This window comes from Gouania willdenowi, chromosome 5 (assembly GCF_900634775.1).
Source record: "Gouania willdenowi chromosome 5, fGouWil2.1, whole genome shotgun sequence".
NCBI lineage: Eukaryota > Metazoa > Chordata > Actinopteri > Blenniiformes > Gobiesocidae > Gouania > Gouania willdenowi.
Genome location: NC_041048.1, coordinates 37,302,829 through 37,372,617, shown reverse-complemented (window position 1 = coordinate 37,372,617; position 69,789 = coordinate 37,302,829). Strand labels below are relative to the sequence as shown.

The 69,789-nt window shown below is 40.5% G+C and overlaps 1 protein-coding gene across 1 annotated transcript; it reads right to left on the bottom strand.

The window, feature by feature from the left end:
* Positions 1-35,882: 35,882 nt before the first annotated feature.
* LOC114464039 (inositol hexakisphosphate kinase 2-like) lies at positions 35,883-45,998 on the bottom strand. The gene is made up of 5 exons (XM_028448070.1): positions 45,432-45,998; positions 41,503-41,728; positions 39,591-39,769; positions 38,005-38,180; positions 35,883-36,715 (listed from the first exon to the last, which is right to left on the bottom strand). The coding sequence occupies exons 1-5, from the start codon at positions 45,691-45,693 to the stop codon at positions 36,215-36,217; spliced, it is 1,344 nt and encodes a 447-aa protein (XP_028303871.1). The 5' UTR covers positions 45,694-45,998; the 3' UTR covers positions 35,883-36,214.
* Positions 45,999-69,789: the final 23,791 nt, after the last annotated feature.

Below are 69,789 nucleotides of genomic sequence, written 5' to 3'. Positions count from 1 at the left end.
GCTTCCCAGGGACATAGCAGATGTTGAACTTGAATGGCTGGAGGGATAAAAACCACCTAGTGATCCGACTGTTTGTGTTTTGTGACTCCAGCCATTGGTGAGCTCGATGGTCGGTTTCCAGGGTGAACTTCTTTCTTAGGAGATAGTATTTTAAAGAGTCAATCACCCACTCGATGGCCAAACACTCCAACTCGACCGCCATCGAGTAGCATGTCTCTCACGGAAACAGCTTCCTGCTGACATAGTAAGTAAGTAAGTTATCCTAATTTATAGAGCGCTTTTCACAGGTAGAAACCACAAAAATGCTGTACAAACAGTTCAGAATCAACCCGTCGAAAGAGAACATAGAAAAACAGTCACAAATAACATGGGAGACAAGAACGGGAGAAACTGTGGATCGCGAAGGGCATTGGAAGCGCCCCATATTTAGATGAAAAATGAAAATACAACAAAAGGAGAGGCGAGGGGAAAAAGACGATTTTTAAATGAGTTCCCTAAAGGAGAACAAATTACAAGACCAGGAAAAAAAAACTCTCAGCAGAAACACAGTTTAGATCAAAACACACAGTCATGAAAAACCATAGCATGTGGGCGGGGGTGAGTGGGTGATTGGGCCTGGGGGAGGGGTGTTAGGAAGGGGGGCAGGGCGGAGAGGGGGAGAGAATTCCAGCTGCTGTGGGGGGGGGCACAGGCGCAGCCTCTCTGTGCGATCCACAAACACCTTCCTTGGCTCAGATGGGAGGGTGGGGCAGGTGGTAGGCTGGTGGAGGCATTGGACAAAACAAATGTTTTGCTTTCACTCTGCCAGTCAGGTGCTATAATGATCTTGGATGGTCTGATTCAGAAGACGGAAAGTGTAGGTGCCGATGGGGGAGGGGAGGGGGAGAGGAGCAGGGATGGAGCGTCAGATCTGCATACATTCAAGGTTGAGAGTGGGACTGATGATGAGAAGATATTTGTTTTCAGATGGGCTAGTCACAACATTTGACTACCAGCCCTATTTGTCCCTGGTCATTCCAATAATCCAAATAGTGTTACCCTTTCTTGACCTGAACTCCCCACTTCTCTTAAAGTTCTACGGTGGATTCCCTCTGAAAGTTCTGAGTTCTGAGAGCTCGTCCCCCTCCATCGATAACTAGCGGATTCCAATAATGCTTCCATCATAATCCAAATTTGCAATAAATCAGGAAAATACCATTTCCAATCAGCAGAAGTCCTGTAATCATAATTCCAATCTGGTCTGGTAGACGTCTTCCACATCCTCAAGACTAATGGGCTCTCCCACTGCCCGCCTCCTTGTTAAGGAATTCCAATAGAGTAGAAAGACCAGCTGATCCAATTCCATAATTTTGGTTTTTGGATAAATGCAGAGAGAGGCTCCTGTTAGATCCACAAGACAGAGACAGCAAACATAACAGCAAGGAGAGATAGGGAGGGAAAGTGGGGAACGAAGAGGAATGCGACTACCTCCACCGAGTAGCATAAGGAAAAAGGATATAGGCCACTGGTTTCTTTTCCTCTCTTTCACCTTGCAGTAGGACACCCCCATCCCTCTGTGCGATGCATCCGTCTGGACTGTAAATGGCAAGCTGAAATTTGGACTCTGGAGAACAGGCTCCTTGCAGAGGGATTCCTTCAGATCTTGAAATGCCCTTTCCTGTTCCACATGTGAATTTAGATTGGCTGACACTTGTGAGGTCAGACGGGGAGGCAGCTCGGGTAGAGAAGTTTTTGATGAACTGTCAATACCAACCATCCAGACCCAAAAGAGATCTGACCTGCTGCCTACAGGACGCAGGTACAGGTCGCTCCCACTGAGGACAAAGAGGGCCAGCTCCAACTTCCTCCCCACCTCCATCCGCCTGTTAAATGGCTGATTGCAACACAAAATCTGTAGCTGAGGACTATAATTTTTGGCCTATTGATTTTTTATCTATTTTTAAAAAAAATCTATTTATTAGGGAACTCATCAACGTCTGAATTTTAATGTGTGAATGGATATGTGCTGTTTTTTATGCACTGGCACTTTCTCAGCAAACGAAGTTCCTAATGGATGAATAAAGTTTTTTTGATTTGATTCGATTTGATTTGACCTCCTTCCGCGTGGTTGTTCTCTCACCTGCTCTCACAGCCTCCACCTTATCCTTCACAAATCTGATCACACTGCCTCCTAAGATGTGTTCTAGATACTGCAGTTCTTACTTTACCAGGGAACATTTCTTTGAATTGATGGTCAAGCCGACCTGCTTGATCCGCTGAAGAACAGCCTCCAGGTGGGAAAGATGCTCCTCCCACGAGTTACTGTAAATGATGACATCGTCAAGGTATGCTGCTGCGAACGATTCCATACCTGCCAGAACTTTGTTCATCAGCCTTTGAAATGTGGTCGGAGCTCCGTGCAGTCCAAATGGCATTCTGTATCACAGGTATACAGAAGAACTCAAATGCAACGCAGGAAGGAGTAGACAGATACTGAAATATCTAAATAAGATTGAATAAACGGGCCCCAAACAAAACAAGGAGGATAACTGAAATATTCCCCAATCGGATTTATTTATTAAATAAGAACACAGATTCACACTTAACAATCAGAGTCAGGAACTCTCAATGTTTTCACAGAGCTTGAAAGTCTCTCTTCACAGGTTGACAATCTAGCAAGAGCTGACTGCACTGAGGGAGTATATATCTCCTTCCCCGACTTGACGAGGGAATGAGGAGCAGCTGTGGAGAACAGGAAAACTGGGCAGGCAGGAAAACATGGACCGGAACAGGCAAAAACAAGGAACAGGGAGGTAAACCATAACTAAATAATCAGACTCATGGCAGACTCATGACATTCTGGTAAACTACCATATTCCATGAGGGGTCCTATAGCGAGGAAAGAGGGAATTGCCAGTATCCCTTACACAGATCCAGGGTACTGATGAACCGGGACTGGCCCACTCGCTCTATTAGGTCGTCAAGCCTAGGCAAAGGATAGGGATCAAACTTTGATTGTACATTTCCCTTCCATAAATCTATGCAGAATATGATGCCCCTATCCTTCTTGATAATTAGTACCACAGGGTTGCTTCATTCACTAGTGGAGGCTCGATTACACCCAGCTCCAACATGACCTGAATCTATTTCTTCAGCACCGGAACCATCCGCTCTGGAATGCAATACATCCTTTGCCTGATGGGGGTGCTGTCTTTTAGCAGGATGTCATACTGGACCAGGTCTGTGGTTCCTGGCTTCTCTTTAAAGAGGTCAGGTGGGATGATGGTCTCCATTTCTAGTTGCTGGGTAGGAAAGAGATGTGACCGGACAATTTGGGCCTCAGAAGGCCTAGCTGGAGTGAACTCACCCTCCTCATCTTCCTCAGTTACAGCCCGTACATAAAACTGTGGGCTTGAGGGAGGGCCACGAGTTTTCACTTCTTCAATAAATTAATATGAAAATTCTGTTTTCGTTTTCTCCTCTCTGGAATCTTTATCTCATAGACTGTGTCACTCTGTTTCCTTAAGACTTTGTATGGGCCCTTCCATTTCGCCAGTAACTTATTGTCTGATGTAGGCAATAACAAAAGTACCTGCTGACCTGGATCAAAGTACCTCTTCCTTGTCACACGATCATACCAGGTTTTCTGGACCTGTTGTGCATCATTCATCTCCTTTCTCACCAGCTGTGAGGTCTGTTCCATCTTGTCACGCATTTTGAGAACAAAGGTGAGTATGTTGGTGGAGGACTCCTGCAAAACACCAAGTGGGGCCCTCACCTGCCAACCATAAAAAAGTTCAAAGGGCGAGAACCCTGTGAAAACCTGTAGGACTTCGCAGTAAGCAAAGAAGAGGTAAGGCAACCACTTGTCCCAGTCTTTGCCTTTTTGGAGACGACTTTTCTTAACATGATCTTGAGAGTCCGGTTTTATCTCTCGACTAGACCATCTGTCTGGGGGTGATAAGGGGTGGTCTGAATACTTTTAATACCCAAAATCCTATACACCTGCTTGAGAGTATTGGACAGAAAGTTTGTCCCCTGGTCTTTTAAATTCTCTGAGGGAATGCCTACTCGCAAAAGCAGCTAGAGAAGCGCAAATGCTACCTTCTTAGCAGGGTAATATACAATATATCTATTGCCTGCCTGTGACCTTTCTAGGGGACCCACTATGTCAATCAATCAATCAATCAATCTTTATTTGTATAGCGCCAAATCATAACCAATGGTATCTCAAGACACTTTACAGTAGAGCAGTCTTAAGGACGGACTCTTCATTTTATGGATACACACATATGCATATATACGTATATACACATACATATGTATCCCACACCCAACATGAATTCATCATGGCGGCAAGGAAAACCTTCTGTTAAGCAGCAGGAACCTTGTGTGGATCCCATTACTATGATGAACAGCCATCCACGTTATGCTGTGTTGGGTGTGTGCAGAGGAAAGGGTGGAGACAGAGTTGTTGAGACTCTGTAACTCCACACTGAGGATCCCACTGACCTGCAAGACAAAGGCCAGAAGGAGTACAGGAGCAAACACACAAGGGAAGAAGCAGACATAGAGGGAGTGTTTGAGAGAGGAATGGGACCCTCTCCGGTCTCTCTCTAACCTAAATGACCTCTCTCTTAACGCCCTCTCCAACCTCTCTCCAACCGAGCATGCCAGACCCCCCCTCCGGCAGTCTATGCCTATTGCATCTTAATTATGAGCTATGAGCTGGTTCCTAACTAAAAGCTTTACCAAAGAGGAATGTTTTGAGCCTAACCTTAAAGGTAGAGAGGGTGTCTGCCCCCCGAACCGTGGTTGGTAGATGGTTCCAGAGAAGTGGGGCCTGATAACTGAAAGCTCTTCCTCCTATACTACTTTTAGAGATGAATGGAACAACGAGTAGGCCAGCATTTTGAGAGCGTAGTGTTCTGGGGGGATTGTATGGCACTACAAGCTCCTTGAGATAGACTGGTGCCTGTCCATTTAGGGCTTTATAAGTGAGAAGAAGAATCTTGAATTCTATTCTATATTTTATGGGAAGCCAATGCAGAGAGGCTAATGCAGGAGTAATGTGATCTCTTCTCCTAGTTTTAGTCAGTACACGTGCTGCAGCATTTTGAACCAGCGGAAGTGTCTTAAGCGACTTGCTCGGGCAGCCTGCTAAAAGAGAATTACAATAATCCAGTCTAGAGGTAACAAAAGCATGGACTAGTTTTTCGGCGTCGCCCTGAGACAGGATAGATCTGATTTTAGCAATGTTACAGAGATGAAAGAAGGCAGTTCTTGAAGTTTGTTTTATGTGAGAGTTGAAGGATAAGTCCTGATCAAATAGAACCCCAAGGTTTCTAACAGTTGTGCTTTGTGCCAGAGTAATGCCATCTAGGGCAGTTAGGCTAGCATAGGTTTCTCTAAGGTGTCGTGGGCCCAGTACAATGACCTCAGTCTTGTCTGAGTTGAGAAGAAGAAAATTTGGTCCATCCAGGCCCTAATGTCCTTTAGACAGGCCTCAAGTTTAGATAGCTGATTTGTCTCACCTGGCTTCATTGATACATACAGTTGGGTATCATCAGCATAGCAGTGAAAGTTAACAACAACATTACCAAGGGGGATCATATAGATACAGAAGAGGATTGGACCTAGCACAGAGCCCTGAGGAACCCCGTAGCTTACTTTAGTGTACACAGAAGACTTATTATTCACGTGTACAAACTGGTACTTATCAGATAGGTAGGACTTAAACCAGTTTAGGGCAGTCCCTGTGATTCCAAGTAATTTCTCTAATCTCTCTAGTAGAATATAGTGATCTATAGTGTCAAAAGCTGCACTAAGATCTAATAAAACCAGCACTGAGAGTCGTCCTTCATCTGAAGCCCAGAGTAGATCATTAGTTACTTTAACTAAAGCAGTCTCTGTGCTGTGTTGAGCTCTAAAACCTGACTGGAAGTCCTCGAACAGGCTGTTATTTTGAAGAAATTCACAGAGCTTTTTTTTTTTTTTTTTTTTTTTATTTTTTTTAAAAAAAAAAAAAAAAAAAAAAAAAAGAAAAAAGAAATTCACAGAGCTGAGCTGCCACAACTTTCTCAAGAATCTTTGAAATAAAAGGAAGACTATGGCTATCCTGCCAAAGGCAAGCTCAGTAATGGGAAGTAGATGTAGAGGATATTTTGGAGCATTTTAGTCGCTAGACAACTGACAGTCGGGACATGTCTGACAATAATCTTTGATTTCTGAAAAGTTTAAAATTACAAGAAATTTTATCAGTTTTTTTTAAACCCTAAGTGACCCAGCTCTAGCACCTGTTCCCGTAGATTGCTTGGAACCACTAAACGTTCTCACTTGGACTCCCCAGACCAATGAAACAGCAATCCGTCCCTCTGGAAGTAGCCTTTACCACTGGGCTTGTTACGGCCCAGCCCAGCCGGACTCTGTCTCTCCTTCCACCTTAAAGCACTGTGCTGATCAGCTGTCTCCAGTGTTCACAGACATTTTTAACACCTCACTGGAGACATGCACCGTACCAGCCTGTTTTAAGGCCTCCACCATCGTTCCTGTCCCTAAAAAGCTGAGGATCACCGGACTTAATGACTACAGACCCATCGATCTGACATCTGTGGACATGAAGTCCTTTAAACGCCTCATGCTCTCCCACATCAAGGACATCACCGACCCCCACCTGGACCCCCTGCAGTTTGCCTATAGATCCAACAGGTCTGTAGACGATGCTGTAAACCTGGCTGTCCACTTCATCCTCCAGCACCTGGACTCCCCAGGCTCCTACGCCAGGATCCTGTTTGTGGACTTCAGCTCTGCTTTCAACACTATACTCCCAGCTCTCCTTCAGGACAAGCTTTCCCAGCTGAACGTGCCAGACTCCACCTGCAAGTGGATCACAGACTTCCTGTCTGACAGGAAGCAGCACGTGAAGCTGGGAAAAACCATCTCTGCTCCCGGGACCATCAGCACTGGATCTCCTCAGGGCTGTGTTCTTTCTCCTCTGCTCTTCTCCCTGTACACCAACAGCTGCACCTCCTCTCACCAGTCGGTCAAACTCCTGAAGTTTGCAGACGACACGACCATCATCGGTCTCATCTCTGATGGAGACGAGTCTGACTGCAGGTGGGAGACAGACCGGCTGGTGTCCTGGTGCAGCCAGAACAACCTGGAGCTCAATGCTTTAAAGACAGTGGAGATGATAGCAGACTTCAGGAAGAACCGAGCCCCCCTCACCCTGGGAGACTCTACAGTGAGCTCTGTGGAGTACTTCTGCTTCCCGGGGACCATCATCACAGGACCTTATCAAAAAAGCTCAGCAGAGGATGTACTTCCTGCGGCAGCTGAAGAAGTTCAGTCTGCCAACAAAGATGATGGTGAACTTCTACAGCTCCATCATCCAGTCCATCCTCTGCTCCTCCATCACCATCTGGTACGCTGCAGCTACGGCCAAGGACAAGGCCAGACTGCAGCGTATCATCCACTCTGCAGAGAAGGTCATCGGCTGCAATCTGCCATCCCTCCAGGACCTGTACGCCTCCAGGATTTTGAGGCGTGCAGGAAAGATTGTGGCCGACCCCTCCCACCCCGGTCATAAACTGTTTCAATCTCTCCCTTCTGGAAGGAGGTTTTGGTCCATCAGGACCAGAATCTCCAGACACAAAAACAGCTCCTTTCCCACAGGCCAGTGCTAGCTAACTCTTCTTCCTGCCTGCGCACTAGCACAGAGGAGTAGATTTATCCTTTATGCTCTATCTATCCTTTATTTATCCCTCATCCTTTATATTTATCATTATTATTATTATTATTATTATTATTGTTGCTGGGTTGTTCTTTGTTTTTTTTTTTTTTTGTTTTTTTTTTTTTTTTTTTGTGCACCAACTACCAAGACAAATTCCTTGTACTGTCCTTAAAACTGTACATGGCCATTAAAAACATTTCTGATTCTGATTCTGATTCTGATTTGCCTCGCTAAAGACATCCTGCAATGACTCGTCCCGACTCTGGAGCTGTGAAAAATCCACAGACAAGTTATCATCAGAAACCTCCAGCTTTGAAATACACTATGACAAAAGTTCGGCTGTACCTGCCATTTTATTTTGTTTCCTTTGGTCGCTGCTTTCACGCATTTTTGAGGGTCCCACAAGAGGTATTTCAGATTTAAAAAAAAGGTAAGTTGAACAAAGCATTTTTGTTCACATAAACACATTTTATATGCGGTGGAAGCTCATCTGCCCCTTGCTCCGCCAACAAACACAACAGTGGGGAGTGGTGGCCTAGTGGTTAAGGACGCTCGCTTGTAATCGGAGGGTTGCCGGTAAAATCTTACCTGGGCCATTGCTGTGGGATGCTGATTAAGTACCCCAACTGCTCTCCGGGCGCCACAACGTGGCTGCCCACTGCTCCTCAGGGATGGGTTAAATGCAGAGAACAAATTTGTATATGTGTAAAAACATGTATGCCAATAAATAAAGGTGAAATACACAGGCGATGCGTCTTAGGATGGGTAGTTTTCAGGTCAGCCACAGGATGGCGCAGCCCTTACGGCTCGCCTACTGCTGCCATCTGCAGGGAGGGAGTTGGGGTTGGGGCCAGAGGAGATGGTGTAGAAACGGGTTGTGTGTAGGAGTGAGACTCTGCTCAAGTCTCTCACAGTTCATCTCAAAGCCGATGACGTGGAACGGCGTTGCAGTAGAGATGATCTCAAGAGTTCGTTAGCCGAGCCAGATCCCAGGTATTCATGGAAAGTGAGGTAAAGGTCAGAGCGTCAAATCAACATCCATCCATGGAAGATTGGAGAAAAAACAGACCTTGACAACAGGCTGTTCATCTCAGGAGGCCGAATGAGATAAGAGAAGTTGTTTTCAGACGAGCTAGACACAACATTGACTGCATCCCTATTGTTCCTGGTCATTCCAATAATAAGAGTTTGGCCACTTTTTGTCGTTGACTAGCGGCTTCCAATAATGCTGCCAACGTAATCCGAATTTTGCGATAAATCAGAAAAATGCCAGTTCCAAACAGCAGAAGACCTGTTATCATAATTCCAATCTGGCCAATGGACGTTTTCCACGTCCTCAGGATATACAGTCTCTCCCATTGCTGGACTTCCTCGTTGGGAAATCTGACCAATAGCGTAGAAAGATCAGCTGATCAATTACATGATTTAGATTTAGGATCGAGATGCAGATAAATTAAACCTTAATTTATTTTTTTTATTTATTTATTTATTTATTCAGTTTATTTCCGACATGGTTACATTCACTTTTTTTTTTTTTTTTTTTTTTTTTTTTTTTTTTTTTTTTGTACATGCCGAAAAAGGAGACGAGAGAAGCAGTTTGCTTATCCGGGTCCCGTCCCCTGTTTTACCATCGCAAATTTACATGGGTTTACATGTCTCTCTGGTCAAACATTCTTGATTTCTTCTGAACGTCCATCTGTAGTCAGTGTTGTCCTCTCTATCTTTGTTTGTATTGGCCTTGTTCCCTGCCAGACGTTGTTAGCATTCCTCCAGTTCAAGAATAGTTCCTCTTTCGAAGGTGTTTGGAAGGTTTTTCCCTTTTCATCCACAATGTCACCTTGTTTTGTCTCTACATCAAGGGTAATCCAGCTGTTGTTAGTTCCATTGGCAGTGTTGTATCCTCCACTGTCTGATGATGGGATCAGATCCAACTTGTATAAACACATCACTACATCCCAGTTCACAAGCAAGGCAGTATTTTAATGTAATATATCTTAGTTCATAAGCGTGTTTCTAACTGCTGTTGTTAGTTTTATTGGCAGTGTTGTATTTTCCACTGTTAGATTTAACTTGTATAAACACATTATTATATCCCAGCTCATAAGCAAGGCAGTAATTTCATTGTATATAAAAAAAAAAAAAACGTGTTTCTAACTGCACATATGACAATAAACACTTTGAATTTAAATTTAATGTAATCCTTACTCACCCCACCACCTAGCAATTGAACTGAATAAATGACAGACCTTTTTTACTCTTGGTTTCACATTTAAATCGGTCTCCGTAAAATAATCACAGTCTGAGTTTTATTTCCAGTGTTTATATAGATCTGGGTCCATATCCATGATTACCATCAGTAGTGTTGTTGTTTAGGTGGATCCTTCGTATTTTCCCAAGTTGTCCATCGTTTTGACGAGAACTGGTTTTCCGTCCTCTTCTTCCTGGATGTAAATCCTGCAGTTTTTTGACCAAGTCTTCATAATCTTTCCTTCTTTTTTTATTTGGCGTGCTTTCCATGCAATGCTTGCATTTTGTTTCGTCAGGTTTTCATTGATGTACACCTTCGTTCCCTTGAGTTTATTTCTTTGCTTGAGTATTTCTCCTTTGAATTTTATATTCGTGAAGGTTATTTTTACAGCTCTGGTATCATTTCTCTTTGGCAGGAGATGGCAGGAGTTGATGTTGTCAGGGTTCAGGACAATGTCCTTCGACTTCAGGAAGTCAATGACCTGTTGTTCAATCGATTTTGTTTCTTCGTCACTCCTGGGTTTTATCTTTAGGCCTGTGATGATGACATCTTTCTCTCTTTCCTTTTGTTCCAGCTGTTCAACCCTCGCGTTCAACAATTTTATCTCTTCAGCATTTCTTTCATTCTTTTCTTTCAGTACCTTTGTTTCGCTTTGTAGTCTTTCCAGTGAGTTTTCCAGCGTCGGTTTTTTCACCATTTTCCTTCAGTCTTGGGCCCAGTTTTTCAGGCTGTTCAGGCTGTTCAGCTGTAGCCAGCTGTAGCCAAGGTCGTGTTATCGGAGCAAACGAAAACACGTCTGCTGTCTCCAAAGACCAGAGATTCAGAGGAGTTATTAAAAAAGAATAAGATGTGCATTTGACTTCAGTTGAGGCTGGAACTCACCATTTCTGGCAAAAGAAACGATGAATCATAAGAGAATATTTGTTTTCCATTCTTTCACATTGCTTTCTAACAATCAGCTTTGTGACAATGCTCAAGAGAGTAAGATTATGCGGACATCTAAATATCATCCTTGGATATCTTTGAACCACCACGTATGCTAGTGTTGGAACTGCTACACAGGCCACTGCAATGCCAACACGGCGTGAAAATAGGGTTCGTGCACAGCAAGACCAAAAACCTCCTGCCTGTGCCCCAACAGCAGAGCTAGTGTTGGTCCCAGCCTGCAACTCCACAGGTTTACCTGTCTCATCAAACTTTTTCTTCATGGAAGTCAGCATGCATTCCTTTTCCTGGAGCTCAATCTTAGACTTTGCCACTTGCTTTTTTGAGATTTTCCATGCTTTCTTTTCCTCTTTGAGTTCAAACTCTAGATCTTGTAATCGCTCCCAAAATTTCTCGATCTCAAGTTGCTTCTTAGTTGTCTGTGTTAAGATGCTAGCGTTTGTAGCCTTCAACTGCTGCTGGAGATTAAACAATTCTTCTCTGAGACTCTGGATCTCGTTTTTCAGCTTCCTTATCTGAACTTTGGACACTGAAGTGAACTGTTTGTGTTTATGCTTCAAAAGTTTTCTTTGGAAAAGTGTGTTTTCAATAGTTTTCTTCAGATAATTACCGCCCTCCTCCGTATGGTGAAGCTCCGTTACACTGCAATCTGTCTGGGATCCACGAGATGTCACAGTCTGCTGTGTGTTTGGATCCATGTTTGTAGTTTTAAACACTGACTGCACTAACACTGTCTGATCAAGTTTTCTATTTGTTGTGTTAAGTGTCGCCTTCCTGGTTTCATTATGCAGATGAAAGCGTGATGTGTTCTATTTTAACTCTGCTCAGATGAAAGGCAGATTCTCTGTGATGTCATCCACTGATGGAATCCAGGACGTGTAAACACAGCAACCAGTAATCAACTACACTAACAATGCAATAATTTATTGAATCATTGTAAACATATTTTGTATAATTTTTTTTTTCAATATTTAAGTGGGTTTTCTCACATTTATTTGCATGAACTGCTTCACTTTTAACAATAAATATGTTTAAATATAGTGCCTCTTCCATCTAATTCTTGGATTATTTATCAGATATTTAAACAAAGAGGGAAACAGTGGACAGCAGCATAGTAGAGTACAATAGAAGGTTTGTTAATTACTATTATTATTATTACCTCCACCAAGTGCAAAGCACAGAGCGGAAGGTTCTCTTTAATAACATTTGTTTTGATGCAGCCAGAACAACCTGGAGCTCAATGCTTTAAAGACAGTGGAGATGATAGCAGACTTCAGGAAGAACCCAGCCCCCCTCACCCTGGGAGACTCTACAGTGAGCTCTGTGGAGTACTTCTGCTTCCCGGGGACCATCATCACTCAGGACCTTATCAAAAAAGCTCAGCAGAGGATGTACTTCCTGCGGCAGCTGAAGAAGTTCAGTCTGCCAACAAAGATGATGGTGAACTTCTACAGCTCCATCATCCAGTCCATCCTCTGCTCCTCCATCACCATCTGGTACGCTGCAGCTACGGCCAAGGACAAGGCCAGACTGCAGCGTATCATCCACTCTGCAGAGAAGGTCATCGGCTGCAATCTGCCATCCCTCCAGGACCTGTACGCCTCCAGGATTTTGAGGCGTGCAGGAAAGATTGTGGCCGACCCCTCCCACCCCGGTCATAAACTGTTTCAATCTCTCCCTTCTGGAAGGAGGTTTTGGTCCATCAGGACCAGAATCTCCAGACACAAAAACAGCTCCTTTCCCACAGGCCAGTGCTAGCTAACTCTTCTTCCTGCCTGCGCACTAGCACAGAGGAGTAGATTTATCCTTTATTCTCTATCTATCCTTTATTTATCCCTCATCCTTTATATTTATCATTATTATTATTATTATTATTATTGTTGCTGGGTTGTTCTTTGTTTTTTTTTTTGTTTGTTTTGTGCACCAACTACCAAGACAAATTCCTTGTACTGTCCTTAAAACTGTACATGGCCATTAAAAACATTTCTGATTCTGATTCTGATTCTGATTTGCCTCGCTAAAGACATCCTGCAATGACTCGTCCCGACTCTGGAGCTGTGAAAAATCCACAGACAAGTTATCATCAGAAACCTCCAGCTTTGAAATACACTATGACAAAAGTTCGGCTGTACCTGCCATTTTATTTTGTTTCCTTTGGTCGCTGCTTTCACGCATTTTTGAGGGTCCCACAAGAGGTATTTCAGATTTTAAAAATAGGTAAGTTGAACAAAGCATTTTTGTTCACATAAACACATTTTATATGCGGTGGAAGCTCATCTGCCCCTTGCTCCGCCAAAAACACAACAGTGGGGAGTGGTGGCCTAGTGGTTAAGGACGCTCGCTTGTAACCGGAGGGTTGCCGGTAAAATCTTACCTGGGCCATTGCTGTGGGATGCTGATCAAGTACCCCAACTGCTCTCCGGGCGCCACAACGTGGCTGCCCACTGCTCCTCAGGGATGGGTTAAATGCAGAGAACAAATTTGTATATGTGTGAAAACATGTATGCCAATAAATAAAGGTGAAAGCCCTGATTTAATCTTTAATCTTTAATCTTAGCATTCAATTCAATACACAGGCGATGCGTCTTAGGATGGGTAGTTTTCAGGTCAGCCACAGGATGGCGCAGCCCTTACGGCTCGCCTACTGCTGCCATCTGCAGGGAGGGAGTTGGGGTTGGGGCCAGAGGAGATGGTGTAGAAACGGGTTGTGTGTAGGAGTGAGACTCTGCTCAAGTCTCTCACAGTTCATCTCAAAGCCGATGACGTGGAACGGCGTTGCAGTAGAGATGATCTCAAGAGTTCGTTAGCCGAACCAGATCCCAGGTATTCATGGAAAGTGAGGTAAAGGTCAGAGCGTCAAATCAACATCCATCCATGGAAGATTGGAGAAAAAACAGACCTTGACAACAGGCTGTTCATCTCAGGAGGCCGAATGAGATAAGAGAAGTTGTTTTCAGACGAGCTAGACACAACATTGACTGCATCCCTATTGTTCCTGGTCATTCCAATAATAAGAGTTTGGCCACTTTTTGTCGTTGACTAGCGGCTTCCAATAATGCTGCCAACGTAATCCGAATTTTGCAATAAATCAGAAAAATGCCAGTTCCAAACAGCAGAAGACCTGTTATCATAATTCCAATCTGGCCAATGGACGTTTTCCACGTCCTCAGTGTTACGGTCTCCTGAAGAAAATGTGGCTTGATGAAGGGAGACCACTAACATATACAAAAGGACACAGACAAAAGGGTTCGAGTTGGCAAGTTTATTGTAAATAAAACATTAATGAGTCAAAACATAAATCAACAAACCAAAAAGGCTATAGGCGCCGGCCAAAATAAGGAAAAGAGGGGTTAAGAACCTGGCTAACCGCTCCATGGGCCATCGGACCAGGCCCCACCCTGGCTAAGCTACCTCAACCAAAACTAACTATTAAACCAAAAAAAAGAAAACCCGGAAAACAGGTCTACCGGCGACTATAGCCAAACTAAAATAACAAAGCCCAGCAATCTAAACATGCCTGAGTTAAATAATTGCTACTTAAATAGAAAAAGGTTTCAAACCACTCAACAAAACAACCAACAAGACAACAACCAACCAAGCGACAACCAAACCTCACTATACCTCTGTCCTGCAGTGTGTGTGTGGCTCAGTGCTCAACTCTGCTCTCCCTGCTCCTCTCTCCTGCCATGCTAAATAATCTCCCTCACCCTGATTGCCAACAGCAATCAGGTGTGCTACAGCCACTCAGAAAGGGGAAGGAGGGAGACCGGCCATAGAGGAAACACGTAACACTCAGGATATACAGTCTCTCCCATTGCTGGACTTCCTCGTTGGGAAATCTGACCAATAGCGTAGAAAGATCAGCTGATCAATTCCATGATTTAGATTTAGGATCGAGATGCAGATAAATTAAACATTAATGAGTTATTAAAAAAGAATAAGATGTGCATTTGACTTCAGTTGAGGCTGGAACTCACCATTTCTGGCAAAAGAAACGATGAATCATAAGAGAATATATGTTTTCCATTCTTTCACATTGCTTTCTAACAATCAGCTTCGTGACAATGCTCAAGAGAGTAAGATTATGCGGACATCTAAATATCATCCTTGGATATCTTTGAACCACCACGTATGCTAGTGCTACACAGGCCACTGCAGTGCCAACACGGCGTGAAAATAGGGTTCGTGCACAGCAAGACCAAAAACCTCCTGCCTGTGCCCCAACAGCAGAGCTAGTGTTGGTCCCAGCCTGCAACTCCACAGGTTTACCTGTCTCATCAAACTTTTTCTTCATGGAAGTCAGCATGCATTCCTTTTCCTGGAGCTCAATCTTAGACTTTGCCACTTGCTTTTTTGAGATTTTCCATGCTTTCTTTTCCTCTTTGAGTTCAAACTCTAGATCTTGTAATCGCTCCCAAAATTTCTCGATCTCAAGTTGCTTCTTAGTTGTCTGTGTTAAGATGCTAGCGTTTGTAGCCTTCAACTGCTGCTGGAGATTAAACAATTCTTCTCTGAGACTCTGGATCTCGTTTTTCAGCTTCCTTATCTGAACTTTGGACACTGAAGTGAACTGTTTGTGTTTATGCTTCAAAAGTTTTCTTTGGAAAAGTGTGTTTTCAATAGTTTTCTTCAGATAATTACCGCCCTCCTCCGTATGGTGAAGCTCCGTTACACTGCAATCTGTCTGGGATCCACGAGAGGTCACAGTCTGCTGTGTGTTTGGATCCATGTTTGTAGTTTTAAACACTGACTGCACTAACACTGTCTGATCAAGTTTTCTATTTGTTGTGTTAAGTGTCGCCTTCCTGGTTTCATTATGCAGATGAAAGCGTGATGTGTTCTATTTTAACTCTGCTCAGATGAAAGGCAGATTCTCTGTGATGTCATCCACTGATGGAATCCAGGACATGTAAACACAGCAACCAGTAATCAACTACACTAACAATGCAATAATTTATTGAATCATTGTAAACATATTTTGTATAATTTTTTTTTTCAATATTTAAGTGGGTTTTCTCACATTTATTTGCATGAACTGCTTCACTTTTAACAATAAATATGTTTAAATATAGTGCCTCTTCCATCTAATTCTTGGATTATTTATCAGATATTTAAACAAAGAGGGAAACAGTGGACAGCAGCATAGTAGAGTACAATAGAAGGTTTGTTAATTACTATTATTATTATTACCTCCACCAAGTGCAAAGCGCAGAGCGGAAGGTTCTCTTTAATAACATTTGTTTTGATGTCTCACTATGGGATGTATGCCAACGTAGTTCTGCCTACGATAAGTGGAGTGGGCAGGGAATACAGCGCCATTCAAAAACCTCTTCCCACTCAGAGCTATCTTGCATCGCAGCAACTAAACTGTCCACAGGTGGACCCATTTGGATTCCGTCGCTGAACGGTGCTGTTGATATTCTTTTCAGTTTCTCAACCACACCAGGTCGACCAGTATTTGTCCTGCCTCCACGCTCGGATTACACTACTTCGATGCCCTCCACGGCTGTCGAGCACCGGACCCAACACACCAGTTGGTGGCTCAGTGACGACAATGCCCTGGCCACCCCAAGCGGTCACCAGGTGCTGGGAGTCAGACCTCTGTTAGCTTAGCAGCTGGCAGTCACAGGCCAGTGCTAGCTAACTCTTCTTCCTGCCTGCGCACTAGCACAGAGGAGTAGATAGAGGGAAAGGCCTCACACACCAAGGGGGCTGGAGGCTTGTAGGCTCACTTCTGCAGATGTGGGAACAATGAACAAGAGATAATCTTTCTGGGCCTATCAATGTATTCGGTGCCATTCACGGTGCGCCTTTCGGCTGCACGGGTGTAAACTGTTGCGGCGTGTCTTGCGCTTTTCCACCCGGGAAGGTCCATCCAATTCAGGATGTGTCTTCGGCTGATCGGGCTGATGGCGTCGGCCATCCTTGTGACCCGGTTCGGCCGCCTCTACATGTGGGCATTTCAGCTGTGGGTGGCCGTATGTGGACTGGATCCGGCGCGTCATGGTGCACGGAGGGTATTGGTTACACCGGAGTTCGCCAGGGCTCTACGCCACTGGTGTACCCTGTCTTTTCTGACGCAGTGAGTGCCTATGGGCACCATCATGTCGAGGAAGATAGTCACCACGGACGCCAGCCTGATGGGTTGGCGGGCAGTGCACGAGGGATGGTTTGTGAGAGACTGCTGGGACATGCGCCTTCAACTTTACCACATCAACTATTTGAAGCTCTCAGTGGTGTTTCTTTCGGTGAGGCATTTCCTTCCATTCCTCACAGACCACCATGTCCTGCTGAGGATGGACAATACATCCATGGTAGCGTACATCAACCATCAGGGAGGGTTGCGCTCCCAACAGTTGCACCTGCTGGCGTGCAGGCTGATCCTGTGGAGTTGTGGTTGCCTCCCCTCCCTGACAGCAACACACATCCCGGAATGCAGACTTGTTGTCCAGGAGGGCACCGTTGTACAGAGAATGGAGGCTACACCCTGAGGTCGTGGAACAACTCTGGGCGTGTTACGCATGAGCCAAGGTGGATCTGTTTGCCGCAGAAGAAAACGCACAGCACGTGCTGTTTTACTTCCTGCACAGCCCGGGGATCCCCTCGGGGTAGACGCCTTAGTGCACAATTGGATGTGAGTGCTGCTCTATGTTTCCCCTCCATTGGCCTTGATAGCATGGGCACACTCTGATCCTAGTGGCTCCGCAATGGTCCGCAATCTGTCTGTTAGCAAGATACCTTGAAAGGTTATGAATGGATTTGAATAACATTTTCAGGAAATATGGATAATGGGACAGGGTCATTAAATGTTGGTGATGTTCTGGATTACCAAAAATGAGAAAATACCACACGTGCACATCTTCTCTCAGATTCAACAGCTCAATTTTGACAAGTAGTCATGGTAACAGCTCAATGTTGACAAGTAGTCATTGTAACACAGCTCAATACTGACAGGTAGTCATTGTAACAACATTGCAATATTTCAATGTTTGACAAATAATAATATTGTTATTTTAAATGTTAAAGGTGTTTTGATTATCAATGAATCGAATCAATCACATTATGGGTGGAAATGAGGTGCTTGGTAGAGGACTGCGCTCTCCGAGTCTAGAGGTGACGTGGCATCTGGTTTCAGAGTCTGTCAGCGCATGTTTTGCAGAGATCCTCTGGACTTTATCACGAGTGTATTTGATTCGTGTTATAAAGATCATTACATGGATAGGTCAAAAATAAATAAATACTTAATGTCTCTCATGTTGGACTCGGTCTTTTATTTTGAAAGAATTTTTTTTTTGACAGGCATGCTATGAATGCTTGTTGCACAGGAAATATATAGATTTATGTTTTTAAAAATATTATATATGTTTTTCAACAGCTATTTTAGAAAATCTAAATTTGGTTGGCTGAATTCTAAAAAAAAAAAAAAAAAGTGGGTCACAATTTGTGGCAAGATGTGGGTCCCAGGGTGAGACCAGTTGAAAACCCCTACTTTAGAGTTTCAAAATCATGAAACATTTTGTAAATGACCAACTGATTCAGTTGTAGATATCTCCAGCACTCAAATTACAAAAATGTAATTAAATATTTGCAGTGCTCAGTTTTTCAGTTCTTATATCACATGACGGCAGTCATTTTTAATCTCAAATTGTTGAAAGAAACTCTCAATTTATTTACAAAATGGATATACTCACATACTTTATCATTTATATATAATTTATAAGAGGAAGTGAAAATCAGGCCACATCAATGTTGAATTTGCTGGTTTTCCAACCCACTTAAGGTCAAACTGTTTTGTTTTTGGCCCCTGAACTAAAATGAGTTTGACACCCTTGTTCTAGAGCACGTGTCAAACTCATGGTCCTGGGGCCAAAACTGGCCCTTTGAGCATCCAATTCAGCCCGTAGGAGAAAGTAAAAATGACAAAGAAAACATGAATCGTTGTTTAAATGACACTCAACCATAATGGCAGGGGCTCACAGTTTTCCCGGTGCTCATATCGCGTGGTTTCAGTCATTTTTTAAAAAAAATTACTGACTTTCCCGCATAAAATCTGTGGCCCACTGTAGATCAAACTGTTCCGTTTTCGGCCCCTGAACTAAAATGAGTTTCTAGAGGTTCTGACTGATCGAGAACTGACACCAAATATGAATGAAGACACAATGCTACCACAAACCAAAGTTTTTAATTTATCTTCCAAAAAACCCCAAGAACTACACAGAGGACAAGATAGAGGTATCCAAACATGTCTAATAACAATATTATAGCATATTAAACATGGAATGTTGTACTACTCTCAATCTACATTCTTTTAGTTCCCTTTAATAAATGTTAAATAAATAAATAGCTCTTCATTGTGTGTCAGTGACACATAGTTGAATAAGTGGAGAAAAACAGCAGAATAAACACATAGCCCTGTCTCCATCTGGACACACACACACACACACACACTAGACAAACATCTTTAAGTAAGTGTTTGTGTGTGCAAAATGACAACATCTTCTTTGGAAATGAGACACAAGTAAAGCAAGTCTACTTTCACAAGCGTCGTAGCTTAATGTGCAGCCAGCCACCAGCGACTCGAAGGGTTAAACTAAAATGATGGCAGCTGGTAAAGTTACAGAGCACCGAATTGAAAGTTGTGCATGCTAAAGTAAATAGCAACTTATTGCAACATTTAGCTATAAACCACGTTTAAAAAATGTATGTGATTTTACATGACTTTTTATCAGATTTACAGAAATATTTGTGAAATTTGTGATTTTTTCTTCTTCTCTTAAATACATAATGTCAATGTTAAATCTAAATGTTAAAACTAAATCTAAATGTTAAATGTCATGGGTGGAACTAAATATTTAGCTAATATGCAAATTCTCCAGAAGTAGCAAAATATAAGCTTATTGACGTGAACGCAATTTAAATTTAACATTTAAGATTTACATTTAACATTTAGATTTAACACCCTGTCCAGGGTGAACATCCACCTACCGCCCAGTGTTAGCCAGATGTTAAATGCTATATGTAACATTTAAATTTAACATTTAAATGTAACATTTAAATTCAATATTTAGATTTAACATTTAAATTTACCATTTAGATTTAGATTTACACACGTAATTTTATTTTTTTTATTGCATGCTCACGTAAAGGTTATTTACTGAGTCCCTTTAGGGGCTCAGTAAATAAGTAACATTCACAAACATTTTTTAAATATTGCTTGTTGCTAAATATTGCAAAAAAGTTGCCAATTATTTTAGCATGTGCAACTTTACCAATGTTGCCCCATAGAGAAAGTTGCTGGCTGCATCCTCCACACTGATGGACAAACATAACATACATTTACTAGCCTGGAATCCATCCTAATTTCCTTGTATTATTCAATGTTTTTTATACAGGCGATTAGCCCGGAAGCGCTCACAAAGTGTTTGAGTTCTGGGGGGGCTGAGCAGAGTAACCAACCTAACAAAGAGGCTCATGACATGACAACAATAGCGCAACAAGTGTATATCTTTTTCCCTAAACCTTACAGTTAAAGCACGGCACAAACACCATTCCTCAATATAAATTGGTTTTAAACCCTCTTCTTGTTGTGGTTTCAACAATGTATCCAGGTTTTTTATAACAGAGCAGAGTGAAGCTCTGAACGTCTTCTCCGTCATGGGCGCCATGTTTGTTTTAACACTGCTTAGCGCAGGAAATATGGCGTTCTTTCTGTACAGCTCTGATTGGCTCATTTTCTTTTGAAATGGGGAAGTGAGCAGATACGGTGGTATGGCCAGACCCATTTTCTTACAAAAAGTAAAGAAGTGGGTGTGGCTTATCGCGAAGCTACAGTATACCTTTACACCCACGAGTTTAAAGCTAGTTTCAAATAGACTTAAAGAGTAACTAAACCCCTGCTTTCTGCTGAGCTGCCACTAGAGGGAAAATTTAAAAAAATACATTGATTATGGGCGGAGCTCCTGGAGCAGTGAGACACGCCCACTCGGCAGCAAGTCAGTGCTGGCAGTGACAGATTGTTGCCTGCTGAAGTACTACACACAATACACAGCCCACAAGCATAAACACACACACAAACACACAGCAGCAAGAACTACATGTAGGTTCACGCACACATAGAGACAGACGGGAATATGCACACTATGTGTCTGTACATGCACAAATAGAGCAGGAGAGATAAAGACAAGCTTAGAGGAGAGACCGGCAGACGTACCCTTTGTAGCTTATGTACCTTTAAAGTACATGTTTAAAACACATCCCAAGAATGCAAGGACTACAGAGAAGTGCTAAGGATTGTGGGAAATGTAGGATTTTAATGGAAACTACTTAGCGGCGGTGCGGCCGAGTATGTAAGATCTGAGGAGTGCGGACAGTCTGAGTATGTTTGAGCCTTTATGCTCACGTTGACTTAAATATTTGTAAACATTTGAGCCACGATAAATATCCGTTGCTAAAGGGAGTGCTTTTGAAATACATCTCTGCAGGAAAAAGCAGGGAAACTGATAGTGAGACGGTGGATTAGGTAACGGGACTGAAGCTACTGATAGCTCCAAACACATTTCATATGTAAGTATGCAGTTGTTGAGTTGTCCTGCTGAACGCATCATGCTCTCCCACATCAAGGACATCACCGACCCCCTCCTGGACCCCCTGCAGTTTGCCTATAGATCCAACAGGTCTGTAGATGATGCTGTAAACCTGGCTCTACACTTCATCCTCCAGCACCTGGACTCCCCAGGCTCCTACGCCAGGATCCTGTTTGTGGACTTCAGCTCTGCTTTCAACACTATAATCCCAGCTCTCCTTCAGGACAAGCTTTCCCAGCTGAATGTGCCAGACTCCACCTGCAAGTGGATCACAGACTTCCTGTCTGACAGGAAGCAGCACGTGAAGTTGGGAAAAACCATCTCTGCTCCCCAGACCATCAGCACTGGATCTCCTCAGGGCTATGTTCTTTCTCTTCTGCTCTTCTCCCTGTACACCAACAGCTGCACCTCCTCTCACCAGTCGGTCAAACTCCTGAAGTTTGCAGACGACATGACCATCATCGGTCTCATCTCTGATGGAGACGAGTCTGACTACAGGTGGGAGACAGACCGGCTGGTGTCCTGGTGCAGCCAGAACAACCTGGAGCTCAATGCTTTAAAGACAGTGGAGATGATAGCAGACTTCAGGAAGAACCCAGCCCCCCTCACCCTGGGAGACTCTACAGTGAGCTCTGTGGAGTACTTCTGCTTCCCGGGGACCATCATCACTCAGGACCTTATCAAAAAAGCTCAGCAGAGGATGTACTTCCTGCGGCAGCTGAAGAAGTTCAGTCTGCCAACAAAGATGATGGTGAACTTCTACAGCTCCATCATCCAGTCCATCCTCTGCTCCTCCATCACCATCTGGTACGCTGCAGCTACGGCCACTCTGCAGAGAAGGTCATCGGCTGCAATCTGCCATCCCTCCAGGACCTGTACGCCTCCAGGATTTTGAGGCGTGCAGGAAAGATTGTGGCCGACCCCTCCCACCCCGGTCATAAACTGTTTCAATCTCTCCCTTCTGGAAGGAGGTTTTGGTCCATCAGGACCAGAATCTCCAGACACAAAAACAGCTCCTTTCCCACAGGCCAGTGCTAGCTAACTCTTCTTCCTGCCTGCGCACTAGCACAGAGGAGTAGATTTATCCTTTATTCTCTATCTATCCTTTATTTATCCCTCATCCTTTATATTTATCATTATTATTATTATTATTATTATTATTGTTGCTGGGTTGTTCTTTGTTTTTTTTTTTGTTTGTTTTGTGCACCAACTACCAAGACAAATTCCTTGTACTGTCCTTAAAACTGTACATGGCCATTAAAAACATTTCTGATTCTGATTCTGATTCTGATTTGCCTCGCTAAAGACATCCTGCAATGACTCGTCCCGACTCTGGAGCTGTGAAAATCCACAGACAAGTTATCATCAGAAACCTCCAGCTTTGAAATACACTATGACAAAAGTTCGGCTGTACCTGCCATTTTATTTTGTTTCCTTTGGTCGCTGCTTTCACGCATTTTTGAGGGTCCCACAAGAGGTATTTCAGATTTTAAAAATAGGTAAGTTGAACAAAGCATTTTTGTTCACATAAACACATTTTATATGCGGTGGAAGCTCATCTGCCCCTTGCTCCGCCAAAAACACAACAGTGGGGAGTGGTGGCCTAGTGGTTAAGGACGCTCGCTTGTAACCGGAGGGTTGCCGGTAAAATCTTACCTGGGCCATTGCTGTGGGATGCTGATCAAGTACCCCAACTGCTCTCCGGGCGCCACAACGTGGCTGCCCACTGCTCCTCAGGGATGGGTTAAATGCAGAGAACAAATTTGTATATGTGTGAAAACATGTATGCCAATAAATAAAGGTGAAAGCCCTGATTTAATCTTTAATCTTTAATCTTAGCATTCAATTCAATACACAGGCGATGCGTCTTAGGATGGGTAGTTTTCAGGTCAGCCACAGGATGGCGCAGCCCTTACGGCTCGCCTACTGCTGCCATCTGCAGGGAGGGAGTTGGGGTTGGGGCCAGAGGAGATGGTGTAGAAACGGGTTGTGTGTAGGAGTGAGACTCTGCTCAAGTCTCTCACAGTTCATCTCAAAGCCGATGACGTGGAACGGCGTTGCAGTAGAGATGATCTCAAGAGTTCGTTAGCCGAACCAGATCCCAGGTATTCATGGAAAGTGAGGTAAAGGTCAGAGCGTCAAATCAACATCCATCCATGGAAGATTGGAGAAAAAACAGACCTTGACAACAGGCTGTTCATCTCAGGAGGCCGAATGAGATAAGAGAAGTTGTTTTCAGACGAGCTAGACACAACATTGACTGCATCCCTATTGTTCCTGGTCATTCCAATAATAAGAGTTTGGCCACTTTTTGTCGTTGACTAGCGGCTTCCAATAATGCTGCCAACGTAATCCGAATTTTGCAATAAATCAGAAAAATGCCAGTTCCAAACAGCAGAAGACCTGTTATCATAATTCCAATCTGGCCAATGGACGTTTTCCACGTCCTCAGTGTTACGGTCTCCTGAAAAAAATATGGCTTGATGAAGGGAGACCACTAACATATACAAAAGGACACAGACAAAAGGGTTCGAGTTGACAAGTTTATTGTAAATAAAACATTAATGAGTCAAAACATAAATCAACAAACCAAAAAGGCTATAGGCGCCGGCCAAAATAAGGAAAAGAGGGGTTAAGAACCTGGCTAACCGCTCCATGGGCCATCGGACCAGGCCCCACCCTGGCTAAGCTACCTCAACCAAAACTAACTATTAAACCAAAAAAAAGAAAACCCGGAAAACAGGTCTACCGGTGACTATAGCCAAACTAAAATAACAAAGCCCAGCAATCTAAACATGCCTGAGTTAAATAATTGCTACTTAAATAGAAAAAGGTTTCAAACCACTCAACAAAACAACCAACAAGACAACAACCAACCAAGCGACAACCAAACCTCACTATACCTCTGTCCTGCAGTGTGTGTGTGGCTCAGTGCTCAACTCTGCTCTCCCTGCTCCTCTCTCCTGCCATGCTAAATAATCTCCCTCACCCTGATTGCCAACAGCAATCAGGTGTGCTACAGCCACTCAGAAAGGGGAAGGAGGGAGACCGGCCATAGAGGAAACACGTAACACCCCCACCCTAAGATGTTGGATGTACGCTCGCCCAAAAGTACATTCAACATGAACGAGATAAGGCATCAGCCAGTACATTTTTCACCCCCTTAATATGTCTTATCTCCAAATTAAATGACTGCAACAAAAGAGACCAGCGCATAATTCTCTGATTAGAGTTGCGCATTTGATTAATGAAAACCAAAGGATTGTGGTCAGTGTATACGATAATGGGACAAATGGATGAACCGACGTATACTTCAAAATGATTTAAAGCCAACACTAATGCGAGAGCCTCTTTCTCAATTGTGGAGTAAACACGCTGGTGAGTATTAAACTTCCTTGAGAAGTAAGAGACGGGGTGTTCAAGACCCCCATCGTCATCCTGAAGGAGGACAGCACCGGCTCCCGCCTCACTGGCATCAACAGCAAGTTTAAAAGGACGATCAAATGCAGGGGCAGCCAAGACAGGGGCATGGGATAGCAACGCTTTCACGCAGTCAAATGCGTGTTGACAATCATCTGACCAGTGGAATCGGCGTTTAGGGCTAAGGAGGTCAGTGAGCGGAGCGGCAATAGCGGAGAAGTTTCTACAAAAACTTCGATAGTAACCCGCCATGCCTAGGAATCGACGAAGCTGGCGCCGGGACATGGGTGCAGGGAAAGACATGATTGCCTCAACCTTTGTGTCAACCGGCTTTACCTGCCCCTGACCTACAACCTTCCCCAAATATGTGACAGTTGCTTGACCAAATTCACACTTCGCCAGGTTAAGCGTGAGATTGGCATCCTTTAGCCGTGCAAACACTGCCCCAAGCTGCTTGACATGATCTTCCCAAGAACTTGAGTACACCACAATGTCATCTAGATAGGCCTCACAACCAGGTAAACCACACAAGATGATGTTAACCAAACGCTGAAAGGTTGCCGGGGCATTCCGTACGCCAAATGGCATAACCGTGTACTGTAAAAAGGCATCTGGAGTCACAAATGCAGAGATTTCTTTTGCTCGAGAGGTTAAAGGCACCTGCCAATAACCTTTTAAAAGATCCAGTTTGGTCACATAGTTAGCACTACCAACGTGATCCACACAATCGTCAATTCGAGGCAGTGGATAGCAATCAGGCTTAGTGACACTGTTGACTTTGCGAAAGTCAGTACAAAAACGGTCAGAGGCATCAGATTTCATAGCCAGGAGACAAGGCGAACTCCATGAGCTGGAGCTCCTTTCTGCAATGCCATTCTCCAGCATGTAATCAACCTGTTTTTGTAACCGAGCACGTTTATCCGGATTTACTCTGTAAGCGTGCTGCTTAATTGGAGAAGAATCTCCTACATCAATATCGTGCTCGAGAATGTTAGTCTTTTTCGGTACATCAGAAAATAAGGAGATATTAGACTTTATTAACTGAACCACATCCTCACATTGAGTCTCAGTAAGATGTCCAAAGCATTCATCAAGTTTGGATAATATTTCAGAATTTTTTAGCCGACCCTGCACAACAGCAAGAGACGGCCCAACAACATCCTCGAGGTCAGATGCAGCCCCCGCAGGCAGCGCCTCTGGAATTTCAGCACCGGACAGCACCTCTGTCACCTGGGCCCTACCAGTAGCTTCAGCACTAGACATTACCAACATGCTGTCACAAACGTCGCCGACAGGGGTCGGGTGAGAAGACTCCCTGTCAAAGTAAGGTTTTAGCATGTTAATGTGACACAATCTGCTACGTCGTTTGCAATCTGGGGTTGCAACGACGTAATCCCGGTCACTTTTCTTTTCCTTAATGACATAGGGACCACTGTAACAGGCTTGCAAAGCTGAACTGGGGACAGGAAGCAGTATCAACACTTTATCACCGGGCCTGAAGCATCTGCTTTTGGTGTCTTTATCAAACCATAATTTCATCTTTTGTTGTGCAGTAGACATGTTTTGTTTTGCTAACTCACATGCACGGTGAAGTTTAAAGCGAAAATTAGAAACATAATCGCAAAGATTTTGCGGATCGCTACCACCCAACCACTTGTCTCGCAAAAGTTTTAGAGGACCCCGCACAGTGTGCGCAAAGACCAGATCAGCTGGACTAAACCCCAAAGACTCCTGCGCGACCTCACGAACTGCAAAGAGAAGGAGATGAACGCCCTCATCCCAGTCCTTATTAGCTTCGAGACAATACGTACGAAGCATACTCTTCAACGTGGAATGGAAACGCTCCAAAGCTCCTTGGCTTTCGGGATGGTATGCGCTCGAATAATGGTGGACAATATCGAGTTGTTTCAAAACTTGTGCAAAAACTCTTGACATGAAATTGGAGCCCTGATCAGTTTGAATCACTCTAGGTAATCCAAACAGAGAGAAGAATTTCACCAGTGCTTTTGCTACAGCCGGAGCAGTAATTTTGCGCATGGGGATAGCCTCAGGAAAGCGGGTCGTCGAGCACATAATTGTCAAAAGAAACTTATTACCAGCTTTTGTGCGTGGAAAAGGCCCAACACAGTCCACTATGACACGTTCAAACGGTTCACCAACAACCGGAATCGGATACAATGGGTACCTCGGAATAGTCTGATTGGGTTTGCCACAAACTTGACACACATGGCATGTTTTACAATGTTGCCGCACATCGCGTTTTAATCCGGGCCAGAAGAACCACCGCAAGATGCGGTCATAGGTTTTATTCACTCCTAAGTGACCAGCAAGCGGATTATCATGTGCCAACGTTAAAACCTCTTTCCGGTACGCTTTAGGAATCACAATCTGTGTCAGAGCACTCCAATCATCATCTATGGATGCATGCGGCGGTGTCCACTTACGCACCAGCATCCCATGTTTTACAAAATAACAGGTTGACAACTGTTCAGCTTCAGACTCAGACACAACGGCATCAAAAATAACAGAAAGTGTCGAGTCGTTCTTTTGTTCGGAAATAAGATGCTCACGAGACATACAAACTTTAATGGTAAGGTCCTCGTCCGCAAGCGGTTCGACAACCGGGGCCGCAGGAGCAACCACAGAGTGTGGAGGAACAGGGGAGGCTCTCAATGAAGGGGTTACAACATCAACATCCATCATAAAGCTGTCAGCTAGATCTATATTGCAACCATTACTAGAGTCCTGTTTTCCTCGTTTTTCAGACATAGCTCGTGTGACAACACAAACTGGAAACACATTAGGGAATTTCTGCTCCAACTCCTCTGGGTGCTCTGAAATAGGAACAGCAACAACCTCAGGATTTAAAAGAACTTTTCCTCCTGCCAAGTCATTACCCAAAATAAGGGACACCCCAGCTATGGGAAATTGAGGTGCTACACCCACTACTACCTGTCCCTTAACTAGTGCTGACTCCAGATATATGCTATGGAGCGGAAGCGACACAAACTGCATTCTAAACCCCCTAACTAATGCACTGGAGCTAGTTGTTGATTTTTCTGATAGTGGTAAAACACCCTGTAGAAGAACAGATTGTGAAGCAGCACTATCTCTCAAGATGTTAATAGAGACATTCGGCCCTGCATTAGTTACTGAGACCAAACCCTTCATAATGAAGGGAGCGTACACGTTAAGGTCCGGCTTAGCCTTCTCTGGACTGGTTAAATGCTGTTCACAGGATAAAACCTCTGTTTCCATCAGATTGACCACTTTTGACGTGTTCCTTTTATTCAAAGCAAAACACCGGTTCATTGTGTGGCCCCGCTTTTTACAATAGAAACATACAATTTCATTCCTAACATCGACAGGTTCTTTGTTACAGCTTTTAGGCTCTCCCTGCGAGTTCTGTTTTACCTGAGAGGTAAAAGATTCAGCTGCGCCATCCCCACGTTCAGAGGGCGAAGTCAACTTTCCAAAGTTAGCCCTATGAGTAAGGACGTACTCATCTGCGAGCACAGCCGCATCAGAGATTGTGGTTGCTTTTTGTTCATTTACATAAGTGACAATACGCTCGGGAAGACAATTTCTGAATTCTTCCAAAAGAATCAATTCTCTCATCTTCTGAATATCATTTACGCGTTGCGATTGACACCAGCGATCAAACAGAGACTCTTTCACCCGACCAAATTCACAGTACGTTTGACTTTCTTCTTTCTTAAGTCCACGAAATTTTTGACGGTAAGCCTCCGGTACAAGCTCATGAGCACGCAGCACAGCACATTTCACTTTATCGTAATCGGGGCAGTCGTCAGGAGACAAGGAGGCGTAAGCATCCTGAGCCTTACCCGTAAATACTGATTGCAATAGCAGGGTCCACACATTCTTAGGCCATTTAAGCGTATTGGCAACACGTTCAAACATCACAAAATAACGATCAACATCTCTGTCGTTAAATTGAGGGACTAAGCGAATACATTTATTCAAATCAAAGTCAACTCTGTCTAAACCAGGAGAAGAGGTCATAAAGGCTGATTGCTTTAAATCAAACTCCATTTTGCGAAACTCAAATTCAAATTTCAAAGTTTTCTCTTTTATTTCCTTTTCAATATCCAATTCTTTTTCTTTTATCTCTAAGCGGCGCATTTCGAGCTCTAGTTCTTTAAGGCGAAGCAAGTCCTCCGACACAGGTTGGATAGTAGATGTACCTGGGGCTGAAACAGCTGGGGTCGGATTCCAACGCCCCCTTTTCAAACAGAGAGGCAAGTATATCAGCCTTTAGCACGTGCTTCTTACTCTGTTTCGAAACCGTAACATCAAAACGATCTGCAATTGTAAACAAATGTTCTTTTTTACAACGGTTTAACACTTCAAGGCTTGGATGAGCCACAAACTCATCAATATTAAACTCCATTTCAATAAGAAAAAAGTTTCGCAAGTAAGAACAAGTCTTCAAATACCGCCAATCAAAGATAATTTAGCCAGTATGCAATGGGAAACACATACAAAACCCTAGTGAGAGCAGAGATTGCATAAAGCACACACACACACAAAAAACTCCAGAAAAACACAAAACCTGTGTCCATAAATACACAAGTATACAAAAAATATGAAACCACACAGAGCAAAAGGTCTCACAAGGTAGGCAAAGCGTGCATAACAAAAGGTAAACAAGCAAAGTATCAGAAGAGTGGTGACCAAAACTCTCCAGTTTAAAGAAAATATCAAAACCAGAACTACAACTGACACAGTTTACCAAAATCACACGCAAAGCCACTAATCTGCACTGATAAGCAAAATATCAATATCCAAGTGCTTAAACAATGCCTATTTTATTTTTAGACAAGCCCCCATATATGTTACGGTCTCCTGAAGAAAATGTGGCTTGATGAAGGGAGACCACTAACATATACAAAAGGACACAGACAAAAGGGTTCGAGTTGGCAAGTTTATTGTAAATAAAACATTAATGAGTCAAAACATAAATCAACAAACCAAAAAGGCTATAGGCGCCGGCCAAAATAAGGAAAAGAGGGGTTAAGAACCTGGCTAACCGCTCCATGGGCCATCGGACCAGGCCCCACCCTGGCTAAGCTACCTCAACCAAAACTAACTATTAAACCAAAAAAAGAAAACCCGGAAAAACAGGTCTACCGGCGACTATAGCCAAACTAAAATAACAAAGCCCAGCAATCTAAACATGCCTGAGTTAAATAATTGCTACTTAAATAGAAAAAGGTTTCAAACCACTCAACAAAACACCAACAAGACAACAACCAACCAAGCGACAACCAAACCTCACTATACCTCTGTCCTGCAGTGTGTGTGTGGCTCAGTGCTCAACTCTGCTCTCCCTGCTCCTCTCTCCTGCCATGCTAAATAATCTCCCTCACCCTGATTGCCAACAGCAATCAGGTGTGCTACAGCCACTCAGAAAGGGGAAGGAGGGAGACCGGCCATAGAGGAAACACGTAACACTCAGGATATACAGTCTCTCCCATTGCTGGACTTCCTCGTTGGGAAATCTGACCAATAGCGTAGAAAGATCAGCTGATCAATTCCATGATTTAGATTTAGGATCGAGATGCAGATAAATTAAACATTAATGAGTTATTAAAAAAGAATAAGATGTGCATTTGACTTCAGTTGAGGCTGGAACTCACCATTTCTGGCAAAAGAAACGATGAATCATAAGAGAATATATGTTTTCCATTCTTTCACATTGCTTTCTAACAATCAGCTTCGTGACAATGCTCAAGAGAGTAAGATTATGCGGACATCTAAATATCATCCTTGGATATCTTTGAACCACCACGTATGCTAGTGCTACACAGGCCACTGCAGTGCCAACACGGCGTGAAAAATAGGGTTCGTGCACAGCAAGACCAAAAACCTCCTGCCTGTGCCCCAACAGCAGAGCTAGTGTTGGTCCCAGCCTGCAACTCCACAGGTTTACCTGTCTCATCAAACTTTTTCTTCATGGAAGTCAGCATGCATTCCTTTTCCTGGAGCTCAATCTTAGACTTTGCCACTTGCTTTTTTGAGATTTTCCATGCTTTCTTTTCCTCTTTGAGTTCAAACTCTAGATCTTGTAATCGCTCCCAAATTTCTCGATCTCAAGTTGCTTCTTAGTTGTCTGTGTTAAGATGCTAGCGTTTGTAGCCTTCAACTGCTGCTGGAGATTAAACAATTCTTCTCTGAGACTCTGGATCTCGTTTTTCAGCTTCCTTATCTGAACTTTGGACACTGAAGTGACTGTTTGTTGTTTATGCTTCAAAGTTTTCTTTGGAAAAGTGTGTTTTCAATAGTTTTCTTCAGATAATTACCGCCCTCCTCCGTATGGTGAAGCTCCGTTACACTGCAATCTGTCTGGGATCCACGAGAGGTCACAGTCCTGCTGTGTTTGGATCCATGTTGTAGTTTTAAACACTGACTGCACTAACACTGTCGGATCAAGTTTTCTATTTGTTGTGTTAAGTGTCGCCTTCCTGGTTTCATTATGCAGATGAAAGCGTGATGTGTTCTATTTTAACTCTGCTCAGATGAAAGGGCAGATTCTCTGTGATGTCATCCACTGAGGAATCCAGGACATGTAAACACAGCAACCAGTAATCAACTACACTAACAATGCAATAATTTATTGAATCATTGTAAACATATTTGTATAATTTTTTTTTTCAATATTTAAGGTGGTTTTCTCACATTTATTTGCATGAACTGCTTCACTTTAACAATAAATATGTTTAAATATAGTGCCTCTTCCATCTAATTCTTGGATTATTTATCAGATATTTAAACAAAGAGGGACAACAGTGGACAGCAGCCATAGTAGAGTACAATAGAAGGTTTGTTAATTACTATTATTATTATTACCTCCACCAAGTGCAAAGCGCAGAGCGGAAGGTTCTCTTTAATAACATTTGTTTGATGTCTCACTATGGGATGTATGCCAACGTAGTTCCTGCCTACGATAAGTGGAGTGGGCAGGGAATACAGCGCCATTCAAAAACCTCTTCCCACTCAGAGCTATCTTGCATCGCAGCAACTAAACTGTCCACAGGTGGACCCATTTGGATTCCGTCGCTGAACGGTGCTGTTGATATTCTTTTCAGTTTCTCAACCACACCAGGTCGACCAGGTATTTGTCCTGCCTCCACGCTCGGATTACACTACTTCGATGCCCTCCACGGCTGTCGAGCACCGGACCAACACACCAGTTGGTGGCTCAGTGACGACAATGCCCTGGCCACCCCAAGCGGTCACCAGGTGCTGGGAGTCAGACCTCTGTTAGCTTAGCAGCTGGCAGTCACAGGCCAGTGCTAGCTAACTCTTCTTCCTGCCTGCGCACTAGCACAGAGGAGTAGATAGAGGGAAAGGCCTCACACACCAAGGGGGCTGGAGGCTTGTAGGCTCACTTCTGCAGATGTGGGAACAATGAACAAGAGATAATCTTTCTGGGCCTATCAATGTATTCGGTGCCATTCACGGTGCGCCTTTCGGCTGCACGGGTGTAAACTGTTGCGGCGTGTCTTGCGCTTTTCCACCCGGGAAGGTCCATCCAATTCAGGATGTGTCTTCGGCTGATCGGGCTGATGGCGTCGGCCATCCTTGTGACCCGGTTCGGCCGCCTCTACATGTGGGCATTTCAGCTGTGGGTGGCCGTATGTGGACTGGATCCGGCGCGTCATGGTGCACGGAGGGTATTGGTTACACCGGAGTTCGCCAGGGCTCTACGCCACTGGTGTGTACCCTGTCTTTTCTGACGCAGTGAGTGCCTATGGGCACCATCATGTCGAGGAAGATAGTCACCACGGACGCCAGCCTGATGGGTTGGCGGGCAGTGCACGAGGGATGGTTTGTGAGAGACTGCTGGACATGCGCCTTCAACTTTACCACATCAACTATTTGAAGCTCTCAGTGGTGTTTCTTCGGTGAGGCATTTCCTTCCATTCCTCACAGACCACCATGTCCTGCTGAGGATGGACAATACATCCATGGTAGCGTACATCAACCATCAGGGCGGGTTTGCGCTCCCAACAGTTGCACCTGCTGGCGTGCAGGCTGATCCTGTGGAGTTGTGGTTGCCTCCCCTCCCTGACAGCAACACACATCCCGGAATGCAGACTTGTTGTCCAGGAGGGCACCGTTGTACAGAGAATGGAGGCTACACCCTGAGGTCGTGGAACAACTCTGGGTGTTACGCATGAGCCAAGGTGGATCTGTTTGCCGCAGAAGAAAACGCACAGCACGTGCTGTTTTACTTCCTGCACAGCCCGGGGATCCCCTCGGGGTAGACGCCTTAGTGCACAATTGGATGTGAGTGCTGCTCTATGTTTCCCCTCCATTGGCCTTGATAGCATGGGCACACTCTGATCCTAGTGGCTCCGCAATGGTCCGCAATCTGTCTGTTAGCAAGATACCTTGAAAGGTTATGAATGGATTTGAATAACATTTTCAGGAAATATGGATAATGGGACAGGGTCATTAAATGTTGGTGATGTTCTGGATTACCAAAAATGAGAAAATACCACACGTGCACATCTTCTCTCAGATTCAACAGCTCAATTTTGACAAGTAGTCATGGTAACAGCTCAATGTTGACAAGTAGTCATTGTAACACAGCTCAATACTGACAGGTAGTCATTGTAACAACATTGCAATATTTCAATGTTTGACAAATAATAATATTGTTATTTTAAATGTTAAAGGTGTTTTGATTATCAATGAATCGAATCAATCACATTATGGGTGGAAATGAGGTGCTTGGTAGAGGACTGCGCTCTCCGAGTCTAGAGGTGACGTGGCATCTGGTTTCAGAGTCTGTCAGCGCATGTTTTGCAGAGATCCTCTGGACTTTATCACGAGTGTATTTGATTCGTGTTATAAAGATCATTACATGGATAGGTCAAAAATAAATAAATACTTAATGTCTCTCATGTTGGACTCGGTCTTTTATTTTGAAAGAATTTTTTTTTTGACAGGCATGCTATGAATGCTTGTTGCACAGGAAATATATAGATTTATGTTTTTAAAAATATTATATATGTTTTTCAACAGCTATTTTAGAAAATCTAAATTTGGTTGGCTGAATTCTAAAAAAAAAAAAAAAAGTGGGTCACAATTTGTGGCAAGATGTGGGTCCCAGGGTGAGACCAGTTGAAAACCCCTACTTTAGAGTTTCAAAATCATGAAACATTTGTAAATGACCAACTGATTCAGTTGTAGATATCTCCAGCACTCAAATTACAAAAATGTAATTAAATATTTGCAGTGCTCAGTTTTTCAGTTCTTATATCACATGACGGCAGTCATTTTAATCTCAAATTGTTGAAAGAAACTCTCAATTTATTTACAAAATGGATATACTCACATACTTTATCATTTATATATAATTTATAAGAGGAAGTGAAAATCAGGCCACATCAATGTTGAATTTGCTGGTTTTCCAACCCACTTAAGGTCAAACTGTTTTGTTTTTGGCCCCTGAACTAAAATGAGTTTGACACCCTTGTTCTAGAGCATGTGTCAAACTCATGGTCCTGGGGCCAAAACTGGCCCTTTGAGCATCCAATTCAGCCCGTAGGAGAAAGTAAAAATGACAAGAAACATGAATCGTTGTTTAATGACACTCAACCATATTGGCAGGGGCTCACAGTTTTCCCGGTGCTCATATCGCGTGGTTTCAGTCATTTTTTAAAAAAAATTACTGACTTCCCGCATAAAATCTGTGGCCCACTGTAGACTCAAACTGTTCCGTTTTCGGCCCCTGAACTAAAATGAGTTTCTAGAGGTTCTGACTGATCGAGAACTGACACCAAATATGAATGAAGACACAATGCTACCACAAAACCAAAGTTTTTAATTTATCTTCCAAAAAACCCCAAGAACTACACAGAGGACAAGATAGAGGTATCCAAACATGTCTAATAACAATATTATAGCATATTAAACATGGAATGTTGTACTACTCTCAATCTACATTCTTTTAGTTCCCTTTAATAAATGTTAAATAAATAAATAGCTCTTCATTGTGTGTCAGTGACACATAGTTGAATAAGTGGAGAAAAACAGCAGAATAAACACATAGCCCTGTCTCCATCTGGACACACACACACACACACTAGACAAACATCTTTAAGTATGTGTTTGTGTGTGCAAAATGACAACATCTTCTTTGGAAATGAGACACAAGTAAAGCAAGTCTACTTTCACAAGTGTCGTAGCTTAATGTGCAGCCAGCCACCAGCGACTCGAAGGGTTAAACTAAAATGATGGCAGCTGGTAAAGTTACAGAGCACCGAATTGAAAGTTGTGCATGCTAAAGTAAATAGAAACTTATTGCAACATTTAGCTATAAACCACGTTTAAAAAATGTATGTGATTTTACATGACTTTTGATCAGATTTACAGAAATATTTGTGAAATTTGTGATTTTTTCTTCTTCTCTTAAATATATAATGTCAATGTTAAATCTAAATGTTAAAACTAAATCTAAATGTTAAATGTCATGGGTGGAACTAAATATTTAGCTAATATGAGAATACACAAAAAAGGACGTTCAGAACAACTCAAGAATGTTTTGACCAGAGAGACATGTAAACCCATGTAAATTTGCGATGGTAAAACAGGGGACGGGACCCTGATAAGCAAACTGCTTCTCTCGTCTCCTTTTTGGGCATGTACAAAAAAGAAAAAAAAAAAAAAAAAAAAAATGAATGTAACCATGTCGGAAATAAACTGAATAAATAAAAAAATAAAAAATATGCAAATTCTCCAAAAGTAGCAAAATATAAGCTTATTGACGTGAACGCAATTTAAATTTAACATTTAAGATTTACATTTAACATTTAGATTTAACACCCTGTCCAGGGTGTACATCCACCTACCGCCCAGTGTGAGCCAGATGTTAAATGCTATATGTAACATTTAAATTTAACATTTAAATGTAACATTTAAATTCAATATTTAGATTTAACATTTAGATTTAGATTTAACATTTAAATTTACCATTTAGATTTAGATTTACACACGTAATTTTATTTTTTTTTATTGCATGCTCACGTAAAGGTTATTTACTGAGTCCCTTTAGGAGCTCAGTAAATAAGTAACATTCACAAACATTTTTTAAATATGGCTTGTTGCTAAATGTTGCAAAAAAGTTGGCAATTATTTTAGCATGTGCAACTTTACCAATGTTGCCCCATAGTGAAAGTTGCTGGCTGCATCCTCCACACTGATGGACAAACATAACAGCGATGTCTGAAAGCACCGATGGCAGAAACAGTAAAGGAGGTCTGAAGGCCAGATTCTTTATTCTGTGCCATGGTTCTCCAGCTCAGAGATGCTGGTGATCAGGTTCTGGACCCCAAAGATGAAGCCACTGTCTTGGCCTTCATGGACCACGCTGTCCTCCCGAAAGTGTCTAGAGGTGGCGTGGGCAAAGTCTATCACTCTCACATCCACCTTCGCACTGTCATGGCTAGGAGCGCCTGCAACATCCACCTCCACTTCTTCCTCCTCCATGCATGGTTGACCTTCGACATCCTCGCCCTCTCCTTCTTTGCTCTTCCTGTGCGGAGCGGCGTCGTAGATGATGAGCAGAGAGCTGGAGTAGAAGCGGTACGAGTCGCAGGATTCCAGGGCAGTTTGCATCTCTCGGAGCTGGCTGAGCACAGGGGAGAGGAGCTCCCGACGAAGTCTCCGCCCACTGTGGAAGAACTGGTACAGGGCCTCTTTGAAGCCTGACAGGGTGAGCTTACGGCCGTGATATTTATTCATAAATATGAGCTGACCAGTGTCAGGCTGATACGTCTGTAGAAGAAGGAGGAGAGAGACGCAGAGTTTAGAACCTGTGACAACGTTCTTTTTTGGACAAATAAATTGTTTTTCTGCCATTACAACAATCCATTAAAAGACAAACATTTAAATAAACTGTTGCTCGTAATAACTGCATAAAGACAACATTTTTTTTTTACTTAAAGTAATGAAATATGATCGAACACACATCTAAAGCCATTTATAGCCGGTTTTGTCAGGTACAAACTAGAGGTGTGCATTGCCATGAATCTGACAATATGATACGATTCTTGATCTGCATGTCACAATACGATATATCCCGATACTAAACAATACAATATACATTGCGATATATCACGATATCAATAATTACAAATTTCACCTTTACAAGTACAAAATGGAATGAAATACAATTTATTTCATTTTTTTTTGTAAGTAAATGGTAAACTATAATTTAAGAACCAATATCAAACACAAATGGTATGTTTATCAAACTGGCAAATTTATCAAACTTTTTTTTTTAAATCTTTTTTTTTCTTTTACAACAGATTCTGATTCTATTAAGATCTTAAATTCTTTAAAAAGAAGTAACCACATACAGTATATTTATAAAAGTGCCCAGTAATAAAGTGCAATCAACTTCCAAGATGTGGTTCACTGACACCAAGTGACTGGGCATTTACATGCTATGCTGTTAGCATAATGTTTTTTTTTGTTAAAAATCGCGCAAATATCGCAATATAAATTTTGAAATATTTGAAGAAGTATTTGCCAATACGGGAGAGAAACAGAGGTTATAACTTGCATTCGGCAATGCCACCAGTGTGATTTTATTTTTCACTAATTTTCAAATGAGTTCAACTGAACAGAACGTGAGCAAAAAGTCCTTAGTTGTGTAAGACGAGGTTTGGTCCATCACACACAGTACCTATCAAAATAGTTGCTTAAGTAGCCACGTGTTCCACTTCTACATCATTTTATTGGCCAAAACAAAACCAAAGTGCGTGACTAGCCATAGAAAGTGGGTGTGTTAACAGACAGTGATATTCCCCACCCTTAAAAAGAGGAAGTGGCCAGGCAGTGATTTTCCCCACCCTTAAAAAGAGGAAGTGGCCAGGCAGTGATGTCAATTTAAAAGCGATTAAGCGGAAATAAAACAGTTTATACAGTTTAGACTTGCATATTTGGAAAAAACCTTGAAAATCACAATTTTTGGGACAAAAACAGCCAAATTCTTGTTATTCTTATGTGTGTGCCCCATTTCAACAGGGTTTTGATAAAGATGAATGATCACGGCGGCTTACCTGCATACCACACACACGGACGCCGATCAACGCCGACGTGCTCTGAGCGCACTTGCGAATCTGCATGGCTTTCTTCTCCTCTGAGGCATCATCTCCATGTTGCCGTGTGCCCACCTTCAAGTCCAGAACGCACGGCACGACATGTTGCCATGTCAGGTTCTCAAGCAGGATGAATTCTAAAAAAAACAAGTTAAGGATCAAAGAGTCCACAAACTTGGCTACATTTACTAGCCTGGAATCCATCCTAATTTCCTTGTATTATTCAATGTTTTTTATACAGGCGATTAGCCCGGAAGCGCTCACAAGGTGTTTGAGTTCTGGGGGGGCTGAGCAGAGTAACCAACCTAACAAAGAGGCTCATGACATGACAACAATAGCGCAACAAGTGTATATCTTTTTCCCTAAACCTTACAGTTAAAGCACGGCACAAACACCGTTCCTCAATATAAATTGGTTTTAAACCCTCTTCTTGTTGTGGTTTCAATAATGTATCCAGGTTTTTTATAACAGAGCAGAGTGAAGCTCTGAACGTCTTCTCCGTCATGGGCGCCATGTTTGTTTTAACACTGCTTAGCGCAGGAAATATGGCGTTCTTTCTGTACAGCTCTGATTGGCTCATTTTCTTTTGAAATGGGGAAGTGAGCAGATACGGTGGTATGGCCAGACCCACTTTCTTACAAAAAGTAAAGAAGTGGGTGTGGCTTATCGCGAAGCTACAGTATACCTTTACACCCACGAGTTTAAAGCTAGTTTCAAATAGACTTAAAGAGTAACTAAACCCCTGCTTTCTGCTGAGCTGCCACTAGAGGGAAAATTTAAAAAAATACATTGATTATGGGCGGAGCTCCTGGAGCAGTGAGACACGCCCACTCGGCAGCAAGTCAGTGCTGGCAGTGACAGATCGTTGCCTGCTGAAGTACTACACACAATACACAGCCCACAAGCATAAACACACACACACACACACACAGCAGCAAGAACTACATGTAGGTTCACGCACACATAGAGACAGACGGGAATATGCACACTATGTGTCTGTACATGCACAAATAGAGCAGGAGAGATAAAGACAAGCTTAGAGGAGAGACCGGCAGACGTACCCTTTGTAGCTTATGTACCTTTAAAGTACATGTTTAAAACACATCCCAAGAATACAAGTGCTAAGGATTGTGGGAAATGTAGGATTTTAATGGAAACTACTTAGCGGCGGTGCGGCCAAGTATGTAAGATCTGAGGAGTGCGGACAGTCTGAGTATGTTTGAGCCTTTATGCTCACGTTGACTTAAATATTTGTAAACATTTGAGCCACGATAAATATCCGTTGCTAAAGGGAGTGCTTTTGAAATGCATCTCTGCAGGGAAAAGCAGGGAAACTGATAGTGAGACGGTGGATTAGGTAACGGGACTGAAGCTACTGATAGCTCCAAACACATTTCATATGTAAATATGCAGGTGTTGAGTTGTCCTGCTGATGCAGTCGGCCAGGAAACCTGCTGTGTCCTCTGGCTCAGAGTCAACCATGTTTTTATCACGGTCACCAACATTTATTCCTACTTTGCTTCAGCGTGGTTTCTTTCAAAGGATACTGTACTGGTTGCGGTGTTTGGCGTTCTCCTTCATCCTCTGCAGGTGTTTCTGGTGACACTTGAAGCTCCAGGGGTTGTGTTTGATCTGCGGGTCAGCCTTACTGTTCTCCATCCTGCAGTAGTGCACGTCGGCCTGCTGCTGAAACTCCAGATCTAAGTCCTCCTGTATCTTATGAACACTGAGCGACAGAGACAGAAAACCTGTTTTTATCCATACGCACACACACACACACACTAAAGTAGGACTCACACATTATACAAAGGTTGGAAGTAAGTCAACTTAAAGAACAGGCAGAATATAATCTAATTAAGTAACTAAAGACGCAGTAGCAACATGAACTCATATGGACACATTAAAGCAATCAGTAGATGCCTCTGAGGAAGACAGACAGTTGGCTGAATAAATTAAACCTTAACACATTATTGATATTCTCATTCTAACTAATGAAATGAGGAAAATTATGTGTGTGCATTGTCATGAATCTGACGATACGATTCACAATTTGCATGTCACGATACGATACATTGCGATATATTACGATATATCATGATACTAAACAATACGATATACAATATATTGTGATGCCAACAATTGAACATTTATATAATGGTATGAAAGTACCATTTTTTTCCTTTTTTTTATGTGTGAGAACAAGTAAATGGTAAGTAACTGTAATAAAAGTAAAAATAACAAAAACAAGTGGTATGTTTATCAAACTGTCAAAATAAAAAATAAAAAAGTTTAGCTTTTGCTTCTACAACAGATTCTGATTCTGTTAAGTTTTTAAATTCTTTAAAAAAAGGAACCATATATACATCTATAATAGTATCCAGTATGTTTTATGAAAATATGGTACAATCAAATTCCAGCTAAAAGTCATTGAGGACTGAAGTAGTTTAACAAGGTCTGATGTGCCATACAATCCCCCCAGAACACTACGCTCTCAAAATGCTGGCCTACTCGTTGTTCTATTTGTCTCTAAAAGTAGTATAGGAGGAAGAGCTTTCAGTTATCAGGCCCCACTTCTCTGGAACCATCTACCAACCACGGTTCGGGGGGCAGACACCCTCTCTACCTTTAAGGTTAGGCTCAAAACATTCCTCTTTGGTAAAGCTTTTAGTTAGGACCCAGCTCATAGCTCATAGTTAAGATGCAATAGGCATAGACTGCCGGGGGGGTCTGGCATGCTCGATTGGAGAGAGGTTGGAGAGGGCGTTAAGAGAGAGGTCATTTAGGTTAGAGAGGGACCGGAGAGGGTCCCATTCCTCTCTCTAACACTCCCTCTATGTCTGCTTCTTCCCTTGTGTGTTTGCTCCTGTACTCCTTCTGGTTTTTGTCTTGCAGGTCCGTGGGATCCTCAGTGTGGAGTTACAGAGTCTCAACAACTCTGTCTCCACCCTTTCCTCTGCACACACCCAACACAGCATATCATGGATGGCTGTTCAACATAGGAATGGGATCCACACAAGGTTCCTGCTGCTTAACAGAAGGTTTTCCTTGCCGCCATGATGAATTCATGTTGGGTGTGGGATACATATGTATGTGTATATACGTATATATGCATATGTGTGTATCCATAAAATGAAGAGTCCGTCCTTAAGACTGCTCTACTGTAAAGTGTCTTGAGATACCATTGGTTATGATTTGGCGCTATACAAATAAAAGATTGAGATTGATGATGTGGTTCACTGACACCTGATGACCGGACGTTTATGTGCTATGCATATGTTAGTGCAATTACATGTTTTTTTCATTAAAACACGATTGGACATTTTTTTGAAACAATATAATAATACCGTGGTGAAATATGGCCGAATCAGTTTTTCCTTCCACCCTTAATATAATGCACTTATAATTGCAACGTGACGTTCATATCAGTGCTTTTCTCACAAACATTTCCAAAACTCTCACCTTGCATTCCTGGGTTGGCTTTGGCCGTCTTTGCTGTAAACTTCACTCTCTGCTAGCAGTGAAGACGCCATCATTTTCCCCCACTTGAGCATCTTGCTCTTGGGCTCGCTGCTTTCTGCTGAGCTGTCCTTGTTCTCCTGATCTGATGCTGGGTCACCGTGGAGTGGGGACGCGATCAGGGACAGATTCCCATCTTCATCCTCCTCAAAGCTAACAGAGACGACACCTGAGGGAGGAGCAAAAAGACGTCTTTTAGATATGGGGTGGGGTGTAAAGTTTTGGCTTCAGTGATCAAACGACTTAATTGTGTGATGTTAAAAGGCAAAAAGCTTTGGCTTTCGGCACAATATTTGACCTACAATGAATTCCCTTCAGGAGTCTTACCGCAGAGGTTCCCAAGCTTTTCGGTTCGTGACCCCATTATTATATCACAAATTTCTGGTGACACCAGATCCTGGTTGCCTGTATTTACATCCACCTGGAGCTCATCTTCTCTTCTTCATGCCGTCTACAAAACAGCAGAGTTGAAACTGTTGCCCCCTGCGGTCCCAGATTTTTTCGGGGCGCGGATTTTGTTTATCAAATTTTGGTAAACAAAAGAGGTTTACATGGACTTTTTTAACTTTAACTGATTTTTAGAGCAACCCAAAGTAGCACAAGTTGCTATTTTGACTGAAAAAGCTGCTAAATGATTCTGAATGCTTTACCTCCTATAAAACTCAATGGACTAAAAGAGGCGATTCGTGTCATCAATAACGTCATTTCAACATGACTCTCAAACGGTAAAGTAGTCCCTTTTTTAAAAGTTAATAAAACAAATATGGTGCAAAATAATTAGTTTTGTTGGGCATAGACAGTGTGGAGTTACAGAGACTCAGCGGCTCTGTCTCCACCCTTTTCTCTGCACACACCCAACACAGCATAACGTGGATGGCTGTTCATCATAGGAATGGGATCCACACAAGGTTCCTGCTGCTTAACAGAAGGTTTTCCTTGCCGCCATGATGAATTCATGTTGGGTGTGGGATACATATGTATGTGTATATACGTATATATGCATATGTGTGTATCCATAAAATGAAGAGTCCGTCCTTAAGACTGCTCTACTGTAAAGTGCCTTGAGATACCATTGGTTATGATTTGGCGCTATACAAATAAAGATTGATTGATTGATTGATAGATCTTCTAATAAGGACATTTCACAGGTTTTAGACCACATTTGTAAAAACAGTGGAGGATCCCTTTAAGTATCACAAATCACAGAAAAGAGAAAGGCTTCCTGGGATGCCACAGGATTAAAATTTGAATTTGCACTCAGATAGTGCAGGGTTGAGAAGGAATGAAGTAACTCCAGACATGATGGTAAATACATGGAAGGTGAATAGAGTTCACGTGTTGAACCAGTCGAGCAAAGTGTGTCTGTCAGCACCGTGGAACACTTTTGGATGACGTTTAAAAAGGTGTGACAACAGCGACTCCACTCACGTTATCATATAGTATCATATAGTAGGCCTACAACTAAAACAGGTTTGTTGTATGAAGAGTTTGTGTTAGATCTCAACTTTTTTTTCCTGTCTGTCCTTCTTATCATCATCATCATCATCATCATCATCATCATCATCATCATCATCATCATCATCATCACCCTGCTTGACAGACTTACCTGATTGCAACTATCACTGTTTTAACTACAGCACCATCCGGTGGTACAATTCATCACCTTTGGTAATTTTGTAAACAATAGGCAGACAGTTTGATGAACAATGAGAAGAAATCTGAAAAAGCAGACTTCCGTCTCAGCCAGGTTTGGTCAATTACTTTTTAAATTTACAATAACATATTTAATCATCCATGTTTAATTACAACGCAATTAAGATTAAGTTTAATCGCGCTTTTTCAAAATACAATTAAAACTATCATCATTATTTATCCACTAAAATAAATAACAATTACATTCTCAATTAGTGAATTTCATTTACAATTAATCACAATTACTGAGCCTTTAATAAATAAGCCAATAAAACATAACTTTCCTCTTGTGTTGTGTTATAACGGATTTGTTTTAACCCACGTCTTAAATCAGCTGTAAAATACACATCGAAATATCATCTAATTTATTTTTCATCTCTTGGTTTCCTTGTTAGGCTTCCTTATCTATGAAAATATCGGTTTCTGTTTCAATCTTTCCCTTCTGGAAGGAGGTTTCGGTCCATCAGGACCAGAACCTCCAGACACAAAAACAGCTTCTTTCCCTCTGCCACCATCCACATGAACACACCCCAAGTCACCCACTGAACCCGCCCCCACACACACACACACCTAATCACCACCTCCATGATGACATTATCTGCTGCACTGTATATATATATATATATATATATATATATATATATATATATATATATATATATATATATATATATATATATATTTATATTTATCCTATTTATCCTTTATTCTCTATCTACCCTTTATTTATCCCTCATCCTTTATATTTATCATTATTATTATTATTATTGTTGCTGGGTTGTTCTTTGTTTTTTTATTTATTTATTTATTTTTGTTGTTTGTTTTGTGCACCAACTACCAAGACAAATTCCTTGTACTGTCCTTAAAACTGTACATGGCCATTAAAAACATTTCTGATTCTGATTTTAATATTTTTGGTGTCGGCGTATGAGCCTTTTTAGTGTTATATTGTAATTGACTTGTTCGAGAATTGGCCATGCCAATTACAATTACAAATTACAAAGCCAATGATCTGAACTCGATTACAATTCAATTACGATTATAACAGCAACAGATTTTTTCGTTTATGTCATAATTGTGGAATTCATTACCAACAGAACTCAACACCATATCAGATTTTAAGTTTAAATTGTACACATTTGTAAATAGCAGTGTGTGTGTATGTGAATGTTTTTATAATCTTTGCATTTTTGTTTTGACTGTTTTCCACTGTAGTGTAGAAAGGCTGAACCAGGGACAGGAGTTACCTATACACTATGTGCATCACATCAGCTGCAAACTTTTTGTATTGTCCCTGTCAAATAAATACATGAATTAATTAAATATATTAATACACGGTTTCCATTAGAATTGACCCCAACCCTGCTTTCAACATCAGGACCACACACAGACAGAATAACAGAGCGACGCTGCTATCCCAGCATCAGGGTTAGGGTCAATTATAATTGTAATAGTGTAAATGATAATTAATTACAAATATGGCTTGATTATAATTGTAATTGTAATTTTAAAAATGTATTGCTGTCGTAATCGTAATTAAATTGTAATTGAGTTTGGACATACATCACATGGCCAATAAAGTTGATTCTGATTGTAATTGTAATTGCCATAAAAATTCTATAAAATATATATTGTAAATTATAATTCAACGCAAAACTGTTTCAGTTCTATGTACAGTTCTACACATATGTAGTTAAAAATTATTAAAATGTGTTTCATGTCAAGTTTCCCACATTCTATCATTTAAAATCATTGAAATTGACGGGTATACTGACACAAAAAATGCTAAGGAACCCACAACAAAAATATTAAAACCTATATTTTATTGATTAGGAAGCCTAACAAGGAAACCAATAGATAGGAAAAAAATTAAATGATAGATATTTGTTTTTAGTGTATTTTACAGCTGATTTAGCTAACACAAGAGGAAGGTTAACTTTTATTAGACTGTTTATTTCAGGCTCAGTAACTGCGTTAATTGTAATTGAACTTAAGAAATTGAGAACGTAATTGTAATTGACTTTCAGGGGATAAAAAATTATGTAATTAGAAAAAAAGCTGTTCACTGTAATTCTAATTGAAAACATAATTGTAACTGAAAAATGTAATTGACCCCAACCCTGCCCAGCATGCACCAGCAGGGTTACCAATGAGTAGCAGGTACCAGTAGTTGATCTCACCTCTGAACTGGGGGGTGAACTTCCTCATGGCTGCAGGTAGAGTCTTGTAGAACTGATGCTCACGGGGTACCAGGGGCTTGCAGATGGTTTGCTCCCCAAAGCGCAGCACACAGGAGTGCCCCCCCACCTGGTGCACAAAGGGCTCCAGCATCACTCCTTTCTTCGTGCAGCACTGCTGCTGGTTCTGGTTCTGCTGCATATGCCTCTGCTTCTTCTCTGTGTTCATTGGACCCTGGGCATGAGCCTCTACAGCCGGACTCATCCTCCACTACGGCTGACCACACGGCTACAAGCATTAGCTTCTCACACAAGACCAAGTGTGTGTGAGCTAGTCCCCACAATGTCCTCAGAGGTTGTTGTTGTTGTTGTCGCTGTGGTGATGATGCTCTGCTTTGTCTGCTATCAATGATTCTGCAGGTCAAAAACAGACGCAAATTGAGGAGAAACAACAAAAAAGCAAGCTCACTTCAGTTCTAGTATGGCACTTCAAGAACTGGGATTTAGAGGTGTGCTGCTGCAGCCGACCCAGCAGAGATGGTGCTGCTGCTGCCTCGGCTGCAGACTCTACTCGATCTGACAGCTGAGAGCTGCCTCCTGGTAAAGCTCTCACAAAGCCAAACAGTCCGCCCCCATCCCCGTCACCCACCAATCACAGACGTCTAAAGCAGGTTGTTGGGTGGTGACCCTTCCAGGCAAAAGAAGCAAGCAAACAAAGACAGAAGAGGGAGGGAGGGAGGGAGGGAGAGGGGAAGCAAGAATAAAAACAAGGAGAGGGCAAAGCTGAGCTCAGCTGTTTCCCAGTCTGTGTGACGGCACCGTTTCAACAGCTAGCAGACGCCTTTCCTTTTAAAAAGTGCAAAACAGGAGCAAAACATAAATAAAATAATCTACAATTCTCGTCAATCCTTTTGCATTTACCGCCTGTAGTAGGGCTGCACAATTACAGTGCCTCTCGAAAGTACTAATACACCTTGAACTTTTGCACATTTTGTCAGGTTTACAACCATAAACTGAAAGTTCACACACAAGTAACAGACAACTGTGAAGTGAAAGCAAAATGATACATGATTCTGTTATTTTCCAAAACTGAAAAGTTGCGTATGCACAAGTATTTATACAGCATGAGTTAATACTTTGTGGAACCCCCTTTTACTGCAATAACAGCAGCAAGTCTTTTGGGGTATGACTCTACAAGATTTGCACATCTAGAGACAGGAAGTTTAGCCCATTCCTCTTTACAAAACAACTCGAGCTCTGTCAAATTAGATGGAGAGCGTTTGTGAACAGCAGTTTTCAGGTCTTTCCACAGATTTTCTATTGGATTTAGGTCTGGACTTTGACTGGGCCATTCTAACACATGAATATGTTTTGTTTTAAACCATTCCATTGTAGATTTAGCTTTGTGTTTAGGGTCATTGTCCTGCTGGAAGGTGAATCTTCGCCCCAGCCTCAATTCTCTTGCTGACTCTAGCAGGTATTCCTCCAAAATGTCCCTGTATTTGGCTCCATTCATCTTCCCAGCTATTCTTACAATCTTCTCAGTCCCCGCTGAAGAAAAGCAGCCCCATAGCATGATGCTCCCACCACCATATTTGACACTGGGGATGGTGCACTCAGGACGATGAGCAGTGTTTGGTTTGCGCCATACATAACATTTTGTGTTTGGGCCAAAAAGTTCAATTTTTATCTCATCTGACCAAAGCATATGACCATATGACTTCTGGCAAACTCCAAACGGGATTTCTTATGGCCTCCTTTCAATAATGGCTTTCTTCTTGCCACTCATCCATTAAGGCCAGATTTGTGTAGAGTACGACTGATAGTTGTCCCATGTACAGATTCCCCTAGCTCAGCGGCAGTACTATGCAGCTCCTCCAGAGTCATCTTGGGGCACTTGGTTGCCTTTCTGACCAGTGCTCTCCTTGTTCGATCTGTTAGTTTAGGTGGACGGCCGTGTCTTGGTAAGTTTGCAGTGGTGCCATACACTTTCCATTTCCGAATGATGAATTGAACAGTGCTCCGTGAGATGTTCAAATCTTGGGAAATCTTGGTATAACTAAACGCTGCTTTAAACTTCTCCACAACTTTATCCCTGACCTCTCTGGTGGGCTCCTTTGCCTTCATGATGTTGTTTCGTGACTAATACACTCCGACCATAGCTCTGAGGCCCTCACAGGACAGTATTTATACTGAAAGTAGATCACACACAGGTAGCCTCTATTTAATCATTAGGGCAAAGTGTGAACATTTAGCAGTCATTAGGAATGTTTTAATGGCAATTTAGTGCACTCAGAAAAAAGCTGTATGAATACTTGTGCACGCCCAACTTTTCACTTTTCTATTTTTAAAATAATAACAGAATCATGTATCATTTTACTTTCACTTCACAGTTGTCTGTTACTTGTGTGTTACAGTTTATGGTTGTAAACCTGACAAAATGTGCAAAAGTTCAAGGTGTATTAGTACTTTCGAGAGGCACTGTAAAGCTAGGGTAGACAATTTTCTGCAGATATATTAACCAATCACGTCTCCCTGTCTCCCTACTCGTTCTCAATCCCTCGCATGCACGAGCTCACACTGAAAATGTGTCACCGCTGACAAAGTTAAAACAGAGTTTTTGGTCACATTTTTTAACAAATATAATGATAAAGTTTATTGTTTACTTACTGCTGAATGAGACATGAGACAACAAAGTTTCCACACAATAAAAGCAATGAGCTGAGCTCCTCTTCTGCAGCAGCTGTGCGCGTGCATGTGAGTGAGACGGAGCACAGAGGACAGAGCACACCTTTAATCGAACTTTAAAAGTGATTATGATTTTGGCCTCCACAACTAAATTTACCTGATCGTGGGCAATTTTTACATTTAAAATGCAGCTCTGCTGCATATCTAATCAGGCACTTTCTCAACCCCAGCAGTAAGCCAACCACCAGGGGGCGAACACATGATTAAGGCTTTATTAAGAAACCTTTATTAAAATGGAGCAACGCTTCAGCGGCTCGTCAACCTCGGGATACAAGGTAAACTAAACTGGTTTTTATTAAGAAAAAACAACATGCTCTGAAGTCAGCAACAAGTTGACGTGACAATACTCCGTTAACTCAACGTATAAGTGAGCGGCAGTTTTTTATTATATACGCTGTAATTGTTTTCAAGGAGTTGCACTCTGAGTCTTTAACAGTGTATTTATATAGTTTGACCCAGAGTACATTTTAAATTATTGGGTACATTTTAGTATTTATCATTGTTCTTGTTTAAAGCAATATGTGAACAGTTTAGAGTGCAAATGAAAAGCTAAAAATTAGCTAAACAAAAACGCAGATGTTTTCCCTAACAGGATGAATAATCGTGATTACCATTTTGGCCCTAGCCTATAATCTAATAATTACAATAATAGGGATGCATGACATTGATGACTGAATTAATCTAATTTAAATGTTTTCTGTTCATTAACAAGTTACGGTACTGTGACCTATAAAGAAAGACAGGCGCAACATTTCATATGTGCTGTTAGCTTTGTTTTACAAACTGTTTTAGAAATACTGCTGTTTAAAAAAAAAAAAGGGTAGATAATGTATTTTATTTATTTATTCATCTCTCAAATTATAACCTCCCTCTCTTAATGAAACATTTCCTCAATATTTTCTGGTAACAGATAATTCCTTGCTTTATAGAACACTCGTGCTATGACCTAAGGGTTTGAAAACAAAAACACGTTACGCCTGCAGCGCCATATATGCATGTGCAAATACTAAAAGTCATACTTGCAAGATTTGCATGTTCTCTTTTGGTTTCAAACAACAAAGCTGTAAAATGAAACTGTATAAAACAAAGTTCCAAGTCAAGGGCGTGCTTTAAGACAAGTATCAGGAGGTCATGAGATCGTGTTTCACTCACAATTTACAGATTTCCTTTGATCACTGGGAGTGCGTGGATCCACTGGGAGCTCGTCATCTTACCAAAGTAGAAACAATTACCCTCGGCTTCCTACTGACACAGATTAATACAATTATTAATATGGTCACTAATTGCTGTATAAAGCAACCTTTTTCACACTTAATTTTTTTTTTTTTTTTTTTACCTCTAAAGGCTTTTGTGTTCATATTAAGGACTGAGTGCTTATGAAAAAGCGCTAAATAAAATCCAATGCATTGTTAAATATTATTATTTAATGTATCATGATGTTTAGGGGTTTATCGCGTACGTGTCACTGTAAGCGAACGTGTGCGCATGCTAACACACAACAGTCAGTCAATAGCTTGAGGGGCAGGTTTCAAAGTTAACACTAATCTCCCTAATCCTGCGGCTAAAAAGATACGTGGAAAAATAGGCCCAGACAAACAAGGAGGATATTACAAGTTACACTTATAGAGAAACATGCTTCATGGTCAATGCAGTAAGAAAGAAAAGTAGTCAATTAATTTTACAATAATAATAATTATTATTATAAATGAATAAATAGATTAATAAACAAATAAATATTGTGTTTAATCTATTCCTACTAGTGCAGTTCCCATAGGAAGTATGTATATATTTAGCACTGTAATATAGGCAAGCATACATCTGCAGCTTGCTGAGAGTTAGAACTACAAACGAACTTTCTTCTGTTGATTTTTGTTTTTTTATAGCACCAATTCATAACACGTGTTATCGCAAGACACTTCACAGAAAGCAGGTAAAAGACCTTACTGTGTGTTATCTAATTACTTCATGACTTTGATGCTTTAGACCCACATTACATAAATCAATTTTGTCCTGTACTGTTAAATATTAGAATATCAAATTTAATTAAAAGACTGATATGTGGGGTGGAAATGCTAGCTAAAACATCCAAGCCTCCCCCTTTATCCGGGCTTGGGACAGGCAAAGTGACCCAAAAGAGAGACTCATGCAGAGTCACTTAGGTTTTTGTTTTTAAGTTGTTTTTCTATTTTTAATTTTTTTTTTTGTATGGTGTTTTTTTTTGTTTAGTTTTCTTTATTTTGGTTTAGTTTCTAAACTTGTGTGGGTCGGAGTCTCCTCTGCTCCGATTGCAGCCAGGAGTGATGTATGCTTTGGAACGGGGGAGGGGCTCTTGGCAGCACCCGCTGCTCGTTGAGGACAGTAACTGCAGAGCTATACGTGCTTTCAGGTCACGTCAGTGTAGGGCTGCTCAATTAATCGAAATTCTACTACGATTTCGATTCTTACACCCAACGATTACAAAAATAACATAATCGAGAAAAAACGATTATTTAAAAAAATAATAATTTTAACATACGTTTTATTCACTAAATAAAACAAAAACACTATTTCGGACATCTACATATAATAAAGCTTGGCACACACATGTAAATAATACTAACTTTGAGTTGTTTAATCCATGCACATGCAAGCTCCTCCCCATTGCCCCACCCCTCTCAAAGCCAAAGCTAGCCTGCAGGCCAACAGGAGGAAAGTTGTTGCTAGTGGTCTTGAAACTTGGCAGAAGAAACACAGCAAAAACACTTGGTAAACAAGCATGGCAAGTCAAATTCTCTTCTGTGGGAACACTTTGGGTTTGATGATGAAAACCTAGAGCAAGGATACCATGTGCAAGAAGTGTTTTGTTTTGTGCACAAGTGAACATACTGGATTTTAGTGTTTGAAGGATTGCATCTATATTTAAAGAATATTGCTGTTTTGTTAAAAAAAATAAATAAATAAATAAACTTTTTGGTTGACAAATAATCGTTTGACTAATCGTGATTTCAATTATGACTAAAATAATAGTGATTTCAATTATGACTAAAATAATCGTGATTTCAATTATGACTACAATAATTGTGATTATAATATTTTCTATAATCCAGCAGCCCTACGTCAGAGTCTCCAATAACACCGGGAAAAGTAGCTAGATTTGTAGCTAGTAGCTTTTGACAAAACCAGCCACCAAGATGATCTGAAAAGGCGCCAGATTTAGCAAGAAAGTCGCCAAGTTGGCAACACTGGGTGTGGGGATGGTCTCTCCAGTGATTGGTGCACACGTGAGTGTGGCTCTGGTGGACGTTTGAAATGAATGGGCTCATTTTTAAAAGTTCTTTTGTGCAGTCCCTCCTGTAGATTCTACATAGCTTTTAACTTATCCTGAGTTACCAGGACTACCTGTCAACCTAGAACTGACCTGCAAAGCTCCCAGTGGACAATATTATTAAATAATTTATGAACGGTATCATTACAGTCCAAACAAATCCAACGTTGCACACCTCTGAACCAAGCAGCAGCCATGTTGAAAGTCTCAGGTCAATCTGAGCCTTATTCGCAGAGATATTTGAGGAACACAAAAACAGACAGACAGAGATTCCTTGCTTTATAAATAGATATATTGATCACAGCAGGATTCAGTCGAGGTTTAGAATGTTAATACTGAAATAAAGAGGAAAGGTTTTGCCTCCAAAACCAGTGGTTCTCAACCTTTTCAGCTCGCAACCCCCAAAATATAGGCTCCAGAGACCGGGGGACCCTCACTGTACCTGAAGGTGGTTGAACACACAGACATGAACATTGAAGAATATAAATGTGTAGACTGGGCCATCTATAAGGGGGAATAAAGAGGAGAGCTTTTTGGGGCCCATCCATAAAGTGAGCAAAATGATGGTCCACTGTTCTATAAACACATTTATTTATTTATCTGAATAATATCCACTGTTATCCAGGAATTTTATCATTTGTGCCATAGTATATAGTCATCCTAAAAATGTAAAACATTGTTTATGCTTAAAAGTGAAAAAAAAAAAGGGTAGTAAAATGGGATTTAAAGAACCCTAAAAATAGGTTAAAGGTTGCACATTAGAGTGGCCAAAAATAGACAGAAAAAGTGGTAAAAAGTGTCAATATTTTAACAATTAGTCAACTCGAATCAATTACTTAAAACTAGCAAATAATGGGCTTGACAAATCCTGAATGTGGTTAAAATGGTCCAAATAAACATGAAATATGGTGAAAAGAGGTTAAAAGTGACAAAAATTGGTCAATATATGTGACATTAGGTGAAAAAGTGGTGGAAAGGGTTTATAAGTGACGAAAAGGTCTTGAAAGTGAAAAAATGTGCAGCAAAGGCATTGGAATTTGATGAAGAAGTGGCAGAAATGGGAGTAATGTAGCAAAAATCAATTAAAAGGAGCAAAAACATGGCAAGAAAAAGTGATAAAAATAGGTTAAAATATGGCAAGTTTGGTGTAGTTAAAGAAAAAGAGTAAAAATTAGCAAAAACTGGTTCAAATTGTTCAAGAAACATTCTTAGTGTGTTGAAGGCATCTGGCGCCCCCTCCCAGTGTCTCGCGAAAATATTGAGTATTTTTAGGAGAAAACAATCTTTATTTAATTCACAAATTATCATTATGTAAAGATGGCAATAAATACATTATAATTGGTGAGAAGATTATGATTTTTATTAATCCTGGATGAGGTCTATGGCCTGACCTACACGATGCAACAGAGGAGACTTTTAAATACATCGGTGGTCATGTAAGGTGAGGTGTGTGGAAAACAACAAACGCTGATGAAATGCTAAAAGAAGAACAAGTGCTATTTGTTTACATCTACATTTAAAGCAATATGACACGTGCTATTTGAAGCTGCCACAGTCCCATGGCACTGTCATCATCAACACACAATACATTAACACATCAAGGAATCATTTGAATGTTTTTACAATTTTTCTAAAACAAATTTCTCATGCGCTCTGAGAAGAAATTTAACATGTATATAATTTCAAAGCCAACACTCGAGGGTTACTGGAAGCAAATTAAATAGATATAACAAAGTAAATATGATCGATGGAAATAACCACCCTGTCCTTGAAAGAACTGGGCCACATACATTTAATAGTTCATCTACTGCAGCACGTGAATACAACGGACAGGAAGGGGAAGAGGAGCAGGTGACAGGAAGTTGGACACCAAGCACTCATCCCTTTAACCCATATAACAGCTGTAGCTCAAGAACTTCTGATAAGGCTTGACAAGAAGTGACTTTCACAAGAAGACTGACGGCTAAGAGATTTACATTTATTTTACAATATGGAGATTATTTTGTTCCAGATCTAAAATAAAAAAAAAAAAAAAAAAAGGGGGCGACAGTTCTAACTCTGCAGTTTCATAGTAGACAATGAGGCAGAGGAGAAGAGCTCTCCTAAGGGAACTTAACTCTTCCTTAGTGCGTGGCTGACACTGGTGGCTAGGGATGTAACGATTCACTCAACTCCCGATACGATTCGATTCACGATACTGGGTTCACGATGTGATTCTCTCACGATTTATTTTACAAAATGGGACTGTAGACAAATTTTTTTTTTTGGGAAAAAAACTAGAAAATACTGTACTATTTTCCTTTTATTTTTCATTGTCAAAAGAATTCCTTGATAAACTATTCAAAACAATGCAATTTAACTAAAAATAAATCTTGAATGAAATAAAGGAATAATACAAATGAAAATGAAGCCTATCAATTCTGGTTCTATAATAAACAATTCAAAACTGCATAATAGTTCTTTTTCTTTTTAAAAGTGCAACTAAAAATGTATTTTGTGCCTTAACAATTGGACTTTAAAAAAAAAAAAAAACGTGATCACACTGATTTACGTCATATTTGTTTGGACCAGCAGAGGGCGCTGGAAACACAGTGGTCGGTTGGCATGCAGATATCTTGCAGTGAAGAAGAGAAGCTAAGCTAGCAGACAGAGCTAATAGAAAAACGTGACTTTTACAGATATTCAAGTAATATTACAGATATTCTTTCAGTGCTAAAGGGGTAATGAATCATTTATTAACATATTTAAGAGTAGAAGGCGGCCAGAAAGAAAGTATTAGCAGACTCCGCCCGCCGCCTACACTTGTGGATAGCGCCCTCTGCTGGTTAAAAAAAGTACTGCGATTCAATTTTCAGAAAATCGATATCAACCGTGATACCTATGAATCGATTTTTAACTGCCTTACGATTAATCGTTACATCCCTACTGGTGGCTGAAGTTAGCGAGTAAATCACGGACTGTTTTTTTATCCTCTTTCGGTAAACAAGAGTTTTACATCGATATCTTTAACTACTTAGAGCAACCAAAAGCAGCACAAATTGTCATTTTGACTGACAATTTGGCTGCTAAAAAGCAATACAATTAATATGGTGGAAAATGACGTGTTTTTCTAGGCATAGATCTTTGAATAAGTACATTTTAAAGATTTTGGGCCAAACTTGTAAAAGATTTTGACAAAAATTTTTGATTTAGTTTTAGTCATAATTTTTTGACAAAATCGCAAAATTTAATCATAAGGACCATTTCAGTTATAGTCTATTTTTAGTCAACTAACATTATATTTTAATTGAATTTTCATTCTGTTATAGTCAAAACAATATAAAACATACATGTTTATGCATTTAAAAATAATAATAATTAGCATTGATCAACCTGATATGATATCCACAATCATATTAATACTGTATTACATATAAAGATATAGATTTAGGATACTCCATGCCTCCTGCAGAGCTTGTTGCTGGTGGTGCAGACATTTGATTCTGATGATTCCCTTTACTCTGTAGCAGGAAACTAAAGAGAATAAAGTAATTTGTCCTTGTGCAAGCCTTAATATTAGAGGAGGAATCTAATTGCGAGGTGCAGAGTGAATAGAATAATGGTACTGGATGATAAGGAAAGGTGAAGCCCAAAGTCACAAACTCAAGAACTGGCTTTACAGTAATATGGAGGTTTGGGGCTACTGAGCCTTTTCTTGTACCCTGAGCAGTTCTCCAACTCCAACTGTTGATGCTTTAACACGTTTCTCTCTCTGCAGTCTGTGCTCTCTCCTCCTTTTTCTTCCTCTATCCTTTTCTCTCTATGTTTCCTGGTTGGTTGGTTGGAGTAGAGCTGCACGATTATGGACAAAATTACAATTATGTTTATTTGGATCAATATTGTTATCATGATTATCAATCACAAATATTTATCCTGCTAGGAAAAATGTCTATATTTTTGTCCTACTTTATTTATTTGCTTTAAAATTCCAGAACAACTGAATAAATATAGATAAGTTAGATAACACTCTAATTGTTCCATAGCTGGAAACCTGTTGATATCAGACGTTTTACTTTGAAGCTTAATAAGCAATTTCAAACCTGAGAGATAAAGTTACCTTACTTGATATTATTTACTGTTTTAGTGAGTCCACCTTTACTGGCTCTCGTCTGGAATTGATACAGGTACAATAGAAAAAGGCCAATCTTACTCCTGATTGGTGGAGTCCATTTCCAGACTGGTCACTTAACCCTGTATCAGGTCAGGCAGAGTGATACAAACCAAATCCTCCCGGGTCACTAAACACTTAATCCGTCACTAAAAATATCACGTGTGTTGTGATTCAGCAGTAGGAGTAACTATTGATAGATATTAAATGGTAAATGGACTTGATTTATATAGCGCTTTATCCCCACACTGAAACAGTCTCAAAGCGCTTCACATATCAGCTCATTCACCCAATCACTCTCACATTCACACACCAGTGGGACAGGACTGCCATGCAAGGCACTAGTCGACCACTGGGAGCAACTTAGGGTTCAGTGTCTTGCCCAAGGAAACTTCGACACATAGTCAGGTACTGGGATTGAACCCCCAACCTCTCGATCAGAAGACGACCCACTACCACCTGAGCCCCGGTCGCCCAAGAGTGCTGAGCCCAATGCAACAAACAAATAATACACAAACGATTCCCAGGGATTGTGAAGACTAATCCATTCTGTATAAGTGTCTAATACTAGTTTGAGTTTACTAAGGGATAACAATACTACTAATTACAACTAAACCATACTTAGCAAAGGCAACACAGCCAACTTGTGTCTGTATTTACTAGGGATGTAACGATTAATCGTAAGGCAGTTAAAAATCGATTCATAGGTATCACGGTTGATATCGATTTCCTGACAATTGAATCGCAGTACTTTTTTTAACCAGCAGAGGGCGCTATCCGGAAGTGTTGGCGGCGGGCATAGTCTGCTAATACTTTCTTTCTGGCCGCCTTCTACTCTTAAATATGTTAATAAATGATTCATTACCCCTTTAGCACTGAAAGAATATCTGTAATATTACTTGAATATCTGTAAAAGTCACGTTTTTCTATTAGCTCTGTCTGCTAGCATAGCTTATCTTCTTCACTGCAAAATATCTGCATGCCAACCGACCACTGGGTTACCAGCGCCCTCTGCTGGTCTAAACAAATATGATGTAAATCAGTGCAATGACGTTTTTTTTTTTTTTAAAGTCCAATTGTTAAGGCACAAAATACATTTTCAGTTATGCAGTTTTGCATTGTTTATTATAGAACCAGAATTTAAATTAATAGGCTTCATTTTCATTTGTATTATTCCTTTATTTATTTAACTCAAGATTTATTTTTAGTTAAATTGCATTGTTTTGAATAGTTTATCAAGGAATTCTTTTGACAATGAAAAATATAAGGAAAATAATACAGTATTTTCTGGTTGTTTTCCCCAAAAAAAAAAATTTGTCTACAGTCCCATTTTGCAAATGAAAAAATCGTGAGAGAATCGTATCGTGAACCCAGTATCGTGAATCGAATCGTATCGGGAGTTGAGTGAATCGTTACATCCCTAGTATTTACAAATCATCTATAGACAAAGGGCTACCAGGAGTTACATTTTCAACCTACTTTAGTTGTGTGATCATTAGGGGTGGGATAATAGAGTTCACGATACAATACAATAAAAAACTAGTTGGGAAGATGACCATGATTTATTTGACTTTAAAGTACAGTAGACCCTAAAACCACTTTTTTCTTCTGAGTGCATATATGATTAGGTATAAAGTAATGTAGTTTATTGATCTTAGTCCCACTCTTCACATTTTAGTCAAAGTATTTAAATTACGTGTTTTTAGTTGTAAAATGTGAGTGACAGCCCTCTATGGAATGCAGTTGAATTTTGCTATTGGCTGAGATTTGATCAGTGACGCCTTTTTGGATCAGTGACATCACTAACTGTCACTGTTGGCCCCGCCCCTCCTATAAAAGATGGGAAAAAGTTTCCTACTCACACAGCAATCAGAGAGCATTGATTGACAGCTTCATGTGGAACTGTGCAGTGCTGTGACTGGGTGTGTCTTAACTAGCAAGATCTCCTCTAAGCTCCACCCCTCCCGTATTATCCTGTCAGGGCTCTGTCCAATTGGGCATCTGATTGGTTCTTTCCATTCAGACCAAATGACAGATTGGTCAGAGTTTTCACAGAATTACAGCTGCTACAAAGCTCTGATAAGTTTTTACCCTTTTTAATCTGTAATCAATACATAATGAATTGAATACTCTCAGGATGGAAGAACCATTTCACCCAGAATAAACAAAAAGTCTTTCTGTACAGTAATGAGGATCTTTAACTCTGGACATACTTACTGTGGGTATGACCTTTTCAACCTAATAGGAATTTAAAAAAATATATATAAATAAGACTAATTTCAATATTTAAAGTGCAAAAAGTGACACTCAAATGACATTTGAAATTATGAGTCAGTCAGTTTAAGACCACTTATAAAACAACATTAAAGAGTCAAAGGCTGTGTTCAAAATGTCACACTCCATACACTACAAACTCAAAGAGCATATACTGTCTACTATATATAATATATATAAGTATGATTAGGATGATGACTGTTCCCACTGAAGTATACTTCAAAGTTTCCCAAGATACATTTTGAACCTACAATGACAAAAATTATTTTTAGCTTGAAGCCGGCCCAAGGAAGATTTTACATTCCGCTCGCAATGCATCATGGGGCAGTTGAAGAAAACCAGAAAACCAGTCAGTATCTGTATGACTGTTGGATATTGGCAGGAACTGGAACACGCTGTCGTGTATGCCAATCCAGAGCATCCCAAACATGCTCAATGGGTGACATGTCCGGTGAGTATGCTGGTCATTCAAGAACTGGGTTGTTTTCAGCTTCCAGGAATTGTGTGCAGATCTTTTCAACATGGAGCCGTGCATTATCATGCTGCAACATGACGTGATGGTCGCGGATGAATGGCACAACAATGAGCCTCAGGATTGTGTCACGATATCTCTGTGCATTCAAAATGCTATCAATAAAATGCACCTGTGTTCGTTGTCCATAACATACGCCTGCCCATACCACAACCCCACCACCACCACGGGCCACTCCATCCACAACATTGACATCAGCAAACCGCTCACCCATACTACGCCACACACGCTGTCTGCCATCTGCCCTGAACAGTGAAAACCGGGATTCATCCGTGAGGAGAACATCTCTCCAACGTGTCAAACGCCATTGAATGTGTGCATTTGCCCACTCAAGGACAAACTTCAGTCAGGTGGAGACCCTGATGAGGACGATGAGCATGCAGATGAGCTTCCCTGAGAAGGTTTCTGACAGTTTGTGGAGAAATTCTTTGGTCATGCAAACTGATTGTTGCAGTAGCTGTCTGGGTGGCAGGTCTCAGAAGATCATGGAGATGAACATGCTGGGTGTGGAGGTACTGGGCTGGTGTGGTTTCACGTGGTCTGTGGTTGTGAGGCCGGTTGGATGTTCTACCAAATTCTCTGAAATGCCTTTGGAGACGGCTTATGGTAGAGAAATGAACATTCAATTCACAAGCAACTGCTCTGGTGGACATTCCTGCAGTCAGCATGCCAATTGCACGCTCCCTCAGAGCTTGCGACATCTGTGGCATTGTGCTATGTTATTATACTGAACATTTTTAGAGTGGCCTTTTATTGTGGCCAGCCTAAGGCACACCTGTGCAATAATCAAGCTGTCTAATCAGCATCTTGATATGGTACACCTGTGAGGTGAGATGGATTATCTTTGCAAAGGAAAAGTGCACGCAAACACAGATTTGAGAACAATATTTGTGAGAAATAGGTCTTTTGTGTATAAAGAAAAATGTTTAGATATTTGAGTTCAGCTCATGAGCTTTTTTTTCTCATGAGCTGAACTCAAAGATCTAACCATTTTATAACAAAACACTTTGATACTTGAGACTTGTGTGAGCATGCTCAGTAAGCAAAGAGCTTAAAGACTAAAATATATATTGTGTCCATTATCACGTCTGTATCACGAGTATTACATCAGTATCACTAGCACCCAGTGAGGATTGTCTGTGGTACTAAAGAAGCTATTGAAGTTGATTCCTGCTGAACCTATAGATAGGACTCTTAACATAGTTGTAAGTCAACAGCACTCAACACGGATCATTGCCTTACTTGTGATACCCTCATGTCAGGCCATGAACGGCAGCTTTAAAAACAACGGCTACATGTATACGCTTGTTACATTGTTTTTGTTCTGGTGAAGACATGGGAAACTGGCAGTCAAATTTTGTGTGGCTCCCAAAGTAACACAAAATTGACACACAAATTGACTCCAAAAAACACAAACAATGACAGAAATGTGCTCAAAACAACAGCAAAAATATACAAATTTACCCTAAAAACATCAAACTATGACCACAAATGAACAAACGAAATAACAAAAAACCTTTTAAATGACAAAAAAAAAAAAAAAAAATGCAAGAGGACTAAAAAGACAAAGACAACCAAAATGAACCAAATGACTCCAAAAATAAACAAAACAATAACAAAATTTCACAAAATGAGTAAAAAACAAAACAAAACGCTATTCTATATGCCAACATGGATGTTGATAATATGGCCCTTGGATCAGATACAGTTACATTGATTTCTTGTGTTTCTTCACAAGACACCATTTCTGTTCTAGTTTGTTATTGGTATTACCTGTCATATCATCTCACTCTCCGAGACATTACATTTTGGTTTCTAAAAAAAGTCTCCACCAGCTTTAGGTATATGGAATTTACAACAGAAACAAGCTCATAAGATAAATCCAAAATGTGTAAAAAAGGAAGAATGTCTAAAATTCAAAACAATCCGACATACTAGATGTTTTCTGACTAATGTGAGGCTAAATAGGTGGCGTGTCAATGTATAGTGTGTGAATCCTTGATATTTCCTTGCCTCTAAAGTGTGTCAACTTATTTCTTCTACCCCACACGTGAGGTGAGAGGATGAAGGGCCAACGCATTTGTGAGCACGGTGGCACATCTCTCACACCTCATATAAACATCAATATCTGCACTCACACGTTATCACATGCTATTAAAAGCTGGGAAACTGACATCAGCACAATGCCATGCCCTAATTTTAGACCCATGCTCACGTTGTCTGGATAGTAAAACACAATGTAGATATAGATGCACGCTTGTGTATGCCAGTGCAATCATTGCAGCTCACTATTGCATCACGTGTAACTCTTTTTAAGCCTTTTTATGGACTGGAATGAACCGAAGCTATTAAAGACAGAGTTTTTAGATGAACAAATCTGAGGAGAAAAAAGGCAAGTAAAAAATAACAGGCCAGACCTGATGAAAATAAGATTTAAGCTTGAAATCCCAATTATATTCAGCAAGAAGTGATCACTACAGAAAATAAACAAAAAACCCAGCAGTGGAAAAACTCATCTTACAGCAGAGAAGTGAATTATAACCCTCAGAAAAAGCCGACGCACGTGCAACAACATAATACGATGAGGCTCTGAGAGAGCGCGGTTAGAGGCCTGGTGCTTACTGACCTCAAGTACACACGCATATAATCTAGGCACAACTGTGAATGAGCATCTGAGTCTGAGGTCGACAGCTGCCACTGAGATATCCTACTGAGACAGTGTTGCCAAACTGGGAAGCGTTGAGCTCCACCTTGTTGACCAGTGCTAGCAATTAAGGCATATTAATAATATTAATTTAGACATGACTGCAGCTTTTTTGATTCAGTGTTTTAGAAACCAATCATCTCAGTCCTAAAACCAGTATTGGGTTAAAAAACAACAACCGATTTTGGAAATGCAACATCTTTGCATTTACCTGATCCAACTGTGTATTTGAAATTCAATTTTGATTGGATTAGGATGGAAAACCTGTCTCCTTGTATAACTTGTTGCAGAGAGATGCACAGCCCCAAATCATATTTATAATGTTGGTTATGATGAAACAAAGACCATTTAAAGATTTTACGCCAATGTTTTTGTGGGGATTAAAAAAAAGAATACTATATAATAGGCTTTACACAATCAGGATTTTGGGCCGATCACCGATCAGTGAGTTAAAAAAAAAACCGATCACCGAGCCAATCATATGAATTCAGGTTGGTTTTTTTTAGGTCAGTTGAAGTCCAACCGAGAGACATTTTTGCCATTTGCTCATGGGTTTTAAACTTTGTGCACAAATGTGAGTGAAATAAAACCGTGTCATGTAAAGCAAACAACTCTTTGGTGTAAATTAGATGATAAAATAATGCAATGGTGCATCTACAGAAAGTTTCATCATGACAATGACGTCATTGATCGCATCGGCAAATTAAGACATTACAGCCGATCACATTAATTGAAGCAAAATATGGGCCGATCCAATATAGCCGATCAGATCGGTGTAAAGCCTACTATACAGTATAGCAATAGTTCTCAACCTTTTCAGCCAGCGACCCCCAAAACAAAGGTTCCAGAATCTGAAGGTGGTTGAACCCAGACATTGAAGAACAGTCATGTGGAGACAGGGTCATCTATAAGGGGGAATAAAGGGGAGATATTTTTGGGGCCCATCCATAAAATCAGCAAAATGATGGTCCATTGTCCTATGATTCTGTGATAACCACATTTTTTAAATCTATCTGAATAATATCCACTCCGCTGTTATTCAATAAGTGCATTAATATTTTTCCCATAGTGCATAGTCATCTTAAAGATTTAAATCTTTGTTTTAATCAGAAAGAAAATAGGTTTAAAGAGACAAAAAATGGTGGAAAAGGTGGTGATATGGGATTTTAAAAACAACAGAAATTGGTTAAAAAAAGTGGTAAAAAAAATGAGTTCAAAGTGTCAATATTAGCTTAAAAGTGGTAGAAATGGGGGGGATGGGGGTTGGGGTAATGCATTTTAAAAAGTAGGAACAATTGGTTTAAACTGGCAAGTAATGGGCATGACAATATGTGAATGTGGTTAATTTGGCAAGAATAAGCACAATATATGGTAAAAAAGAGGTTAAAAGTGAAAATAATGGGTCAACATGTACAAAAAAAGGTGCTAAAAATGTTTTGCAAGTTAAAAAAATGTGCATAAAAGACATTGAAATTTGATAGAGAAGAAGCAGGAATGTAGCAAAATGCATTAAAAGGAGCAAGACTACGGCAAGAAAAAATTATGAAAATAGGTTAAAAATATGGCAAGTTTGGTGTAGTTGCAGATTAAAGGTAAAAATAAGCAAAAATCAGCTCAAATTGTTAAAGAAATATTCTTAGTTTCCTCTCAGACGTGGTTTCCCTGTGCTCCTATGCCCCCTGTGCCTAAATTGTAATGTCATCACATCAGTAAACTTATCAGTGATCACAAAAGTGTATAAGTGTAAACAAAAAAAAATGGTTGCTGCTGTATTTTCTCATCTGGACTTCAACACCATTCTTTAAGGGTCTGGGTCTAACTGCGTCAAAGTGCCTGTGCTACAGTAATATAGGACGGATTTGGAATGAAGATGGTGCAGGAAGTTATGATGTATGAAGGTGGGACATTTTATCGTGCAACAAGAAATCGCGATGTTAGCAAGTCACAAGATTTATCAACGAAGGTACGAGAGATAACGCAAGGATACAATCTATGTATACTGCAAACCTGCCCTTTCCCACTTAACCCTGCACACACCAGTATCAGATTGGTAATAAAGCAAACTGTAGGATTATATTTACATATATTATATGTGAAAGAACATGTGTTCATTCAGGTATGCCCTGAAAAATGAGCACAGAATTGTCTCCAAGTATAATGAGAAAGTAGGAGGACCTCTCCATCTCAGCATGCCAAGTTTCAGGTCATGAAGTCTCTAGAGGTTGTTCTGAGTTCCTGCATTAGTAAAATTAATCATGTGACTTGGATAAGCACAGGGTTTTGATTTATCAAAGAGAAAAGACCTTGAACAAGTTAAATAGGAGACAGAGTGGTTGGGCATTGGTGACAGATCGACACCAGACAAACCCAGGTAGGATTGCCAGAGAATGCTTGGACTGAGCACTGATAGTGAGAGCATAGGTTAAATATAAACTCAGTAATCCTTGAACAAAGAGCTTAATAAGAGACCGTCTGTAAGGATAGATGTGAGCTGCTGGCTGTGTAAATCCTAAAACCAGGTCACTTACTCAAAGAAAGAAACAATTTTTTGTTCTCAATGTCGGAAAACCTTTGTGCCCGCCTTGCAAACAAAAACCCAATTCTTGTGTAGTAAATATCCAAATCATGTCTCATTTTAAAGCAAACTTGCACCAACTGAGCAGAAAATGTAAGCTGCTGAGCTGATTAGCATATGCAGTCTCAGGATTAAAACGGGTCACTTGTTCCATGGCTGACTAACTACTGAGTCCCAGCGGTAAAGACCTTGAATAATTTAGGAAGGTCAAAGAAGCCCTGTTGGCACCAGGCCTGGACCGTTCTTTGATACACATGCCCCAGGCACCAGTTGGTGTTGTTTTCTCTCCAGAACGTAATCTGGAGGTGGCAAGCGTCTATTTGTCAACCTGTTTTGATCTCTGAAGGAAGCCCTTTTCCTGTTGGTATAAAGTTACACACCACAATATAACAAAGACTTTTCAAGGGATAAAATTCCAAAATAGGGAAACTTTTACATTCTGATAACATTGGTGTGATTTATTGATCTGATCATTTACTAGTGCTCGAATTTTGAGTAGCTACTCTGCGTGTATAGGGCCCTATAAAATCTGTTTTATTTTTTTCCAAATTCCATTTTTTCCACTTTAATTTTTAAGAAATATTTATCATTTTTTAAAGAAAATATACATTTTTAACTCCTGTGAGGAAACAAAATAAATACTAATAAAAAAACTAAACCAAAATTAAACGAAAAATGTGTCGAAAAATAAAGTTAGATACAATTAAAAGGTACATATAAGTTGTAGTGACATGGATTTGTTTTGTAAACCGCAGACATGTAAACATTAAAGGCGTGAAAAAGGTGACAAAAAAAAATCCATCGTACGGGATCCTCTCCAAGAGAATTTTTTTGATTTTAACACATAAATTAAGCAATCTTGAACACTCTGAAGAGTACACTAAGGCAAAAAACACTATTTTCTTCAAGCAAAAAAAAACATGTATTCACACCACTCAAGTTGTGGTTTGTGAAAAACAACAAAAATACATATTTGAAGAATTGTGATGTTAAAGTAACAGTACCTAACATTTGTAGTTATTCGCTTTGTTACTTGTCACCACTGCTGCTGAGCTACTGGTTATATAGTCCTTTAAACAGTTTCCATCATGTGCCTTGTTTCGTTCCTCTTTTGGTCTGGACAAGCCTCTCAAGCTTTCTTTGTTGATCCATGAGCCATTTAACAGCCACTCTTTCTTTCTCCACTGCTTTTGCTTTGTTCTCAGCTGAACTGCACTTTCATCGTAGGTTCATTTTTCTTTATGATCTTCTGGATGAGTATAACAGAAAAGTCTGTAATGTCATAGATGTGGTGGCTCCAATCAAAACTAAGAGAAAATCAAACAGAACACAGAAAACACCTTGGAGGAGGACTGAGATAATGCAGAATTTGAAATCTGACTGTAGAAGAGCTGAGCTTAAATGGAGATCAACAAAACTCCAAATTCATCTAGAACTGTACAAAATAAGTCTGCGAAAATTCAATGATGGCTTGTTCAAAGCAAGGCAGCAATACTTTTCTGAAATTATTGCCAAAAATGTCAACAACTCTCGCACGTTGTTTTCTGTAATTGAAAAGCTCACAACCCCCCCAGATCAGATAGCCCCTGAATTACTGTCAGCTGGAAAATGCAATGAATTTGCTGTATATTTCAATGAAAAAATACAATCAATAAGGTCAAACATCAGAACAAACCAGCAAAATCACAAAAAGCTTGAACAGCTTCAACCACTGAGGGATGAGTCAACTACAATGTTAGAGTTTATTACAGTGAACCCAAAAACAATAGAGGAGACTGTTCAGCAGCTGAATCCATCAACGTGTTGCCTTGACACAATACCCTCAAACTTCTTTAAAACTGTTGTAAAGTCAATTGTCACTGATTTGTGTCAGATAATTAACTGCTCATTCCAATCAGGCACCGTACCAAAATCCCTGAAAGTAGCTGCTGTGAAACCTCTGTTAAAAAAGAGAACACTGGATGTCTCTATACTGGCTAACTATAGACCAATCAGCAACCTTCCATTCATGGCCAAGATCATTGAGAAGGTGGTCTTCAACCAACTGAGTCAATTCTTAACATTCAACAAAATATTTGATAAATTTCAGTCAGGTTTTCGTTCTCATCACAGCACTGAAACTGCTCTTATCAAAGTGATCAATGACATAAGGTTGAACACTGATTCAGGAAAAGTATCTGTTCTTATTCTGTTGGATCTAAGTGCTGCATTTGACACTGTAGATCATATAATTTTGTTGCACAGATTGCAAACATGGGTTGGACTAAATGGAAAAGTAATGCAATGGTTTAAGTCATACTTGGAGGAGCGAAGCTATTTTGTAAGCATTGGAAACTTTGAATCTGACAGGTTACCAATGTCCTGTGGGGTTTCTCGGGGATCTGTTCTTGGACCTCTTCTGTTTAGCCTTTATATGCTTCCTTTAGGACAAATTTTACAGAACTGTAAGGTTGATTATCAGAGCTACGCAGATGACACACAACTATATCTATCACTGAACCCAGATGACTATGGTCCCATTGAGGTGTTGTGTGACTGTTTAGAAAAAGTAAACTGCTGGATGAGTGAAAACTTCCTTCAACTAAACCATGACAAGACGGAGGTGATTGTCTTTGGTAACAAGGAAAAGAGGACTGCTGTCAGCAATTATCTTGAGTCTCGATCTTTAAAAGCTAAAGACCAAGTCAAAAACCTTGGTGTTCTGATTGACTCAGATCTGACATTCAGCATCAGATCAAATCTATCACAAAAACATCTTCTACCACCTAAAGAACATCTCCAGAGTGAAAGGTTTAATGGCTCAGAAAGATCAGGAGAAACTGGTCCATGCTTTTATCTCCAGCAGACTGGACTATTGTAATGGTCTTCTGACAGGAATCCCCCAAAAGAGCATCAAACAGCTACAGCTGGTTCAAAACGCTGCAGCTCGGGTCTTAACCAGAACAAAGAGGTCAGAGCACATTACTCCAGTTTTAAAGTCTTTACACTGGCTCCCAGTCAGCCTCAGAATAGACTTTAAAGTTCTGCTGCTGGTGTATAAATCTGTGAATGGGTTTGGTCCAGAATACATCAGTGACATGTTAGTCAGGTATGAACTCAGCAGGTCTCTCAGATCTGTGGACACAGGTCAGATAGTGGAGCCCAGAGCTCACAGTAAACATGGTGATGCTGCTTTTAGTTGTTATGCTGCAAATAAGTGGAACAAACTGCCAGCAGAGCTGAAGTCAACATCCAATGTGAACATTTTTAAATCAAAGTTAAAGGCACTTTTTTTCTCTACTGCGTATCATTGAGAGAAAGATTTTTAGTCATGTTGTTGATGTCATGATGATTTTACTGATGATTTTAATTGATTTTACTGATGATTTTAATTAATTTTACTGATGATTTTAAATGTTCTTATTGATTTTAAACAATTGAATGTTTTATCATGTAAAGCACATTGAGTTGCCTTGAGTATGAAATGCGCTATACAAATAAATTTGCCTTGCCTTGCCTTTAATTATGGTTTTCTTTTTTATTAGTATTTATTTTGGTTCCTCGCAGGAGTTAAAAACTAATATTTTCTGAAAAAATTGATAAATATTTCTTTAAAAAAAAAAGATTTTATAGGGTCCTAGCTTGTTATTAACCTGCTCTTTTGTTCAAGGCGGCATACTAAACTAAATGATGCTCAGTCACTATATAATAACAGTAGCAGAGTAATAAAAAAACACATAAAAACTGATTTAATACAATTCATCATGCTTGTGTCTGCAAACTTATGTTGCATAGGTGAAACTGAGACATGCTTTTTGAAATCTGTTGAATGTGTTGTGCTAACATTTGTTTCCAGTCTGAGGACAGCTCGTCATCATCAACAAAACCGACTGGTGTCGACTTTCCAGACACCGAATACTTACCATCACAGCATGAGGCAGACGAGCTACGCCAAACACTTCTCTATCGCATGTTGAGGATTCCTCTTGTTATGTAACAGCTGAAGTTCTGCATGAACTAAAATCATGTTTAATAGAATGTGTGCCTTCTGACATGTTCCCTGACTGTAAACAAATATATATATATATATATATATATAGAAAAGTGTTTAAAAAAAAAAATATATATATATCAGTTTTGCCTACACCTGCCACTAGGAGGTGGCTTAAGGTTTGTCACTCCAAATCAAATATCACTACTACGACCAATAATAAAATTGTATTATAAAACAGATGAAATTAACAGTAACATATTTAAGTAAATATATATATATGAGGTTTTTCAAATGTTTCGATGTTGAAAAGTATCGCAAAAGCACTGTTTCATTACAGATTTTTGTAAAATAACAATTATATTTCTAAATGTCGAGTTTTCATTGAAGGTTGTTTTGGAGCCTCGTAACTCCCATTAAATCTCATCCCGTGAGACTTCTTCGCAGGAAGATGGACGCTCAAGCACTCCTAACCCTAACCCTAACACTCAGCATTCCTTTGTTGTTTGCTGTCTAATGTGGCACTAATAATTTTTAAGTATGATACTAACAAATATCTCGGCCTACTCCTCCATCCACACGTAGGGCACCATATTTTCTCAGAGAGATGTGGTCACGTGACCAGGTACGTCAAGTTCTGTGACATGAAATTGCGGATAAAGTGTTTCCATGGCACTTTTGCAATACATTTCAATATTGAAATGTTATCATCAGGTTTTATTGCACTATTTAGATTTCGCACAAGGGTAATGAAAACACACAGCAACACTTTTTTCACAATTACACATCACAGGACGTGGCGTACCTGGTCACATGACCAATTCTCTCTAGTGTAGAGCCCTGGTTAAGGTTTCATTTTTTCAGACAACTGTCTACTTTGATCTCCTGACCGACTGTCAATTGCCAGTCTTCGTCAGAGCCGTCTGCTGATCACTTTGATGTTTCCTTGACTTCTGCATAGTAATTCCAGCAAGATTCTTTTAAAATAATATATTAAGGTTTCATTTATTCAGACAACTATTCCTTAGGAAATCCACTTTGGTCTCTTATGGAACTATCAACTCAACCCCTGTGAGTCAACACTGAGGGATGTGAAATATAGATGAGGCATTTAGACTGTCAGAGTTCACAGAAGAAGCACATGAACGCATCGTTGCAGCTGGGAGTGTCTGTCTCTTTCAGAGGATATCAGTGGTCGTCTTGTGGCATAGATCAGTGTTTCTCAAATGGGGTTTTTTGAAAAAATGTTTTTCTTTTTTATTAAAACACACAATATTACTTCTTACTGTATTTCTACACTTTTACTTTGTGAATCTAGCTCAAATAAAATGCAGTAAAAAACCCAAACATGCCCAAACGTGATCAAAAACGGTTGGGAACCACTGCGCTAAATACCGTTTCTTTCCACTTATTTACAAAGTGAAATTCTTTAAAATGTGTGTCACAGGGTTGCATGATTTTGACAAAAATCATAATTGTTTTTTTCTGATAGATATTGCAATTTCGATTAGATTTATGATTTTTTTTTAAAATATTTTATACATTTAAATGCATATGCTTTATTTATTTTTTTAAATTCCGTTGTTTTAGAAATGTTAATCAATTTTTTTCAGGAAATAATAGTTTTTAACTCCTGTGAGGAAACTAAAAAATACTAATGAATAAAAACCCCCCTAAATAAACAAAAATGTATGTAAAAAATTAAGTAAGATACAATTAAAAGGAAGATATAAATTGCACTGTGAGGAAACAAAATAAATACCAGTAAAAGAGAAAACTATGATTAAACAAAAATGTATGTCAAAAATAAAAATGTAATTTAAAATACAGTAAGATACAATTAAAAGGTAGATATAAGTTGTAGTGGCATGGATTATTCTGACTGCTCTTTTTTAATTATTCATGTCATATAAAGATATATGAAAACAGCATTGTCACTCAAATACCCTTTCGGGATCAATGGTTTACTGAATCTGAGCAGGTTTATTATTGATTACATTTTTGATGAACTTAATTTAAATTAACCTAATTTAAATTATCCTGATGACATCATTCCAGACCGTAATGATTAAACAAAAATAAATGTGCAAGACAAATCATGTGTAAG

What these genes read in the sequence shown, in the direction of transcription:
- LOC114464039 (XM_028448070.1), bottom strand. Translation starts at nt 45,693, where the DNA reads ATGAGTCCGGCTGTAGAGGCTCATGCCCAGGGTCCAATGAACACAGAG. An exon ending in GTTCACCCCCCAGTTCAGAG is followed by an intron (nt 41,729 to 45,431) that starts GTGAGATCAACT and finishes CTCCTCCCTCAG; the next exon opens with GTGTCGTCTCTGTTAGCTTT. An exon ending in AGCCAACCCAGGAATGCAAG is followed by an intron (nt 39,770 to 41,502) that starts GTGAGAGTTTTG and finishes TCTGTCGCTCAG; the next exon opens with TGTTCATAAGATACAGGAGG.